This window comes from Benincasa hispida, chromosome 4, assembly GCF_009727055.1.
Source record: "Benincasa hispida cultivar B227 chromosome 4, ASM972705v1, whole genome shotgun sequence".
Taxonomy (NCBI): domain Eukaryota; kingdom Viridiplantae; phylum Streptophyta; class Magnoliopsida; order Cucurbitales; family Cucurbitaceae; genus Benincasa; species Benincasa hispida.
Window position 1 is genome coordinate 14050581 of NC_052352.1, and position 71780 is coordinate 14122360.

Below are 71780 nucleotides of genomic sequence, written 5' to 3' on the forward strand. Positions count from 1 at the left end.
CGCATACTAATGGGATCAACGTAAGGTTGGTGGAATGAACGCATTAACGCATCTACCTTGAGAAAATCAAAAGCTGATGTTGACATTTCACCTATCACGCCGTTAGCAGCAGAGCTTCAGAAAGGACTAAACGCGCCGAATGTCAGAATCAGAGCAGTCCATTAATGTTGTCGACGATCCAAGCTCTATATAAAGAAGCCGATAAGCAGAAATTCAACTTGTCCAGGGATTATCCCTGCAACCCAGGGTTTTCCTTGCGATCCAGACAAAATGCGTGAGAAGACGCTTGAGAGTTCTTCACCTCCTTCATCCATTTCGAGTGACGATCGGAGCCTTCGAGAGCTAGATCTCGAGAGAGTCAGCTCTACCGCCCATCCATGGCACCACCGGCAGTCTTGACGCACATCCACTATAAGCAAGTCTTTGCTTCCAGCTGGTCATTTCATTTTCCTTTCTTTTCTTATATTGTATTGTATACATTTTGTGATTAAGAAATTAATATATTTTGTGTTCAATACATTTCTATGTTTCCTTCAATTCCATCTCCATCTTCTTTACTTAGCATCTTTAATTTTATTACATCACTTAGTGAGATTGCTTGAGTATTGCATACTTAGTCATGTGGATTAGGGATATGAAGCATGTAGCAAACTACTGAGAGGTGTGCGTTGTGCGAGTATGTGAGAAAACCTTATTGAGTAAAGTCAGTAACAACCAACTGCCCGGGAGGGTAAGTGGTTGGTCGCATTAAGCAATGTAAGTCATTGTTCACTAGGGATAGGAACAATCTTAGGTCAGCAAAGTTCATGTGGTTACCTTGTCCTATGAGCGCTTCATTCATCATTTAGGCTTACTTGGGAGAGTAGTCTAAAACCCAAATCTAAGACTCGGAAGAGCGGATTGGAACGCATAGACAAGAATGGGAAACTTAAGGATAAGCTCCATTTGCTATCACACAGCGTATGCACCCTACGGATAGGATATTACATACATCCAGGAAGTAGGATAAGGTGTTATGCAGCTATCACGCTCATGCGGTGAGAGCTCGTGAGCGGGTTATGAAGGTTTAGGCAGACATAGGCTTCCCGAAAATATCGCAGATACACCGCATATGTCCTAGAGTTAGGCTCAAGTATGTGTAGCATGATTGCATGGCTTGCATCGACTAAAGTTGCCCTTGCGGTCACTCTTAAGTATTGCAATAAAGACATCTCCACATTTTATCTATTTCTCCATTCATTTGTTTCATGTCAAGAGTTGTTGTGTCTCTACCTCTCATGCATATTCTCATTGCATTGTCTATTAGCTAGGATTAGAAGTAGAGTTAGCTTAGAAACCTTCCCATCCATTCTTTTATTCAAACCGTCACATGCACATTATCGCAATCATTTTGCTACAAGTCCCTGTGTTTGACCTCGAATCACCCAAAAAACTTGCGTTCGCGTTATACTTGGCGCGACGCAAGAAAACTTATGACAGGACGCATGGTCATCGCATACATTTGTTAACGCATATTCATTCCAACGCATGACCATCGACGCATGACTATCAACGCATACCTTAAGAACATGCATCGCATATCGCATCCAAGGGATTTTAGTTGTCGAGTATTTGACATCTAACTTCCCGTCACCACTAAGGTGTTTGTGTTTGAGTTGATGCCCTAAATCTCGTATGGTTCTGTAGTTTATAAACACCTGTATGAACAAACACTTGTGATTTAATAATATGAGATATTTTCTTCACTATTGTCTATGAAATATTAGATATTTTATTTGCATTAATCATAAACCAATAAACTAAGATCCTTGGTTGTCGTTATAACTTAAGCATGTATGTGGAGACATACAAATGGATCATGCCTTAAGTGATAACCTAAATGGTCTATAGTATATAGATAAAGAAGGAAAACCTTATCCTGGTGACATTACAGATACGGCCCGCTTTGTAGATCTTACAAGTGTTGTAAAGTGCTACAGATAGTTTGATCTTGATCATTCATGTGGTGACATGCGAACGAGAGTGTCCTATACAGAGGAGTTTGTATAAGACTAGACCACGAAATTTTTAGTCTCATTATATAATGTCATTCATGACAGAGACTTTCATTTCACTAGGATGACCATAGGTAACATGACTTTAATCCTAAGTGAGTTGGGAACTCCTGCCTATGAGGGCGGTCATTTGATTTGCATGGGTGCGAGTGGCCAGATTGCCGACTCAACCTACCACTTTGGGGATTCGTCTGATTAGGGAGTTAGAAACTCAACTACACAAGATGGAATTCACTCCTTTGTCGAAGCAGGGGTAAGTAGATTGATTGTCCCCTTAAGGACTGATTCCGGGGCTTGAACGATGTGGCGCTACACACCTTCTCATGACCCGAGAGGTGTTCACTCATAGTAGAACTATGATGTATTGTTCATTAGAGAAATCAATAGAACTTAAGGAGTTAAATGTAACTATAGGGACAAAACGGTAAATTGGTCTAATTGTACTTACGAGCGATCTGTGAATGGTTATTGTACTGTTGACTAGTTATATCTGTAGTGAAAAGTCAGGAGATTGTAGCTGTCGGTATTTAGTGGAGTGCCCAATAATTAACGGATGGTGGTTCTCGTGATTAAAGAGTTTAGTCAGCTATTCACGTACTGTTGGAGCTTTAAGCTACAGGTCTATAAGGTCCCCTTGGTGGCTCAATGGATTCAAGTTGAGAATTAGGTTTTGGGTCAGTTTGAAGTGTTCAAATTGACAAGAGGGGGTTTGATTATATATGATATAATTAAACTGGTTCAATTATATATTATATAATTGATATGATATATGAGATACATTAATTGGAGTAATTTTATATAAATATGATTTATATTAAGTGGAGGAGAAAAGAACTATGGTTTAAATGTTACATATAATGTGATATTAAAACTATAGGTTATAAATATAATATGATAAGTTAGTTATTATATTTATTTATAATTAAAACAATTATATGATAATTGTGGGTGGTTTCTCCTTTGACCGTGCGTGAAAGTGGGAGGTTATGTTCATTTTTCATAATTGAAGGATAAAATGAAAAATGTTTCCATTTTGAAAGGAATCGCTTCATTAAGATTATTACTAATCGTTTAGCTGAAGCGAGACTATACGATAGCCTTCTAAACGACAGCCTAAACGATCATGTAAGCGCCTTTATCTAAATGATCGTGTAAAGTGATTTACTAAACGATCGTGTCCTAAGCGAGATTCCCTAAACGATCATGTAAACAATCAAGTGTGTTTTTCTAAACGATTGTGTACCTAGCGAGATTTACTAAACGATCAAGCATACAAAGTCTATATGATAGACAGTACACTCTCCCACTTATTTGGTCATATAGTTCGATCGTTGTTCTTCCATCCCTCTACCAAATTCATAACAGAGCCAACACCTCCTAGATTCTCACTCCGAGAACACCAAGATTGTCGAGTGGTGGTGTCTTGTTTGTGGAGAAGATTGTTCATGATCCAAGCGATAGTGAGAGATTGGGTTTCCGTTTTAAGCAACAACGAGAGGTTGTTTTTCCAATCTTCACGAGAGCAAGAGATCAGTAGAAGAAGAGTTCTTCAAAGGTATGGCTCTCGTTCCTTTTGCATTTAATTATGAAAGCATGTTGTAATTTGTTAGAAGATGCATATGTTTGTGAATACCTTTAATTATGTCACAATGGGCTTGGAAAGATCTTGCTTCCGCTCATAAGTTCTCTTTGACAAGAGTTCCTTCAGTTTGAGGGTCACCTGCAGAGTATGGGCCTACGGGACAGGCCACATTTAGTCTAGGGCAAGTGGCAGATTTTATACTGGGCGCGTATTATGCTCTAGTTTATTGTTTTATGTATACTTTTATATTGTATACTCCACTATCTTTAGGACAAGTAGAAAATTGTTGGGGTTGATGCCCTAAATCTCGAGGATCTTGTAGTTTTTAATTGTAATGTACAAACATCTTATTTATTTAATAACATATGAGATGTCTTATTAGATATTTAGTAGCATTAACCCATAAAACCAATAAAATAACATCCAAGGTTATCTTCTGTATGTAGAGACATACAGATGGATCATGTTTAAATGATAACCTAAATGGTTTGTAGTAGATGGATAAGGATGGTTACTTTATCTTGATGATACTATGAATACAATTTGTTTTGTAGATGTTACAATTGTTGTAAAGTGCTACAAATGATCTGATCCTGATCATTCATGTGGAGACATGTGAGCGGGGGTATTCTATACAAAGGGGTTTGTATAGACCGGACCACAAAATGACTAGTCTCATTATATAACACTGTTCATGATAGAGTCTTACATTTCACTAGGATGACCATAGGTGATATGACCTGAATCCTGAGTAAATTGTGAACTTCTGCCTATGAAGGCAGTTTATGGATGAGAGTTGCCAGATCACCGACTCAATAAGCCTACCATTTTATAAATTCATCTGATTAGGAAATTGGGAAGTCAGTTACACAAGACAGAATTCACTTCTTCCCTAACGTCTGGGTAAGTAGATAAATTTCTCCCTTAATGCCTGATTTCGAGACTTGAACAATGTGGCACCAAACCCTCTCTTGGCCTGAGAGAGGTTTGGTCATAGTTAGATTGTGACTTATTGTTCATTAGAGGGATCAGTGGTACCTAAGGAGTTAAATGTAACTACAGGGACAAAACGGTAATTTTGGCCCAACTATACCTACGAGTAATTTGTGAAAGGTCATCGCGTTGTTGACTAGTTATATCCAATGGACATAGAAATATATCTGTAATGCGAAAAGTGTAGCTGTCAGTCTTTAGTGAAGTGACTGGCAGTTAATGGATGTTGAATAATTTAATTAATTATTCAACAACCATTGGAGCTTCAATCTACAGGTCCAAAAGATCCCTATGTAGCTCAACAAGGATTATTGATAATCAATTTTGGACTAATTTGAATTGTTCAAATTAATTGAGGGAATTAATTGTATGTGATATAATTAATTTAACTTAATTATATATGATGTAATTAATATAATGTATTTGATACATTATAATATAAAGTATATTTGAGAGGAAATAAATATTTGTATATTATTCAAATTTTGATTTTATGGATAAGATTCATATAATTAAATTTAGAATAAATGTGATTTATATTAAATATTATGCACGTATGAGAGAAATAAAAACTATAGGCAAATACAATATAAAAACTATAGGTTATGTGTTATATACAATATAACATATGGTGTCCTCGTTGGGTGTTCGTGATCCGGTTATTCGTGATAGATCGAGAAGGGATTTCGTGAAGAAATTGGTTTCTTCAAGGGTAAGATCTTCAAAACCCTAATTTCTTTTTCCCCTCTATTGCACGCTATAATTTTCTATATTTTGCATACTTTTGTTCTGTAAATTTTATTCTGTGTAAAATTAAAAAAATTGGGACAGAGCCCCGCTTTCACAATGAAACTTCACCGTTCCTTCATGTTCGTAGGTGATAGCATGAGGTATTAGGGACGTACGTTTCAGGCGCTCAAGGTTGCAAAGTGCCAGTCTGACCTCGACTTGTTTATTTTTTAATATATTTTACCAATTTGGTTGGTCGGTTCAAACCCTAAGGTATTGACATTTTCCTTTTAGGGCATGCGTTCTCCTATACCATTTTCTTGATACTTTTTTAATTTGAACCCATTCATAGACTTTAGGCTTTTCCTTAAGCAACCCTCAACGTCCCTATTAAAGGTGAGTAAAAGCTATTCAATCATGCTACAATGCCTTAAATTTGTAGCTTTTATAAATTAAGTTTTGAATAAAAAGTTCTACATTATTCTGAGTTTAATTTCTTTTTTAGAGAACAAAAAAAAAAACCAAACATCTATAAAGCACAAATACTTCATGTGAGGCAAAGAGTATCAGACACGTATCAGATACCGATATTTTTAGATACTTCACAGATACGTATCTGACACGCAATTTGACGTATCTATACTTTCAGATACTTTTCAGATACATATTTGACATGCGATTTGACGTATCTATTTCTATGCATACTTGTTTTTTTAGGAAAAAAGACAAGTAACTCATCTAATATTTTCCAATATAAAATTAGGCAACTTATTTAAAAAGCTCACTACTCAAATCCAAAACTAAAAGAAAAATAAATAAATAACGGACCAAACCATAGACTAGATTCATCTAATCTCCATCTTCACATTTGAGTCTCCATAAAGTCTACCAAAATATAAACCATTTGGATATCTTCAACAATAAGTTCTTCGTTTATCTTCATACTTCTCTCTCTAATCTTCTTCTTCTTTGCAATATGAATCACTTTTCTATTGCATTTTATTAACTATTATACTTCAACTTCTTAGATGTTGCTTTTTTTGTATTGTATTTCAGTGTTTGTATTCTATTTTGTGTTATTGTTATTAACTTGTATGCTAAATTTATCTATATCCTAGATTTTTTTAAAAGAAAAAAAATGTATCTTCAACATATTAGTATCCTCATTTTTTAAAAATATATATAAAAAAAAAAAAAGTGGCGTATCCTTAGACGTACCCGTATCATAGTTTTTTTAGAAATTGACGAATCGTCGTATCCGTATCGTATAGTTATATCTATATCTGTGCTTCATAGCCAAACATGTATCTATCATTTCATTTTTTAATGTAAAAAATAACCAAAAAAATAATTATCATGGTAATCTTGTTTTTCTTAATATTCCATTCTTTATTCAATCCATACACTTTAAAATCATCCGATTAGGCCTATAGTTTAAACTTTACCGTCTAGTTAAACCTAAAATTTAAAAAAACAAACTTTTTTTTTTAAGGATTTAAAAAAAAAAAAGTAAAAACAAAGGAAACAAATCAAAGAGTGAAAATTGACAAAAATGGCCTTGGAGTTTGATTTTGTATTTTTTACCTATTTTGAAAAATAATTTTTTTTACCCCTTAATGATGAAAATGAAGTAAGCATGGAAAATATTGGTTGTACAATTACTCTTATGCCCCTTATTAAATTCTCACTTCCAATTTCAACAACCAACCTACCAAATTAATTCACAAAAATTCTCCACCTCAAAAATTTATTCACAAAAAATTATTTTATCCATAATTAATTGACAAAAAACTTTTCACATTCCAACACAAAAAATTCTCTACCAAATTTAATTTGTTTACAACCTCACAAAAAGTTTTCTTCACCAAATTATTTCCATAATGAAAAGTGTCTTTCGTCAAGTCTAAAACTTGTATTTCACGAAGTTGTAGTTCTGTATATTTGTAAGAAAGTATGTATTTCATTTTGTATGTATCTAATAATTCGATAATTTCTGAAAATTTTGACAAAATTAAATGACCTTTTTTATTTATGCTTACTTTGTTGATTGTTCTTTTTGTTTTTTAATGCTCTGCATTTGATATTTATATTAAAAAAAATGAAAAAATAGTATTTTTTTAAGATACCCGATCGGGCTTCACCGAATATTCATCGAAGCTTCCCATTTTGAGGTTAAGTTGCTAAGCGATCGTTTAGTTCCAGACATTACACGATGTGAAGAAAAGTTAGACGATCGTTTAGCAATGTGTGCTAGTCGTTGTGATGTTGAACGCTAAACAATCGTATACCTGCAGAAGCTAAGTGATACGTTTAAATGTTATATGATAGCACTACGCGATCGTTTAGCTTTGGCATAGGAACTAAACGATACGTTGGATTTGCTAAACGATGGCACTACATGATCGTTTAGCTACAATGCGTGCTAAGCGATGCGATGAAGTGCTATGCGATAGCGCTGAGTTGGTGACATATTTATATCTAAGAATGATTTAAAGATGCGGTTATCTATGTTAGCAATTAGGGCCAAATTCCAGAATATCCACTTACACGGCTCGATCACATACCCACTTCAAGTGCTTTGAAGCCTGGTCGGGCGCCACCTACTCCTACCCGGTTTTGCCTCCTTCCCCCTCGTCCTTTCCTCTCTTTCCCACCCATACCTGGTCGAAATACACATACAGCCCGACCGGTCTACCACCAGACACAATCTTCCCCAAATCTATCCCAAAGCAACTTCAAACTTGTCCGCCCAATCACAATGGTATGAAGCCCGGTCGGGTAAGACCAATTTTCAAAAACACATTTTAGGCTCAAACCTATTCAGAAAATGCCGAACATGATGTTTTTAGGAAAAAAAAAATAACATTCAACATAGATCTAACATAGATTTCAAATATTCACACAAGAACATCTAACATAAACTAACACATTGAGTGAAAAAAAAATGAAAATCTATACCTTAGTTGAAAATTCCCAAATGATCTTTAACGAAAAGGAGAATGACAAGGAAATGTAGAATGGAAAGAGTGAAATGGAGTGAGATTGAGACTTTTGAAATGGAGAAGAGTAAAAATGGAAAAGAAAAGTGAGGGTTTGGAGGGTTTAGGATAATTTTTATTAATTTCATTAATTTTCAAAATTGTAAGGTAAAAAAAATAAACTTTTTAAAAATGGTCCAAAAGTCAAAATCAAAACTTGAGAAAGGTTGTTTTTGTTAATTACCTTAGAATTCTCCCAAAAATGGATGTTTCTAGCTAGAACGCATGGATTACAAATTTTGAAGCCACAAGTTTTGAGTTATGTATACATGAGTTGGGTTGAGGGGTTTTTTTACATATCCAAGAAAATATAAAAAATTCAATCAATCTAATTCGAGATAAATCTAAACCAACTCAATTCTTACAATTTAAGTTAGATAGTTCGAATTATTGGGTCATTTCAAAATTTATCAATTAATTATTAAAATTTTCAAATGTACTGTTAGATACAAAATTTGTATAAACCTTCTCTCAATAGGTTTTCCTCGCCCTTGTATAGTTGGAGCTAATTGAGATTTCATGTTAAAACAAATAAATACAAAACTCAAAATTGTTTTAATACTGAACTTGTAATTTTATATTTTCTTTACTAATAAAACGTTACAAACACACTTAAACACACACATATATAGAGGAAAATACAAATAACATACAGCAGTTCACAAAACAAAGATTCAACATAATTAAACAAGAAAGACAAGCACAAACCACAAAGAAAATAGAGTAATAATGGATGGGTTTTGATTTTTCAGGCGAGTGGAGAAGAAGGGGTAGGAATAGTAGCAGCATATTTCAAGAACACTTCATCGGCTTCAAGCTTATTCATGTATTGTTCTTCCAGGTGAACAATTGCATCAATCCCATCTCCATCTTTCGATTCCAAAAACGCCACCAGATTCTTGAACCACAGCCCCGGAAAAGTTACCCAAACCGGCCGCCCCCACCCGAAATCGACGTCATAAAGCGGCAGTCTACAAGTACTACTAAAAGCACATGAGATTATCTCTCCATTAACCACTTTCGAAGCAAAATCCTTCACAGTTTCCATCAAATCCTTATTTTCGTTCAGAAATTTCTTCGCCATTTCCCCGTTGATTTTGTTTGTTTCTTCTCTGAGTTGCTTAACCAAACCGTAGCAATTTTCGTCGGTGTTGAGCATTTCCGGGGAAGGGAAGATCATCACGTTGAAGTAGTAATTCCCGAAGGCATCATGTGGAAGTGGAGGATTCATTTTTGGACGGAGATTTACTGTGTAGTTTATAAGAAACGACACGTCGTTTGACATTGCAGAACCGTGTTTAAGAGCTGCGATGAATCGACTGTAAACAAAAGCTGACAAGGATTCAATTCGTGAAGGTCGGATCTGGTTTATCGTAGCTTGATTTTCTGCGTATTTGGCTCTAATGGCTTCCAATTTCGATTGCTCGAAAACAAATCTTCTCGCGACTCTGTTTCTTACGAGCGTCATTGCCGTATCGTACGACATCGTTTTGGCCGGAAAAATTTTAGCGCCTTCCATGTGGGGTTTGAAAACGTCTTTCACGCCACGAGCCATAGCGGCCCAGTTATTGTTCAACGAAAAAAGCGTCATCGCGTCGGCTATTTTGTGCGAAATACATGACGCAACCGCCACTCCACCGCACGCGAATTCCGTGAACTGAACCGCCATTAATTCTTCATTGAACCGGTCCAACTCGACCGGGAATAGCCGGTTCAGATCGTCCGGCTGGGCGAATTGGACCACGTCGGCGAGTTGCGAGTTGACTCGGGCTTCCCGGAATGGGACGCCGGCGTCGTTGCAGTTGATGAAGGAAGACGCGTAGTTTGGACGGCCGGCGAGTTGTGGGTAGTGAGAGAGGACGTCCGGGAGAGTGCTCCGAAGGCGGTTTTTGAAGGCGAGAGCGAAGTCGAGATCTTCGCCGCCGCTGCCGCTGTCGGTGGATCGGTAGAAGTAGAGGGTGGGTGCGTAAATGTGGACAGTGATTTGATCGATGAGCGAGAGAGGATAACGGCGGAGATGGGGAGGAGTTGGGGTAGAAGGTTTGATTAACTCTTCTGAGATAATGTCAACTTCAAGCTTCATGGTTGTTATTTTTGTGTGTTAAGGAGGAAAAAAGCAAGGGAAGTATTGATGGTGTTAATATGAAGAAACTGAATATGTTTGGTTTTTATTTATAGAGATTTGGGAATATGTAGTTTACATGCATACAACATCATATTAATGAGTATTATGTCATCAGGATTTCAAAACTTAAAATATTTACATACATCTTAGGTTATAAAAGAAAATTTTAGTATTATTATAATATATATTTTTCATCTTTTAGTACTGGTTCACACAATTCTTAAATGTTACTTTTTTCAAGGAAAGAATGCATGCAAAATGAAGATTTGTCTTTTATTATTTGAAAATTGACTTATACCTATAATTGAGACTAGGGTAGAGGTGATAGTCGGTTCGGTTTTGTCGGTTTTGAGGTTAACCAAGAACCAAACAAAATCAATTTATTTTATAAAGAAGAGATCCAAACCAGTATCCAATAAATACTAAAACCATTATTTTTATTTGGTTCTCGATTCTTGAAATTTTCTTTTTTCTTTCCAACTTTAATTTTAGGTGTCTTTTTAAATATTAAAAAAATATTTACATTTTATAACAAAAAGTTCTAAAAGTACAAAACATTTTTAGAATTTTTGGTTATTAAGTGTAAATATTTTTGGGATTTTTCTATTTATTAATTTTATTTCAATTTTTGTTTTGATTTGGTCGGGTTTCCTAAGTTAAAATTAAAATTGGATTCATTTCTTTTTTATAGATTGAAATTGAACATTTTTATTTTTATTTTTATTTGCAGTTTTTAAATACAAAACATAAACACTCCATAATAATTGGTCTAGATAACTGATGTTAGAATTTATTTATAAGGGTATACATACCCTTTAGGTTCAGTTTTGATTGTTTTTTCTAATCAAAATCAGATATGAACCAATATTTTGTAGCAAATTTTTCTTCTTTTTTAAAATATTATTTCAGTGTGTGTGATTAGAGTATGTTGCACAAACATATTAGAATGATATATTATTATCATATTCGAACTTCTGATCTCGAAATTGATAATAGAGTACTATGTCAGTTGAACTACATTCATATTGGTATTTATTACTATTATTACTCTATTTTAAAACGGTGGTTATGGCCTGAGTAATTTTACCACTCAATATTAAAATTTAAGGAAAAAGAAGTACTTTTTCCCTTGAATTTCTATTCTCAATTGATTTTAGTATTAGATAAGGTCAGCAAATTTGATTCATTGAGAAAACTGTTGTGATTCATTTATAAGTCGTCGTCGTATATACAAACTAACTACCAAGTTACGACAAAACAACTTAATAAATATCTTCAAACTCTTGGTATCAGATGTATGCATGATTCATCGTTTTTTTTTTTTTTTTGTTAAATTCACATTAGTGTAGTATTAGGGCATTTTCAATGATTTTCTCGGTATTGTTCCAAAACCAATCTACTGTGCTACGCGACGAAGAACATGTCAAAAAGGTAATAGTCAACGTGACGAATAGCTCGGGGCTGAGTCGATAGGCAAATAAGATGCCGATAGACTCAGAAGATGAAGGAGTAAGTAAGTCGAAGAGGACAAAGTCAAGTAGTTCGTTCCGCTATACCAAAAGGAGGGACTTTAAAAACGACTTTGACTTCTCCGCTCCTAAAGAAAGGGTGCTTTCGTTCAAGAAGAGATCCATATCTATGCTTCGAAGGGACAACAAGAAGGTTACAAGGATCAATACTTCGATTTTCAAGACCGACTCTTTCAACCGCTCAGACATCCATCCCCTTCGCGCTTCACCCGCCCCATCTATCCGTGCGCTGGCAGGTAAGGGCTTATCTATGTGATTCGCTACACTTGCTTGCGCCTATTGACGGACTAATCTATTGTCTTGTCGGTTACCGAATCTTTTCCAATAGTACAAATCGCTACGCGTCACTTGTTTCTATATGGTAATATGCACCTTGGTTGCTGCGCAGCTTGAGGATAATAGCAACACGAGAGTGAAGAACGAGTTACCCTCCAAATAAAAAGAGTGAATGAGTCCGACTCAAGCGAGTGAGTGAAAAGCGTGGCAAGAGAGCGAGTTCGACTCGCGAACGATCAGCAAGTGAAGGACCGATCCTTTTGCGCCAGTACTGTTGCGAGACTGGTACTTGGCGGCTCACGAGCAACATATAGACTAACGGTTGCCCATCACTCACTTGCTCTCTTTTGAAGGCCCTTTCTATTTTCTTTCTAGTATGGTTCCCCTATAAGAAAATTGAATGCCCAACTTTGCAGAGTTGCTCTTTCCTCAGGCCAGAGCACAGTTACTCTAAGAGTGTATTTGAAATAATTTTCAAGTGATTAATTTAAAATTAAGTAATTTTAAAAGAAATTTAAGTGTTCGACAATCATTTAAAATGAATTTTGGAAAATGAGTTTATAAAATAAATTGATTTAAGATAAACACTTGAAATCAACTTTAAAAAAATGAATTTTAAGTATTTAATGGTTAATCTCTTCTTAATTTGTATTAGAAACTTCAGCCACTATTTTGGGGACTACCGACGGCCAACTTCCCGCCATAGCTATCGATCAAATTTTGGCGGCCACCATTGCCGACTGCTCGCCGGCCAGCTTCTAGCCATCACCATTGCGAAAAAACTTTAACGACCACCACTACAAATCTTTTATAGTAATTTGACATCAATAAAAATAATTTTAGAAGATAACAAATCAAACTTTATATTGAATTTATTTTTTAAAAAAATTGCCAAACATATGTGTGTATTTATTTTAAGTAGTTTTTGTCAAAAGTGTTTAAATGAAAATGAATTTTTGAAAAATATTTTTTCTCTTAGTTATTCCAAACGACTCTTAATTGTGCTAGTTCTATGTTTCAAAAAATACTCCCAATTATAAAAGTTTTATAATACCTTTAAAATATTGATTCATTTAGGTCATGTTTTTTTTACTGTAAACGTAATCAATCAATTGTAATATCAAAAGTGAGCCCATTCATTTAAATATATTCTAGATGACTAGTTAACTATGTTACGTGAATTATGAATAATAACAAAAAAAAAAAAAAAAAAAAAACTATTACAATTACAACTATTTGATGGTTAAGTAATTGAGGGTTATTTACATATTTGGTATATAGAGACTATGTTTATTTTGAATCACTTGTGACTTAATCCTATTGTTATATTGAAACCTAAAAATGTCCCCTAAGCTATATACTTGATTTTCTAAGTCATGACTTATAAACTAAATGTCATTTAAGTTATATGTATGATAATGATTTTGTTTTTAGTTCTCTATTTTTAAAATTTATACTTGTTTTATTTCAAAATTTTTATTGAAATTTTTACCTTTGTTAGAAAAACGCTTGAATTTTTAATTAAATAATAAAAACAAAAATAAACTTTTGAAAAAGTTTTCAAAACCGGCTTGATTTTTTTAAAACGTGCATTAGTAAAAAAAAATGCATAATAAAACTAATCATTGATGATATATTGTTTATAAGCTTAATTTTTCAAACTTAAACTATTATCAAATGAGTCTTGAATAATATTACATGTACTCAATCCATTCGATACCATTTTACATTGGAGCTAAGTTTATAGAGTTAAATACAAACCTCAAAAGATCAAATAATCAACAACCCCATTTTGGTGGGCAATGAGATTGTTGGGAATGACCCTATCATACCCCATTCCAGATTACCTTCTTAATCTGAATGGAGTGGTGACTACAGCAGTTACCAACCATTTTGCTGGCACTTATTGCCTATCTAACCTGTTAAATTTGCTCAGATCCTGAATACGTATATTTCATCAATATACTGAATAAATTAACTCATAACTTAACACATTTACATTACAGGGGTTCCTAGCATTGTTCAGACATGAATATTACAACTTAATGAGCCCTATCTAGAATACTAGTGAAGGAAATCAGACTTGAGATTTCCATGAGCAGCGGAAGAACAATTATTCCAAATCACAATCATGAATGAACATTACATTTACAATCGACTTCAAAACAAACAGTTATGCAATTACTACAGAAATTACAACATGAAAAACTCAAATGAACAAAGAGAAAAACTCTACGAACATTTGAAGATGCATCTCCATGCTTCTTTGCGCACGACCGCTCGAACAACAGCAACTTCGAACGCTCGATCTACATGACTGCAACACAACACGAACCCTTCGCGCTCGTCCTCAATGATCGCCTCGACCATGAACTCCTCAGCAACAGCACGAACGACCTCCACAAAACCTCGATGGTGTCGAGTTGAGTATGACACTACCAACAAGGCTTCCTTGGTAATCTCAGTGTGAGAATCTAGGGGGTGCGCTCTGCTCGGACTTGGTATGAGGCAGACAACGGAGGAAACACTAATCATGTACACGACTGAGCAAGTGGGAGATGGCGGAGACCTATCGTATAGGTCGATGTCCAATCGTTTAGATAAAGCTAAGCGATCGTCTAACAAAAGCTATGTGATCGTTTAGCTCGGTATATCGCCTACAGGACCACTTACACGATCGTTTACTTTGGGCAAGCAATCATCTAGCAAAACTATGTGATCGTTTAGTAAATATTGTGTGATCTTTTAGCATGCCACTGCACGATCGTTTAGCTCGCCTTAGCCGTCGTTTAGTAAATCCATATTTACTTGACGACTACCGTGAGATCCCTTTTTTCGTCGAGAGAAACTCTCAAAAGAATTTATGAAAACTTTTCAACAGTTTGTAAAACTTACTAAAATTAAGAAATATTTTCCTTTTATCTCAACGGTTACATGAATCCAATAACCACCCACTCAATGGTTATTAAAGAAAAAGAATTAATTATCCAATAATTAATATTATATAAATATAAATGATAACCAACTTATCATACTATATTTATAACCTATAGTTTTAATATTCATCTCATGAAACATATGAAACCATAATTATTTTTCTATTCCATGGTTACTTAATGTAAATCTCATTTACATCCAATCCTCCACTAGATGTATCTCATAACTATCATACCAATTATATCATAATAATCAATCAAAATACCTATTGTCAATTGAACATTTCAAAATCAACACCAAAGAACTAATCTTCAACTGAATCCATTGAGCTACCAAGGGGACCTTATGGACCGTGTAGCTCGAAGCATCCACGGTACAGTGAATAATTGACTAAACTTAGTCACAGGATCCACCATCCGTTAACTGCCAGACACTCACTAAAGATATCAACAGCTAAACTCTCCTTACTACAGATATATTATGTGTCCATCTTAACCAATATGCAGCAATGCGATAACCCTTCACAGATCGCTCGTAAGTACAGCTGGGGCAATAACTGTTATAGCCCTTGTATTTACATCTATCTTCTTAAGTACCACTGATCCCTCTAATGAAACATAAGTCATAGTCCTACTATGGACTGTGTCTTCTCTTCCAAAGAGAATCTGAACCACTATGTTCAAGCCCCAAAATCAGCCCTTAAGGAGCAATCTCTCTACTTATTCCTGCTTCGGGAAATGGAGTGAATTCCATCTGTGGATTGAGTTCCAGCTCCCAGAATCAGACAAGTTCATAAAAGGTAGGCATAGTTAAGTTGGCAATCTGGCCCACTCTCACTCATGAACTAATCAAAGGACCGCCCTTAAAGACAGGAGTTCCCAAAACACTCAGGATTGAGGTCGTGTCACCTATGGTCATTTAGGTGAGATGCAAGTCTCTAGTATCAACGGCGTTATATATAGAGTCTAGCCATCTTGTGGTCCAGGTCTTATACAAACTCTTTGTATAGGACACCCCCGCTCGCACTTCTCCACATGAATGGTCAAGATCTACCATTTGTAGTAGTTTACAACACTTGCAAACCTCTACAAAGCGAGCCGTATCCGTAGTGTCACCAGGATCAGGTATCTCACCTTAATCCTTATACTACAGACCTATTTAGGTTATCACTTAAGGCATGATCCACTTGTATATCACATATACATGCTTAAGTTCACATAAGATAACTAAGGAGCTTTCTTTATTGGATATGAATAAATGCCAGAATTAAATAACACTTATTTTATTCATTAAACAATGTGTATCTTTTCAAAACAACGAGACTCCGGGAGAATTAGGACACCAATCCCAACAACTAGTCCCTATATGACAAACACATATGTACTAACTAATACAGATCTTCAATTAAGCTTCCTTCAACCTGACTCTTTGAGTGATAGAGCAGCAGCAGAGAATTCTTTTGAGAACTGTTCGTTACTTGAAAGGAAAACATTTGAAAATAGAAGCTAGAAGCCCAGTGAGTGACTAACATTTAAAGCATAACTTTCATACATAAATCTAATATTAGAACTGAAAGCTTTAACTGAAAACATAAACTTGGCAACTATTATTCATTTTATCATTAACATCACATAACACTATTTCATGCTTTGTTGGACTATTGTGGTGGCCCTGTTGCTCACTCTTCATCATGCTCAACTGCATTACTACTTAATTGGGAAGGAACCCATTTGTTCACTTCCTAAAAACATAACTTACAACCTTAGTTGAGAGAGAAACTTTACTCAATTCCTCAACGACAACCCATAGTTAGTGTGGAATGATTTCAACACTACCAATAGCAACTTTTCTTACATTCATGTGATTCTAGTTTAAGTACTGTCATACCTTAGGTACTACTACTCAGATCCTTCTCCGTGTCCTTCAATATCGAGTTGCTCAGAAACCTTCTCCGTGTTCTTCAATATCGAGCTATTCAAATCTAAGACTGAGCTTCATACCTTTTCATCTAGTCCTTTAGTACTGAGCTACTCATGCTAAACTTGCATATTCTTATCTCTTAATGAATTGGTTTCCCAAAAGCATACTGTACTAATGCATACTCATGTTTATTAAAAGCATAACATAAACATAACATTAATATGAGATGGGTTGCTTGGAAACTATTTGAGAATAGTTGTCATAAATAGCTTTCAATAAACATGCATTACTAGACATTCATAAGCATTAGCAATTTACTTAAAACATTTAAAGCATTTAGAGTTACTCACAGTCTTTGGCAATCCTCTTCATGTACTTCTCCTTTTGATATCGAATCTTTCAATGCTATGTTCATTGTGCATTGAACACTTAGCAAAATTCTTAGGCCTTAACTTGACTAGGCAGCAACTTCATTACCATGCGTCCATGCCTTGCTTTAGGCGTTCAAGCCTCCCATGCGGCCAAGCTTCTAGCCCACGCCTACTGCCCATCGCATGGCCCATTGCATAGTAATCTTTGCACCCATCGTTTAGCTCATGCGCCCATCTTATGGCACATCAATGCATGCCCTATGCGTTCATCTGATCGTGCCCATAAACTCCAACACAACCTTACGCTTAATACCTTGTACACCTGTCTGTAGGATCCAACGCCTACATAACACTTGCGCTTATGACTTCAATATGCGTTGCATGGTCTAATGTTTCTCAGCGCATCTTTGCGCCAATTAAGCCTCCAACGCATGCGCTTAGCATCATCGTCAAGCCTTTCAAGCTGCTTGTTTGTTCAATCCAAGCAGCTGCCTGCTTGTTCAAGATTCCAGATTTAACTTGCAATTTTAATAACTAATTTTTCAGGCCTTTTCTCGAGGAATTTCCTTCTACAAACATTCTCTAAAATGTCTTAGCAAGCTTAACTTAAAATTTTGGCTCAGAATTCCTTGTGATTGAACCGGAATCCTCAGATCATCAAGACTAGCCCAAACTTACCAGAGAACTCGACCTTTAGCCGAATTTTTCACTCTCCAGCTCAATTATGCTAGAATCTCCTTTCGGCATTTCAACCTCAGTAACTAGATACACTTAGGGTTTGAATCGCTCTAAAATTACTCCATTTGCACGAGCGAATTTCTCAAACCCTCTCTTTCTAGTCGAGTTTCCCTTTTAAACTAGCAACTGTATGTTCTCCTTTTAACATCAAGCTACCACCTCATCCTTAAAGGGATAATATCAAACCTGAGTATGACAGCTGGCTTAGCTCATCAATCACTAAGATGATCCTTTCCTCTTGGTTATCGATGCAAGGGTCAGCTCCCAAGCCAACGCTTCCAACCACATGGCTGCATGCCTCCTCCACACAATGCATCGCCCAATCTGTCTAACGCATAGCTCACTTAGAGACTATTGCATCCCTCCTTTGGTCGCATACTCCTAAGCGAACGCATGTGCTAGCCCACACAGCTATCTTAACATATCAACCAAGTGTTATGCCTTCACCTCATAGCATAACTTTAGCGTGCTTCGAGTTTTAACGTCTTACGCACATCGCATACTTCTTCGTCTAGTGCCCAACGCCTATCTTCTAACGCCTGTCGTGTAGCTCATCGTATAGTGTTGATGTCGATCGTGCAGTGCCAACGCCTCATCGCTTACCGCTATCATCCAATGCATAGCACTATCGCTTAGCGCGACCCTTCGTAACGTCTAGCACTGCACTTTACCGCATGATCGCCTATCACATTGCTTAGCTGCCGCTCATTTGCTAGACGATCGCCTACCTCATCGTGTAGCACCACTCATTTGCTACACGATCGTCCAGCACGCGCATCTCTAACGCCCAGCGCCTATGCTCGCGCACACTTGAGGTTGTAGCATGCTTTGCTACGTATAGCTTTTCTCCTAGCCACACTTTGGCTTTCTTCAATGCCCAAATAACCTCGCAAGCCCCTTGGTTGCCGCAAGCCTTATCAACGCATCATGCCCTTCAACTCATGCGTTCATCCTTAGTTCCAACGCATAGTTTATCCTTGCCTTCAACACTTAGCCTCTACAAGCCTTGGGTGCTACACACAACCTCATGCGTCCACACTTCTCCATCAACGCATGCCTATACTTGGCTTCCATACTTGGTCAATTTTCACTTGTTATACTATCTAAAACTCACCTATGACTAAGTATTTCTAACACATAATTTTCTTCCTCCATCTTCCTACTTTCTTTACCATCTTTCACAACTTTATTTAACACGCCCATTACTCACTTATGTAGGAAAAAATAGATTACGGGGTTTATAGACCCCACTTACCAAGGCCCATAAGAGAGTCACATGGTGAACTCCACCTTCTCTTATCCCACATTGGAGAGTTATGAAGTGACTAGAAGGAATAAATAGGAGAGCACCTTTATTCTTTTATAAAATTAGGTAGAGGGGTAGTAAAAGGTCTTTCCCTCCCATAAAGGGGGGAGTTGTGTTGATTGGACAAATTTTTGTCGAACAACTAAGTATCACAAAGATGAATACCATTATTTGGATGCATTTCACTCAATTTTTTTTTAAATTTGGTAACCATTTGATTTTTATTTTTGAAATCAAGTCTATAAACACATCTTCAACCCCTAATTTTATTGTTTTATTATTTACTTTTTACCCATACTTTCAAAAACCAATTTAGCTATTGAACCAAAGATATTAATATCTTGACAACATTCCGAGCAACTCCTCAAGGAAGCAGGAGACGTTGTAGCTGTTGAATCTTCTACTAGTAGATGGACAATTGTGTAGACCAAAGAGCTTACATTGTTACAAAGGTCGATGTTAAAAATTGTTTTTGTTTTTTAAACTTAGATTAAGAATTCAATTCTTTATACTTGAAAAAGATACAAATTACGATAAGAAATTGAGGGTAAATTAACTTAATTTAAAAAAAAAAACATAATCATTATTAAACTATGGTACAAATGTATAATTGATATGATTCTTTGAAGTTTCATCCCTCGAATCACAATTGTTGCATGGGGTTTTTGCACGGAGTAGGCACCCAAATGAAATTATGTCCAAAATTCAAATTTGATCAAAAATGGCCTTTTACTTACGTTAGCTATGTGGGAAAGTATCATCTTGTCCCTAAACTGCACGCGAGGATTTGATACTCAAACGAATTTTCATTTCTCGTTCCTTTTTCTTGTTCCTCATCAGACTAATTTTTCCTTAATTTAGATTCTTCTTCTCGCTTCTCACTCCTTGCTTTTGTACCTCATTAGACGCAACTGCAATTTTTCTTTTGAAAAAAAACTACATAACAAAGAAGGAAGAGAGAAATTTTTTTATCAAAGAAGAAAAAAAGTATAGAAGAAGAATGAGAACGCATAAAAAATGGAAGAAGAAGATGAAGAAGAAGAATGCATAAAAAATGGAAGAAGACGACGATGACGTTGCAGAACCAACAAAAAAATTGGAAGAACAAGAATGCAGAAGAGAAAGAAGAAGACAAATACATAAAAAATACAAATCTTTTTTCTTTTTTAGATCGATCAGCTGCAAAAAGAAGAAATGAAATGAGAAAGCATTGAGGTTAAAGTGGTAATTTCCGATGTTCAGTCAATATCAAAATTTCATCATGTTTTAAAATTAGATTTAATTTTGATTTGGCCCCTAAAAAGGGTCTCTGTGCAATTCTTCCATTGTTGCATACTAAAGAAATCAAATAATACAATTATTGGTGAACCCAGAAACAGAATGGACGTAACTAAAATTTAAAACACACACACATACCACAAAATTAACGAAACCTTTTGGATTTTAAAGGAACAAATTAAAACAAACCAAGAAATCACACTTCACACATAAAAATACTTTAATCAGAAGAAGAAATTAAAAGGCAGTAGGAGAAGCAAACTTGAGAAACTCGCAATCTACTTCAAACCTCTTCATGTGCGATTCCTTCAAATGAACGATAGCATCAACGGCGCCGTCGCCGGACTTGGTGTCCATAAAAACGACGAGGTTTTTGAAAGGCAGCGCCGGCGAGGCCGCCCAGAGCGGCGATCCCCAGCCGAAGTCGGCGTCGTAGAGAGGGAATCGGCAGAGGCTGGTGAAGGCGCAGGACACGATCTCGCCTTTGGCGAATCTGGCGGACGTGGCTTTGATGATCTCCACTTGCGCGTTCTCTTCTTGGAATTGCCTGAGAAACTCGGCGTTGATTTTGGCGATCTGAAGTCTGACCTCGTTGACCAGGGCACAGCAGTTGGGGTCGGCCAGTGTTTGGGCAGAAGGGAGGGTCATGGCGTTTCTGTAGTAATTTCCGAACGCATTTTGTGGAAGCGGTGGGTCTAGTTTTTGGCGTATATTCACCGTATGACACACTAGGAATAATCTGTTCAATTTTAATTATAGCTCACTAATTAATTAAAAAAGTTTATTTAGAAAAAAAAAACAAGTTTAATTATTTGATTTTTAGTTTTTAATTTTTGAATTCATATTTCCTTTCATTTTATTCATCTCCATCTTTTTTTTAAGTAAGTAATTGAATTCTTAATTTAAATTTTTAAAATTCGACATTTTTTAAAATATTGATAATATATATATATATAACAAAATAAAAATTTTAGAAGTATAAAGTATATTTATAGACTTAATTTTTAAAAATTTAAAACTGAAAATCATATGGACATTAGATTAGACCTAAAGTTTTTAGATTTTACCTTTTAATTTTTACTAATATATATATATTTTTTGGTCTTAGGTGTCAATTAAAAAAATAATTTTGAGAATCCATTTAGAAATTCTTCTGATATAGAGAGAGAGAGAGACCGTTTATTTTTTATACTCGTGTTTTTAATATTATTCTATTCTAATTTTCATTTAATTTTAGTTCAAATAAAAGTATCTGACTCAACCAGTTTTATTTTTATTTCACTCTCAGTACAAGGGAAAAAGTGAGAATAATTTTGTGTATATTTTTAAGAGAACAAAAAAACAAAATATAAAAAGCCAGCTCACAAACCAATGTCTATTTCCATATAATTTTAAAACCAGCACTTTAGTATGTATTTGAACATGAAAAAGAGTTTAAAATGATTTTTAAGACTACTTGGAGCATTAATTGACTAACAATAAAATCATGTCACCATTGAATGAAGTGTTAGTTAGATGGGTTATGAATGCTTCACTTCAAAAGAAAATGTATTTTATTAAACAAAATACCTATCCAACAAATATTTTTTATTCAAAAACTTAAACTAGTGAATGAATGTTGATTTAATTATATCATCAAATACATAATTTACCCCTTTTAGAAAAATTTTCACTGAATAGAAAAAATATCAAATTATTTATAGAAATAAAAAAAAAAGATAATTATAAACATTGGTAGACTTATATAGTATCGGGATAAATTTGTATCAAACATTTATAAAAGAGTTTAAATTTTATTATTTTGTGTAAATATGTTTCTTATTTTGCTATTTTTTAAAATCTTTTTTACGTGCGATTTTATTATATGACTATGGAATCTAAGATATTGTATAATATAACTTCGACCACGGTTAGGAGGTTACCGATCAGTTTGAGCAGAGGATTCGTCTTCAATGGCGGCAAGGAAACGGCCATAAATAAAAGCTGATAAGGCTTCAACTTTCGTAGGACGCCTCTGGCCTTCCATGGCCGCTCTCTCTGCATATTTCTCTCTAATGGCTTCCACTTTCGAACCGTCTATAACAAATCTCCTTGCAACTCTATCTCTCACGATGCTGTTCCCAGTGTTATAAACAGCCGCGTTCCTCGGTGGAAACAGCTTCGCAGCCACTAAATGCGGCCGGCCTATAGCCTCCGCCTCGCCGCGCGCGGCTCTCGCCCAGCTGTTCACAACGGAGAAAAACGACAGAGCATCAGCAATTTTATGCGAAACGCAAACGCCGAGGCCGATTCCGCCGCATTCGAAGAAGTTCAGTTGAACTCCCATGGAAATTTCGTTGAGTCGATCCAGTTCGAACGGGACGAGGCAGTTGAGATCCTCGGGGAAGGACCTGGAAACGACGTCGTGGAGATTGAATTTGACACGGGTTTCTAAGAAAGGAATGCCGTCGTCGTTGCAATCGATTACGAAATCCGCGTAATTGACTCGGCCGGCGAGGGGATAGTAGTCCGACAAGACGGCGGAGAGGGTGTTTTTGAGGTGATTCTTTATTTGGATTTTGGTGAAGTTTGAATCTCTGTTGAGTTGGTAGAAATAGACCATAGGATTGTAGACATCGGCGGTGACTTGATCGAGAAATGAGAGTTTGTAACGGCGGAGATTGGCCGGCGTCGGAGAAGAAGGCTTGACCAGTTCCTCTGAAGTTACTTCAAGTTCAAGCTTCATTTTCTCTCTGTTAGGAAAGCAAAGTGATGAGTTTGATAGTTTCAGGGAGAGATTTGAAAAATATTTATAAACAGTGGAAGACGGCAAATATCGTCGCAGGTCAAAGAATCTCTTCATCCATTTCTTAACGATGATTGATGAGTAAACACGTGTACATAAACTGGAAGTTTGGGGATGGTGTTACAAAAACAGTATATTATATAATAGGAATCGTCTATTAATTATTTCCCCTGCTAACGAAGACGAAATCAATTTGTCAAAAATTTTAGAATATTGTCCGATTGAGCCTCTTTATAATTGGCGTAACCTTTTTTTTCTCTAGGGTGGGAAGAGCGGTATGCATTTTAAGTGCACCTAAGTTCTATATTCTCCTCTATATATATATTAAAAAATATAACATTTAAAAAAAAAAAAAAATTGACATATGTCAAATTTTAATTTAGTGCAACAAGAGTTACATCATAAGTAAGTATATGATGTACTCAAATATTTTCGAAATCAAAATTTTGATTCTGTCCATTTAAAAATAAATAAAGTCTTGGCTTGGAGTTTTGTTGAGGAGATGGATACATATACTCCATTCATTAAAAAATCGAATTAGACTTGAGGATTGAATTTGTCATAGCTTCAAACACTTTCTTTTGACTATCGATGACGTATACATCAACTAATAGAAACTCATTGAGGATAACTCGTACACACTTAACTTTGATGCTTCCTTCACCATGGGAGTGGTAGCCTTTGGAGCAATTATTCACAATTATAATGGTGAACCTTTGATTTTGATAAACAACTAAAGAATTGATCAATATTATTGAGTTTACTGGGGCTACTACTATCCTAAATGGAATTATTACCGTTGATAAACACATGTATTTTTCCAAGGTGAATTAAATTGAATCTTTAAAAACTTAGTTGAAGGCCGAGACTGTTTCAACAACGCAGTCCAAACATTTGTCAATGACATTCGAGCTTTTCATCGGCAAGTCATTGTTTTATACTTCTCTTTTATTCATGAAAGTGTAATTTTAGGGCTCTCATTCTAGCTTTTCACCAACTTCTCTGGAGTTTGATCATTTTAATTTAATTTCGACGCTCACATTTGAGCGTGTAAGCTTAATTTTGACATCTTTGAAAATTTTAAATCTATTGTTTTTTTCCATCTTTAAACTTTTAAAATATTTTAACAATTTTATCTCTGAATCTTTTTGACCGTGTCCCTTTGATCTTTTCCAATTGTGCATCCCATAATTTTAAAATTTGTACTTTTGTGTTCAAGATAATGTTAAACTTTTAATTTCATGTTCAGTAGCTTCTCAAATTTTCAACTACATGTCTAGTAGATCATTGAACAAGTTATTAAAAAATTAAAGTTAACGAATACTAGATCTTCACGTTTAGGTCCTTTTAGATATAAAATTTAGTATTATATCTAATAGATCAATTATTTTTTTAAGCATTTTGAGATATGTAAAGGGACTTATTAGACAATTTTATAGTTCAGAGACGTATTAAATATACATTTAAAAGTTAAAGAAACTATTTGTCACTTTTTAAAATCTAGAATTAATAAACTAAAATTTAGGGTCCATCTCGATTGATTAGAGGAAAAAGTATTTCAAAAAAATAATTTTTGTTTAAACTATTCTCCTAAAAATAGTTTTAAATGAATTTTGAATGTATTTCAAAAACTATTTTGAGTGATTGTCAAATATATCAACTTTTTTTAAGATGACTTATTTTTAAAATTAAACACATGAAAAACTAATCTAAACACACCCTTAACAACTAAATTTGTAATAGTTTTCTCAAGCCATAAAGCTATTCGTTTTATATTAAATGACTAAGAAAATTACCATTTTAGTCATCAATTTGAAGAATATGTATTTGTTATTTGACTCTTCAGAATGTAATTTTTTATTCTTTAAGAATAAGAATATATGCTTTCATCCTTAAAGTTTTTAAAATGTACTTTTAAAAATAGGTTTATAATATCTCTACAATAATTTTTTATTACTTTAAATTAGAAAAATTTTAAAAAAAATTATTCTCTCTCTAACTTCAAGATGCCTTATTATTATTTAAAATAATAAAACAATACTTAAATAATTTTTTAATCCTATTTTTAAAAATTCAAAGATTAAAAAGATATATTTTGAAAATTTTCAAAATGAGTTGATTTACAAGATTGGTATTTAATTTTGATCTATTAGAATCCAAAATTTTCAGTTTAATATCTAATAAACCCATAAATTTTAATAATTTTAGAAATTTCATTACTCAATTTAAAATTTAAAATTGAGACACAAAATATTAAGAAAATACATAATAATTAAATACATGAAAAGAAGAAGGGAAAAAAAATGGTTTACATGCCTGAGGATGTGCCAAGCGTATGGGCGGAGATTGCTGGCCCCACTGTGATACTGGTGGATAAGATTCAGCGAGAAAGAAAGAAGAACCATCCTCCTAATTCCATTACAATGTTCATATCCACTTCAACCTTAACTCTCACCAAATCCCTTTGCAAAAATGGAGGTCGCCATGTCTCTCAACGCTCTGGTTCGGATTCCCCTTTCGAATTCCAAGCTACAGGAAGATGGGCTTGTCCGGCACTCCCTCTTTTCGGCGAGGACGATGCAGAAGCCTGAGCAGAGGCACCGCCACACTCTCGTCGTCGAAGCCAAAGGCAAAAAAGGGATGCAAGCTCGTCAGTCTCAAAGGCCTGCGCCTCCACCGCTGCCCAAGATTGAAGACGACGGCAACCCTAAATTTGTTATCTTCATCCGTATGGCCAATGTTTGTTCTCTATCCTTTTGAATACACCCTTCGTTTTTACCTTTTCAGTTTGGTTTCTTTCTGTTGATTGATTCTTTTCCTCTGTGAAGATGTTTCTGGGAACATTGTAGAATGGTTAAATTTGGAGTTACTCAAAACTATGTTTAGTGTATACTATGACTCGAGCTTCTATGTGAAGTGAATTGGAAGCAGGGTTTCTTTGATTAGAAGTTAGAAACACTCCTAAAAATATAGAACATGTTATTGGGCATTTGAATAGCTAGCATATGTTGCATTATAAGTTTTTGTTTATAATATCTCTCATTAGTGATATTGTCATGTTGTATGCCGTCAAATGAAGTTTATTTACTCGAAATCCAAAAAGAATTTTCTGAGTAACAGGATTTCCATCAAGTCTGTAAAGCTCAATATATTGCAGAATTTATTGGAATTACTATACATTTATCATCATCCACCTTTTACGTTTATTATGCAGGTTTATTTGTGGTACCCGCTGAGTCTTATAAATGGTGGCACAACCGCCAAAATCATGGTTGCAGCTAAAGATAATTTTCTTGGAAAATATATCTACAAAGATACTTTGGCTAGGAACCTTGCTGCTGTTATTTACCGTGTAAGGTTCAATCATTATCTATTTTATTAATTCATCTGCAAAGAAGTTAATGTCTGACGGAGGAGAAGATTATCGAAGACATTTTTCTCCATTACCTTGCTCTTGCTCTTGATGCCTTGTCATACTCATAAACCTTCTACTATCACAAGTAAATACAATTATGTTTTTTTTTATCCAAAACTGTATATTCTTGATAAAAGGAAAGTTAAAGCTTGTATTTTGACAAGTGAGTGTTTTTTAGAGATGAAGGGAAGGAACAGTGCATCTTTTTGATATCAGGACATGTGGTTGAAAATCTGACATCTGGTGAATTTTTCAGTTTCGACTTAGTGTTGATTGTTAATTTAGGAAACAGTTGCCACTTTTTTACACTTTCTTGTCAGTTTGTTTTTGCATAATGATTCAATAATTTTCCAACCTTTGAACAATAATTAATTCTAAACTTTCTTTAAGATACTAACAGTCAATCAATCCACCAATTTATAGGATGAAAAGGAGATACAAAAGACAGCATTCAAACAGTTCCGCGTGTTGCGGACAGCAACAGAGTTCAGATATGGCTACAAGCTTGTTGTAATATTTCACAACCTTATCATTCATCATTTTAAGTTGTTCTGCCAGACTGATGAACAACAATTGTTTTGACGTATTTTCGAATATTCTCATGCAGGAAAATGGCAATTTGAGATCTGCACTTTCTACCACAGATGTAATCGAGGTAAGAAAGGATTTTCGGGTTCTGCACTTGTCTTCAATCCTGCTTTAGATTTATCAGTACTGGATTGAAAAAATCAGCCCTTGAACAATTGAACCTAGCTCCCTGGCAAATTGGGTTGTGGTCAGTAAGATTTTTTAGATCATCTAGTTTTGTTGCATTATTTGAAAGAGAGCAGAGGAAGGCTTGGATCATATTATTTGAAAGTGTGAGTTCACTCGGGCTGTTTGGAGTTATTTTATAGGAGTTCTGCTTGCAGTTTGCCACTCATAGGGACTACAGTCAAATGATCAAGGAGTTCCTTCTCCATCTATGTATGACATGCTAACGTTTGTGCTTTTTCGTTATGGGGGCTGTGGAGGGCTGTGAAGAGAGAAAAACACTAGGATTTGTAGAGGGCTGAAGTGAGATAGTATGAATGTTTGAACCATGGCCAGATTTTATGTTTCTTTTTAGGCGTTGATGTCTAATTATCCTTTTGGTCTCATTTTGCTTGATTGGGCTCCCTTTATTAAAGGATTATGGTCATGAATTTTTTTTAGATGTCCTTGTTTCTTTCATATTTTCTCAATGAACCCAAGACTAGATCATCTAGTTTCCTGACCTTGTTTACTTCTGAATCAATCTTAGCTTCCAACTCAAGATCAGCTGAAGACAGTTCTCGATAAAGTTAAAGACTTCTTTGGAGATGCAAAGGAATCATTTGGCAAACTCACTGCACTAGGCTCACCTGAAGGCGAGGAATCAGATGAGGAGTCTAATGAGAAGGCCAAGTGAGTATAGTTTTGTGTGCATACATACCTCTCTTCTCTTTTCTGCCATTGACATTAAGAGAGAATACGGTGGTTCCTTCCCTGTCCCATTACCAAATAGCCTGGTCATTGCTGTCATCAATATTTTTTTAATCTTTCGAAATAAGTTTCAGATGGGTAGATTGATTACTCAGTTCACATTTACAGGGTTAAAACTTGAGAGTGAAGTGGTCGTTTTACTGGAAAAGTACAGCAGCACGAAGAACATTTAAACTCGAGAGCTTTAAAAGGTACATAGAAGGGTGGACTAGCAAGGTTTTTTTGGTATCCAAAATGTGCGTAGGTGAAAAATTAGGGAGTTTTATACGGTATGTTTGATGAAGATGCGGCAGGGTAATGTACACAAGTTTCATGATGATTTTTTGTTCACAAATCTTGTTTTCCTTGTCTGTTTTCTTACACATTTGAATGGGAAGACACTCTTCATTCTTTCACATAATGCAATGGCTTTGATTTTATTTTCCAATGTAGGAGACTAGCTAAATCCTCAAACCTGCTTCTACATTTGTAATCACTGGCTGATGCTTTCGCTCGAGAGTGCTTTTGGTGTACTATTTTCTCAAGTTAAACAGTTTTCTTACGACAAATTTTGGATATTGACCAATAATTTACCAGCACTAGAAAGTTAAAAACCTTCCGGATTGATTTAGGATCGTTTTTAAAAGTATATATATATATATATATATATATTTTGGTCAAATGTATTTTTTAGATTTTACCTATTGATGTTGAAGTGATTTTCTTTTTTTTTTTTTTTTTTTAAAAGAAAAAACTTTACCCAACAGAAAAGTCGATGAGGTTTTCCTAAAATCACTTTTTATGCATAAAGAACCAGTTCAAATGTGGTCTTAAACCCTGATAAAGATGATGGAGAGCAAAGAATCTCACAAAGAGTATTTTTTTTTAGTATAACAGGATATAGATATGAATCTTCAATCTCGAAGGACAAATATACGTCAATTATTTATGTTCAATTTAGCTATAAAGAATAACCATTAGGTTTACATTCCATATGGAGAAAGAAAAGAAGAGGAGGATGAGAAAGTTTATTTTTGAAAAAATTATTTTAAATATTTTTCTATATCTGAAAGCATTTTTGTCTTTTTTTTTTTTTAATAAAAGGATGCAATTGTTTAAAGCAAAAGTAATATAATAGGCACTTGGCGAAATTGATTGGCCCTAGTTATTCTAATTTTTTTTCTTAAACAAAATTTCTCTGGCAACAAAAAAAAAAAAAAAATCAACTCCAAAAGAAATAAGCAATAAAAAAAATTCGAATATAAAAAAGTAATAAAGTACACCGAAAGCCCTTTGGTTTAGTTATATTTAAAATTTTGTTGTGGAGCGGACTACATCAAAAGACTGCAGCGAGTTAGCCGTTGCAATAGTTTCCATTATTGGTGACGTGGACACAGCCTTTGTCTTTCCTCCTCCTAATCAGCCCACTTGGCCACCCGCCAATCTTCGTTTAATTTTAAATTACTTACCTAATCAACCAATATTTTCATTTATTTTAAGTTCCAATTTATTTAAAAAAATTATATACGTACTATCTTTCATTTTTTTTTTTTTTTTTTCAAATAGTAATTCTGAACGTTTAAAATGAATTTACAGACACATGGATGTCAATGAAAATTTTATAGAAAACAATATTTTACATCATTTACACAAATTAAAACGTCTATTATTTATATTAGAAATATTTTGTTACTTGGGTCCTGTTTGATATTATTTCTGTTTTTGGTTTTGGTTATTTGAAAATTAAATCTTTTTTCTTCCCTTGCATTTTTCTTAAGTATAATGGTTGAATTTTTAGTCAAATTTTAAAAATGAAAACAAGTTTTCAAATTTTTTTGGCTTGATTTTTTAAACCATTAATAAAAAATAGATAATAAATGAAGAAATTTGGAGGTAAAAGTAGTGTCTATGTAAATTTAATTTTCAAAAACAAAAAACGAAAAATGAAATGATTATCAAATGAGGCTTATTTTTTATGTTTCATTGATTTTTTTCGATATAATGAAAATATTAATTCTATGGATACATGGAAATATCAATGAAAATATGTCAAAATGAACTAAAACTTTGTATAGGGACTAAAGTAGTATTTAAATCTAAAAATCAGGAATGAAAAGAATTTTTAAATATTATAACGTATAGAATAGGCAAAATGTAGTATTTATTCCATATCCGACCAAAATAAACGAATTAATAAAAAAAATAATAAACGAATTAAAATTTGTTGAGATCTTTTTTGGTTGTATGATTAATAGCATATCTCCTTACTACCGTTAAGCAACAGAAAAGCAGTCCACAATTAATTAATAAAAAATCCTCCTTTGAAAATTTGAAAATAAAACTAGACGTTGGCAAAGCTTCTGATTTCACCAATCATCCTGTTGGGCCCAGTTTCTCTCTTCAAGCTCCTCAAGACAAACAAGACCCACTAGATTAGAGCCGCATAAACACACAAATTTTGCAATTTCATTCCGAGAAAATCTTGGTGGGCTGCAAAGAAACAAGAATATCCCTCTTCTTCCTGCTCCAAAATCTTCAATTTCTTTAAACACCCAGAAAGCCAGTGATTCAGTTTTGAAGCCAAGAATTTACTAGAAATTGTGCTTTTAAAGAGTTTAAAGAGTTGGGGTTTTGTTCTTTCTTGGGAAAATTGTTCTTCTTGTGGAGTGTAGCAATATGGGTGAATCGGCTTGCCTTCTCAGATCCTTCTCTCATCCTTCTGATGCTTCACGGGAGGCAAAAGAGGTCGGTTCAATGAAATGGTCTTCTTATTGGGTTTCTCTAATTGTTACTATTTCAATGCATTTCTTTTTGTATTTGCTTCATTGTTCTTTTGTAAGCTAAGAATTAATGGGTAATGGATTGTTGTAAATCTTGATATGAAACGATGTCTCCCTTTAATTTGATTGTTTGTTGCGACTTTCTTTATCATATAATGCCTTTACTTTGTTTATGGGAATGTGGGTTTTCAACAGGGAGATCCAATTCGAGCTCTTGGAGAATCCATTTCCTTTGGAAGGTTTATGTCAGAGTCTCTTGCTTGGGAGAAATGGTCTGCATTCTCTCATAACCGTTACCAGGAAGAACTTGAAAAATTCTCTAAACCGGGTTCTGTTGCTCAGAAGAAAGCATATTTTGAAGCTCACTACAAGAGGAAAGCTGCACAAAAAGCAGCAGCTGAGCTTGAGGAAGCAAACACTACAGCGACAACAAATCAAGTCGAAACCGAGGAAAAAGAATTTTGCTCCAGCTCTTGTGTGGAGCCAGAGCCGTTGAGATCAAGCAGCCAAGTGATCGAAACTAATGAACAACAGAATTTTGTTCAGAATGCTGAGTTTGTATCTCCCACAGATGCTGATGCACGTGATTCTATGAATGAGGAGCGTATGGTGGAAATATTAATAACAGACAAGGTGGAAGAAGAAGTTCTTGATCAAAACAATTCCATGGAGACTGCTCCTAATATTGAAAATGGCAGCCAGAATGAGAAGGATGAAGATCACAGCAAAACCGTGGTTGCTGAAGAAGCGAAAACTCCGGCCGTGAATGTGAGTGTGATCATATGTTTCTCTTTAATCATTGCAAATATAGAAGCATTAGCTGTTTTTTTCTCATTAACCTCAATATGCGCTATCTTGTTAATTCTGCAGCCACCTGCTGAAAAGGAGATTATGTCTTCAGGAGGAAGCTTGAAAAGATTAAGGAATTACTCCTCCAAATTACTAACTCGAAGTTGGTCATCAAAGCCTCAATCTTCTCCAACCAAACAAGCAACAACCTCCAGTCAACGGTACATACACAAGGGTAATGCGACTCCAAAGAGTAAGAAACCTGTAGGGAATATTGTTGAGCATTTGAGCATGAAATCCGTCCACATGTCAATGAATTTTAATTCTGGCCTGAAAGAAATAGGTAGAACAAGTCCAAAACTTCCACAAATTGGAAGAAAGAGGACGCATATGAGTTCTCTTGCAGCATCCAAAGAGACTTCAACACCTTCTCATAAGTTTGTCAGTAGGGTAGCGGTAGGTACTTCTAACTGTAATGTCCTCACTAATTATCTCAGTATCAAGATTTGTTTAAATGTGTTTAAGATGATTCATTTATCATAATTGCAGGCATCTGTTAATGGATTGTTAAAGCAACCTTTGATCAAACCTCCATTAGAAAATATAAGGTATATTAGCTTCTGAATATCCTTGTGTATGTTGAATATTTGAGGAGCTCAAATGAACTAAAGTCTTTCAAGTTTCTAATTGAAGTGTTATTGTATTGCAGATGCTTGAAATCCTTAAATGCAACTGGAACTGGAAGCAAAGAACGGCCTCCTCTTATATGTTCTCCTTTCAGCTTCAGGAGTGAAGAAAGAGTGGCAAAACGGAGAGAGGCAAATATTATGCTCAGTTTGTTTGTTTTCGTATTACATGAGTTAAAATATTTCCGATTGTCAATGCTCTTCTCGTTTGTTGTTTCAGTTCTTTCAAAAGCTTGAAGAAAAAGCTAATTCCAAAGAGATGGAGCAAAAGCAACTGCAGGCTAGATGTCAGGTTGATATATTATATCAACTTTAGCTCTTATCTTGTTGATATGTGAGGATTTGATACTCTGCACTTCAAGAAAGCAGTGCTTAAACTCTCCCAACACAAAAGAAATGATCTGCACGAATTCGAAATGGCAGAACTTACCCCAAATTATTTCCAAGGGCCAATTTGTACTTTCTACTGCTTTATGGTAGCAGGAATGAGACCTGGTCTAACTTATTATGTAAAACCACTGAAGTCGTCTTCTATTGTACAGGAAAGAAAGAAGAATGACATTAGCAAATTAAGTCAAAGCAGGAATTTTGAAGCCAAGGCAAATCAAGATAACCAGGGATCAAAATCAACTACCGATCACATTAAAAAGGTATTTTATGTACATCTTGCAAGTGTATCTGCAAGAATAACTAGGTGGCTGGGTGATATATTGAGTTCTAAATATGTTATTAACATTTTTTGAACATTCATTAGATCCCTGTCACGAGACCTCGATCGCCCAAACTAGGGAGGAAATCAGCAAGCAGCAGCGCAGTACAGAATATAAGCTCTCTGCCTCCAAAGAGGCCATCAGTCACTTCCAATGATTCCAAGAGTGTAGTAAGAAAGAGGTACGAAAGCACCACTCAATCAGTCACTTCTTTTGGGAAGAAAACGAATGGCTGTGAAAATTTTTCTCCAAATATCCAGACTTGATCAATCTCCCTCAATAGCTGGGATGCACTTACATAGTTTACACATCATGAAACTAAAGAAAGTTGTTAGAAAGTAAGTTGTCTATATTTGTCATGAGGAGATGCTGTTCAAATGACCAAAAAGTTGGCTTTTGTGTAGGCCACTTTCTGTTTGTTTGTGGGGTACTTATGTAGTATGCAGAAATTTTGTAGTCGAATGAAAAATATTACCTAGCTTGCTAGGTTTTGTACAAGTTTAAATTATATGTTCTGTTATTGTAAAAATGTTGTGGTAAAACATCGCGGGCTCAAAACTGACAGATCTAATCATACTATTTAGGTCATTAATCTCCACATCATCTCAAACTGACCATGTACGGTACCAATATTCGTAACACGTGTAGGAACTTTAGTAAATTTAATGCTTATTTGGTTGATAAATATGTTAAGTTTTTTTATTAATATAGTTGAAGAAGTTTTTCATTACTACTTCTATATACACATTTCAAAATCCAAATCCCAATAGGTTGGGAAGGTAATATTCAATCCGTTAATTTAAGGAACTTACTTATTAGCAAGACATCATTTTTCCTTGCATACAGAGGGAGTATGTAAATAGCATAATCATGCAATAAATAGGCCTTCATCTATCACCGGATACTCAGTTGGGTCATAGGAATAATCATAGCCAAACCTCATTGCATCGTAAAGGTGAGTAGGAACTTCAGTGAAGATGCCTGGATCACCATAATCTGGAAACTCTATAATCTGATGTTCAAGGTTCTTTGGATAGCAGCCATCTTGAAGCAAATAGCCCTGCAAGTCTTCATCAATGGTTGCAAAAGTTAACCCACTTCCTAAATCATTTGAAATGCAGCTAAGATTGAAATTCTGGTTTTTGCCCATTGGAGTAGTAGTAGTTGAATTGGGATCAAAATGGTCATTCATCTCATTGAAACTCTTAGCCTTGCCAGAAAGTGAATCAGTTGGAGTTTTTGGTAGATTTAAATGGACCATCTGTTGGCTACAGTCCTCAGAATATGGAGGCTTACTTTCAATGGAGCTTGCTTTATCTTTCTCTGTTGCTGACCATCCAGAACTAATGGATGAAATCGATTGTAGTTGGTCCATTTGAACTTGATGTGGTGGAACCGTTGGAGGGAATTGACTGAAATCTCCTTCTAAATGCACAATTGGCTTGTTTTCTTGTTTGAACTTGATTTCTGGAGCTTCAACCCAAGGATAACAGCTTCGGTTGCTTGGATCAAATGCTGCAAACTTCCCTTCAGGTTCAACAGAGTGAATAGAATTGCTGAATTTCATCTGCGTACATCGTGTCTTTATCGGTTCAGGAACACTCCTAGTAGCAGCTCTTTTTGGCTCTGATGTTTGCTCTTGAACAATCCTTTTCCTATCAACTTCGCAGCCTATGGAATCTACATTATGTAGCAGGAAGTTATCACCTGAGAAACTGAAGTTGCTATTTGTGATATCATTTTGTGGCATGGCTAATGAGCTACGAAGGCTGAAGTTTCCATCTCCATCCTTTGAACACGAATCAGTTTGTTTCATCCCAACAACAAAGCAAGCTTTTGGATCATTTTCTTTCTGTAGTCGACTCAAATAGAGGCGATATTTCTGCATACACAGAAAGAGTTGTCAATCAAAATCCTAAAGAAACGTAGCTAGATCAGTACCAAGAATGAAGGTAGATGTGCCAAACCTGCAAGTGGCTAGCTACATTTTCCCTAGTTAGCCATGGAACATTCATCAGATCAAGTATCTTTTTAGGGCCAACTTCTGCCAAATTAGACATTAAAAATCATTTCTCTGTGAAAGAATAATTAGAAAGGTTTCAAGAGGGAAGGTTGATGTAGTGTATACTTACTGTCAAAACCTATTTGGTTTACTGCTTTTACAAATTTCTGGTGCAGATCAACTGACCAAACAACCCTTGCTTTCTTTGTGGAAGAAGTGTCACAAAAGTCTTTGTCCTCATGCTTATCAATATCTTTTCGTTTCCTCACTGAAAATAGTTCCTCTCCCCTGAGGAACTGGCTATCATCATACCTATCTGCCATATTTCTTAGGATGTGGATGCCTTCAATAACATCATGGCCTTCAATATCTCTTCCCTCCTGTATTTTTTTTCGCAATACGTGCTGCCATATATTCCTAAGTTCTTTCATTCGTATTGGCTTCAGAAGATAATCACAAGCACCGTGTTGGACCCCTTTCATTACTCTACTCGTTTCTCCATCAACCGACATCACTGCACAGAGGGAGAGGAACTTGCATGTAAGTTAGGATTCAGAAATTAGAAGTGAGGACTCTGCTAAAAGAAGAACATCCTATGCGTGTAAAACAATCTTGAAGGTAGGGAGGCAGGGCACTGACTGATAACTGGCAGGTCCATTTCCAATCCCACATGCTCAAGGAGTTTAAAGCCATCCATATCAGGCATGTTGACGTCGCTGATTACGATATCGTATCCATCTTTTCTCTCCCTAAGCAGGCTCAGAGCCTCCCTTGCCAAACAACATGTAGTCACTGCAACACAGGACGAAAAGTGTTTCAGCCTGATTTTGAAAAAGTTTATGGGATTCAACTACATAAGCTAAATTCTGAAATGGGATGAACTAAACTTGTCTTAAACAGTGAAAACCACACATTTTCAGTTTCATTAACAAGTTTTAGCTGGAATAGATCTCATAAAAGGGACTAACTTAACGATACTTTTAGAATTGAATTCCTTCTTCAGAAGCCCAAAGTGCTTCAGCTATGATTGGAAACTAGAGTAAATGAAGAGAGAGAACATGTTAAAAAGAAAGAAATTTTGGGTTGCCTTGATAAACAGTGTTTAAGATCCTAATTTTAATTACAGAGCAGGAGCAAAATATACAGCCAGTGAATGTGCAGCATAAAGCCACTGAGAAAGTGGGCATGTTAGGTATTTTCCAAATTTAGCAAACTTTCCATTCAACCTTCTTCTTCTTCCTTCCTCCATAGTTACTATAAGAAATCAAGCGGTTTTTTTGAAACATGGAAGGAAGAGGATGAAGAAACCATAGAACCATATGAGATATGTTGCAGATGAACTTCTGATTAATCTGCCAAAGCAACTGTAAACACGAATGAAAAGCTTTGATTTTTTCAGATGGGCTGTATCAATTTCAGTTCTATATTGAAAAAGCCAAGACAATTTGCAGCCAGTAGTAGTAGTAATAGTACTTAGAGCTTGAAATCAAGCAACAAATTAACACAGAGAGAGACTTCTTTTTTTGTAAATTAACCTTCGTAAGAGCACTTCTTGAGCATCTTTTCCAGGATTTTCAGCCATGTTGGATCATCATCAACAACAAGAACACGAAGACCGATAGGAAACGCATCATTTCGAGGAGAAGAGAAGCCATTTTCCATGAGGATGGTGCTCTGGTGGAGATTAGGAAGGAGAAAATGAACAGTGAGTTTGCAACAGTTTTTGAGGAAAGAGCCTTAAAAACTTCAAAATTCTCTTGGTTTTAAAAATGGCCCAAGTTTAAAGAGATAGAAAGAGGAACCAATTAATACAAGAGCCTAACTGTTCCCTTCAAAAGATTCATAGAATGTTATATATTTACAAAATAAACAACAAAAACAGAGAAATAAAATAAGGGAAAGGTAACTCCCTTAGCAAAATGAAAGAGGTGAAAGAATATCAGATGGGGAAAAAGGCATCTTTACAAGGGACCTGCTTAGTTGAAGCACAACTTCCATATATATTATTTTTTTTCCATACAAAAGCATTGAAATGACCATATAATAATTAATCAAAGACAGTGCAGAAAAAGGAATAAAAGTATATAAAAATGAAATTATATTAGCAAGCATAGGGAGGGAGCAGTTATAATGTACAGTAGAGGCAACAATCCAACAAATGAAGGTGGGGAAGCCTTTTTATCTGCTCAACTTAAATTCCCTTTTGCACATTTGCATTCCAAGTGGGAAATCCAATTTTTTTTCCCCTTCAAGTCACCTGCTGGGATTTTTCCATGTTTGAAATGAACCATAAATTTTTGCGTTGTTCTGTACTGTCATTGAATAGTCATTGAATAATTTTTTAATCCAATATTTTTATTGAATATGGGAGAAAGAGAACAAACAAATTTCTCCCTCATCATCAGCTATCGAAGGCAAAGGTATAGCCTTAGGCCACCAGCTCCAGCCACTTTTTGTACTTTTTAGTCTTTACCATATATGGAAAACGTCCCTCCATAGCTCCATTGGGATACCCATGGCAGCTTAAAGCCTGGTGAAAATGCCTTTTACAGATGGGCTAAAGGTAATAACAATGGCAGATGAATAGCCTCCGAATCAAGTTCTTGGCTCATCTTTTTGGAGATGAATCAAAAGCAAGAACAGATGATGAAGAAAGAAACAAAGCAAGAACAGAAGTTCTCTTTTTTCGAGCCTATTTGGAATGGCTTTTTAACTACTAGCTAGTTGTCTCATCCTTCGCCTATTTGGAATAACATTCTCAGCTAACGCTAGTTGTATCTTTTTTTTCGTGTCTGTTTGGAATGACTTTCGAAGTTCTTACTTGTATGTAAATGACTTTTCAAGTGTTGGCTAGTTGTCTCTTTCTTCAAGCCTATTTGGAATGATTTCCCAAATACTAGCCAAATTAGTCTCTTTTTTTGTCATTTTGGAATGGCTTTGTAAGTGCTTACTCGTATGGAAATGACTCTCCAAGTGATGTTTGTCTCTTTCTTCGAGCCTACTTGGAATGATTTTTTAAGTACTAGTCTAGTTAGTCTCTTTTTTCGTGTCTACTTGGAATGACTTTCTAAGTACTTACTCGTACGGAAATGACTTTCTAAGTGCTTACTCGTACGGAAACGACTTTCAAAGTGCTAGTGTCCCTTTCTTTGAGCTAGTCGAAATGACTCTCGAAGTACTTTACTTTCTAAGCTTTAGTTGTCTATTTTCTTCGAGCCTCTTTGAAATGACTTTCTAAGTGCTAGTTCTCTCTTTCTTCAAACCAGTTTGGAATGACATTTTAAGTGCTTACCAGTTCCCAAATAGACCCGTCTTTTTCAACTTTCAATTTTTTTTCCCCTTTTTTAATGAAAAGAACAGAAATGGAGAAAACAGTAGTAGGTTCAATAAGATTGACAGATGAAAAAGTAGATGTAGGCACGTGGACTCCATTTGAAAGAGGGAAAGACAAAAAGTTAGGCTTTAAAGCTTAAAACGAGAAGTGGTGAGGCCAAAAGAAGCAAATTTGGAGTGCTCAAGCAGAAGATCACCTGAAGTTTGAAGAAGACTTTTAACAGTTGCATACTAAGAGATAAGTCAAACAGTAAGAATAATCCAACTTGTTTTGTTGACTATTTTAGTGATACCCAATTGAAAGTTCACATGTAGTCAAACTCTTCTACATTGCTTCTTATCACATACTGTCTTTTAATAAACTCATTAAATATTAAAAGTGGAAGCATTTTAAGACAACCCCATTGCTTGCCTTGTCTCTTTGTATGGATGCCCAATAATTCATCTTTATATTATTAATTCTCATCTTTATGTACTTGAGAAACTTAATTAAAGTTCCCCTCATTCTCTCACTTCCATGTATTATATATTATATCACTCTTAAACTCTTAATTAACTATCATTATAACACGTAATTAAATGGAGTTTTAGCAGCAAAAATTATCAACAATATCTTTGTCTCACAGTTGATATTAATATCAATATCATCAAAGCTTTCATGTTTTTATTAGTAACTTAATTAAAGAAGCTCTCAAACACTAAATAAAGTATGTTTGTGTGCTGTCTTGAAGCCATTGGTTTGTGGTTTATTCAGTGTCAGAAGAAAAGAGTTTTATGAAGTAAAAAAATAAGTTGATTAATTAAACCAAGTTGTTTAGTGGAAATTAAGAAGTTTAATATGAGATTAGATTGGTGTGGACATTATCATTGTGTTGGATGATTAATATGAGAATTAAAGTGACAATCATCAAAAAGTCATGTGGTTTAAAGTACTGATCCCCCACTAAAAACCAAATTAAAACTAATTAACTAAAAATGAAAACTCGTTTTTAAGGAGCCTCTAATTATCTGACATTCAAACTAATCCTTCGCATAAGTATTAATTCAGTATTAGCATCTTTAATTTCTTTTAATGATAGTCTTTCTTTTTTTAAAAAAATATTAATTCAATGCGTAAAAGGTGCAAAAGCTCCTTCTTTTTTAAAAAGAGATAAATAATTACAGAAATTAACCTCTCATAAAGCTAGAAAAATTAAATTATTTGGCAAAAAGGAACCAAATAATCCTACTAATGGTTGGAAGTGAACCAAACCAAGCTCTATGTTTTTAAAACAGAGAGTTTTTCAATAAGCCAACCAAAAAGGTACAAAACTAGATTGATCATCATTAATTAACGTTGGTTTGATAACTACTTTTTTAATTCAACTTATAAATATTACTCGTATTTATAAATTTTTTTTTGTTTTCTTGCCTACTTTCACCATCAAATTTAGTATAGGTCCAAGGGGTTCGGGTCCTTCTCAATCTTATGCTCTTTATATATATATAAATTGATGTAGTACCAATATTAGTAGTTAGCCTTGTGGTAAATATGGCTTCCAACTCTCTCTACTCAATTCAAGCTCCATTCTTTACCTTTATAATTTTTGGATTGTCTCAACTTTTATGGCAAGTTTTGAGTACTAAAAAGTATTTTATAAAGAATTTGGCTCATATGTTACCTTAGGAAAGATAAAAGACCATTTGCAAAGAAGAGTAACAAAAAAGAAGTAAATTTTGCATAAAAACTTTATTAAAAAAAGTAAGTCTAGTTTGTTAATCATTTAATTTTTTTAAATAAAAAACTGAAGTCTAGTTTAATAATCATTTTAATTTTTTAATTTTAATTTTGGAAAATTGAGCTTATTGATATTACTATCATCCATAAGTATATTTATTTTTAACCAATATTTTAAAACACAAAGTCTTTTAAAACTAAAAGAAGTAGTGTACAAAAATTTGTGTTCATTCAAGAAAGGTAAAACCATAATAGACATACTGGCCAGAAACAAGCATAAATCTCAAACAAAAGTCTAAAAATAAAGGCTCTATTTTTTTAACCATTTCATTTTTTGTTTTTGAAAATTAAACGTTTATCCTCTCAAATTCTTACAATAATTTGGAATTCTTACCAAACTTCCAAAAACAAAAATTAATTTATTAAATTTAACTTTATTTTTTAAAACATAAGTAAAAAGTAGAAAACAAAATAAGAAGCTAAGAAGTATAAAGAATGTTTATAGATTTAATTTTTAAAAAATTAAAAATAAAAATTAAATAGTTACTAAACAAGAATGAAATGATTACGAACAAAAGTTTCATTATATATATATAAAAAAAAAAATTAAAAAATTTTCCCTTGGGGTGTATAAGTACATACCTGACCCTCATCAATGGGAACAAACACACACATAGGAATATTTGTGTTTAAATGTTGCAATCCCACTAATTATTTTTTTTTAAAAAAAACTGTTAATTTCCACAAACAAAGAGTTAAAAGTTTTACCTTTTTCTGATAGTGGAGTGTACTGAGAGAGAGGGTTTTAGTGAGAGGAAAAAAAAAAAAAAAACTCTCTTTTAATGGCTCTAAAAAGGAAATGCCCACTAACAAATTCTTTATGTCAAATATTAAAATATAAATATACTTATAGAAAAACAAAAAAAAAAAAAAAAAAAAAGGGAGGAAGGGGGAATTGTGAGGATGAACTTAATCCAACTTCCTCCAAGTGGAGTCACCTTTATATTAGTTTATCTAAAGTTGGAATATGGGTTTTTGCCTAATGCTCTTCTATCATATGCCTTAACTGTTTTTCTTTACCTCTTTATTTTTATTCTCTTCCATTTTTTTTATTTTTTTATTTTTTTTATCAAATTTATTTTCCTAATCTTTTTACTACCATTTTTCAATTTGATCAATTTTTTCAAGATATGGTAAACTTATCAAAAGTGGATTTGCTAGAGATCTCAACATAATCCATTTTAATTCAAACTAGAGAACACCTTCAACTTATATAAACAAACACTTTCACTTATAATCAAATATATTCTATTTTGTTTCTAATAATGTAATAGATCAATGAGAATAAAAAAATTGGGCCTCGTTTGATTACTTGTGTTCTCCATCCAAATCTATAATGAAATAACATAATCTGTTTGATGAATAAAGATTACTCGATCCGGTTGTGCCTAAGAATTAAGTTTTATCATTATCGTTATCGTTACAACTACCATTATTGTTACTGTTATAGTTGAAAATTTATCGATTTTAACATCTTTACTGTTACCGTTACCATTACCATTACCATTATTGCTCGACCCTTAGAGGTAGAGGAAACAGTAACAGTAAATTTTACAAAATTCATAATTTTAAGTAAATGCAATCAAAATCAATCCAATTACGTTTGCGATCTAAACTCATTACACTTGATTCATTAATGAAATTTTATGATGATTTGGTAAGCTTAGTGTTACTCTAAAAGAATATCATCATATTATCTAGAAAAATATGGAATAAGGCAAATCAACTCAATAAGACTCTTAATACACTTTTTCTCAAATTTAATGGGATGATTCCTAAAAAAACTAAAATACATGGAAGATTAAAATATTTGTCAAAAGAGATCACAAATACAAAAGAAAAAAAAAATCAATTTAGATTTATCTAGTTCAACCATTTATTACCACTTTTTTAAATTTGATTCATTTGAAGATATGCTACAGTAACAAAAGAGGATATGTTGGAGGATGAAACATATTAATCCCATGAAAATTCAAATTAAAGGAGAAAATTTTAAATGTATATATAATTATAATGTCTTTTATATTTATACATAAAAATTACTTGTCACAAATAAATGATATAAAACGCCTACCATGTATCTTCTCTAAATCTAAAAGTTTTATCTGAAAGTTTTTTTTTTATAAAAAAAAAACCAAACAAAAATTAAAACTATTCGTAAAAAACATCAGAAGTAAAATAATAATAATAAAATCATTTTCTTCCATTTTTGTATTCTGTATTAATTTTCTTCAAAATAATAATAATAATTAAAAAAAAAGGGATTAAAGTAGTAATTCAAAAAGTTTTCAATGTGCTTATTGAACATTGAAGGAATATAGGTTGGGGTATGCGAAATATATGATTCCATGAAAATTTAGAATATAGTGAAGATCTTAATATATAATCAAAAGGTTATATATCTCTATTGCTAATTCAATTTATTTGGATTTTATATATTTTTAATCCAGAGTTAGTTGGTCCATGTTTTGTTTGACTCCTCTCTCTCTCTATATATATATTTTAAAAAAACTAACAGTTCTATTGAAATAAATTCTGTTAAATTTTTTTTAGGTAAAATCAAAAGAGTGAAAAATATCATATATTGTAGATACACAAAAGATAGGAGAAAAAGATTTGAACCTTCCACTAAAAAAAAATGTATGTATTTAACTTTAGGGTTATATTCATTTTCTTCATAAATTACATAAATATGTTTAATACTAACAAGACCTAGGTGCCGAAATGAGTTTAAACTCAACAATAATTGACATGATTTTTCTCCCCAAAAAAAATCTATATAATGAAATTGAATATAACTATCAAAGTGAAGAACAGTTGTAACACGTACTCTTTCTCTTGAGGTTGGAGGTACAAATCCACATATGTCGATTATTAAACTTAAAAAAAAAAATGGAACACATTTCAACAAATAAGAAGCTGAGTACATTTGATTTTAAAGAATGTGTCGTGGTAAAGGGAAATTGTTAGAAATAACTTTTTAAACTTTTCACATTATAAAAACTAATACTCTGATCAATTGTTTTAAAAAAATTAAGGAAGATTACATAACATTTGAAAAAATTAGCAAATCTCTAAGTGTAATTCTGACGAAATATATTGAGGAGGTCCAAAACAATAGATAAGTTGAAAAAAATTAATTTTTTAACAAAATTTTGATAGTCGATCTTGGACAAGATAGATCGAAAAAAACTATTCTTATAAATTTAAAAAAATTAGGTTAATTTTATAATATGAAAACTCAAACATATTATTTCTCACCATACTCCTAAAACTATTTTTCCAATAAGGAAAAACAAATCGAGGATAAAAGCATAATTCTATCGTGTAATGAACTCTCGGGACACATTATTACAGTGAAGGCCCAACGGCCCAATTTCCAGTTAATGATCTGTATTTTAGAATCTTTGGCCCATAAGAAATGGGCTTGAATTTCACTAGTTCATTGACTCTTGGCCCATATCAGTGAGATTTTAATTTTAATTCTTTTAAATGCTATATTTAGTTAGGCTGATTATGAAACCATAAATGGTCAACCCTTTAAAAAGAAGTCAACATCCCATATTCAACCAAAGGATCAAGTTGGTCAACTAAGCCTTAATTATTTAGTTGTTCAACAACATGTTCATCAAATTATCGAAAGTTTCAAACTTCTAGAAAACAAACCAGCGTAAACTAGTATTTTATTTGCAAATTTGAACCTATTTTCTTAAAAATAATTCATCAGTGAAATGATAGAATCAAACTTCTAATTTCGAAATTGATAATAAAATTATTATGTCAATTGAGTTACGCTAATTTTTCAAAAATAATTTGTTATTTTGTTTAAAGAAGAAGTTGAACTCGAGGTCAAAAGTTCAACATCAATACTTCAATGTTCATAATTTCAAACTTTTAGAAAACAGGCAAGCATAAATTAGTATTTTATTTACAAATTTGAACCTATTTTCCTAAAAACAATATGTCGTCTTTTATCATGTGTGAGGTATGAGATTCGAACTTCTAATTTCGTATAAGCGCAATGTCAATTGAATTTTGCTCTTTTAGCAAAAATAATGGATTATTTTTTTAAAAGAAAGTGAATGGCTACTATGAAATTAAATCAGTTAAAACTCTAACCTAAAAATTGTACGGATGTGGATTTTAAATTCTTCATTAAAACATTTAGAATTTTAATGGGTAGAATTATTAGGTGAAAATTAAAGAAACCGTGGACCATTTTCTCCAACCCAATAAAGCTAGAGTAACGTTACATTGCTGCCGTTTTTATTCCACTCTATTACTATTCGACTTTGTACTTTAAAAAAAAAAAATTGATTTACTATTTTAAACAATAAATATACCCCCACCTTAAACTGAAAATGTAAATTAATAAAATAAAATTCACAGATTGTTTTTTTTTTTTTCTAGAAAAGATAATTCGAATTTTTAAGAATTGAATTATATAGCTAAACGTAAAAAGAGGTATGAAAAACGTTATTAAAAACAGCTTTTTTTTTTTTTTTCTAGAGCACATTGTATAAGTATATCTTTTAATCACTAGGTTTTGAAGGCGTTGTTGTATAATTTGGTTTTTTATTTTTGAAAAAGAAGTTTATGAACACTATTTATGTTGATTTCTTTATATACTTTTTAGATGTTTTTAAAAACCAAATTAAAATTTGAAGGCTAAAATCTTGTGTGGCAATGATTTTATTTTTTATTTTTATTTTTTTAAAAATTAAGTTTATGAACAGTTTATAAATTTCTTGTTCTGTTTTCTAGGTTTCTTGTTAAAGATATAAACTACTGCAAGAAAATGAATATAATTTTCAACAATAAAAAATAAAATAATCATCAAACTTGACCTAAAAAAATAGTTTTTGAAATTTTATCAAGAATTCAAATGTTTAATTAAGAACTATAACACCAAAAAAAACTGTTAAAAAAAAATACCATTTTTAAAAACCAAATAGCTATCAAACCAAACACTCCATTAATCAAGATCTAACATATTTTTACCATTTTAATTACAATTATATAAAAAAATGGATAAAACTATTTAAACCATTTTTTTTAAAAAAAAAACGTTAAGAAAAGTTTGAAGCTTGCTCCAAAAGCAATTTTTTTCTCATAGTCTGTCATTACATTTGTTTTCACAACAATAATATGCAATTTCTTTTTTCTTTTCTTATCTTTTTTTTTTTTTGAGTAGGAAAATATGTAAAGTGTTTAATATTCTATATATATAAAAAAATGAAACCTTAAAAACATCTAAATGGAAGGCTCTTAGACAAGATTGTGAAGTTGGGATGTGAAAAGGATGAACCGTTTCATTTTCATAAAACGAGTAAGTTTTTCTCACCGAACACTGTTTACATTTAACGGTCGGCTTTCAAGTCATCTGTACAGAAATTGGCTTACTTTGATTCAAATCAAGTATTCATAATAAACTAAGAAAAGGGCGTCTGGATATTCCTTTGGTAGGCTGCTTATATATAGATAGAACCGTGATAGATCTTCCTTTGAAACCTTTTCAGCATCAACCACATCTTCATTGCAAGTTAGCACCCATAAGTCTTCTGATTTGATCCTCTTCAAGCTTCCCCGGCAAAACGGGCACGATTCCGATCTCGTGTTCCTACAAATCATTCACAAGCAAAGACATTGAAGCAATCAAATTCATAAAGGGGAAAGAGATGATCTAAGAAGGTTTGCTAGTTACCAATTGTGGTAACATTTGATGCACATTGAATGGCAGCAGTTTGGCAACACCATTTTTGTTGAAGGTTCTAAGCAAATCCCACACTCATCTTCTCTTTCTAAATCACCCTTGGAGAGTTTTCCATCTCCTTGGACTCTTTTCTCGCTAGAATTACCGGACTTGACACGCTTCTCTTTAGCATTGTCGAACTCCTCTGCGTTTGCTTGGAGCCGTTGAAGGGATGGTAATATGACAGCTGAAGTAGGAAGTTTGTTGCAAACCAAACAAGCTCATAAGCTCATAAACTCAAATCATGCAATATAAATACATCAACACAAAAGAAGGAAAAAGCTTAAACGGGATTATGATAAATTTAATTATATCTATATTTTTAACACTCCCCTCACTTATGGACTAAGGAATTTGTAAAATGCTCAATATATAAAAATCAATATTAACTAGGAAGTAAATGACATTTGAGAAGTTCGACCATAAGACCTCCAACTCTGGCACCATATTAAATCACCAATCAACCTAGGAGCTTAAGCAAATGAATAACAGAAAATTTAATTATATTTGTACCTCAACAAATACCACAACAGACCAAGGCTAATGATTTCAAACAACAGGCATCAGGATGGGTTGGAATTCAAAAAAAGGCTTATCTGTTTTCAGAAAAAAGTTTCAGTGAAAACCTCTTCAAATAACCATATCATAAATTCAACTACCTATTGTTGTTAGTTGTGTTTATAGCATAACTCATGTTCCTCCTATAATCATGGATATATGATGTAAAGAGTTTTAACTGCAGCTAAAACCATAACAGTTTTTGCATATGGTATTAGAGAACTAATTTGATAAACCAGACTACAAAACAGACTCTTGGTAGGCAAAAATGTACCATAAAAATCCTTGACAGTTGCCTTTCTTCCATGTGCTGATATGCTAGGTCTTCCATCAGTGTAAACCTAAACAAAGCAAATGACAGAACAAAAACTCAGACATATAAACAGATAAACAAAGTCACATATCCAAGAAATCATCCAACATTGAACAAGTCAAGAAAAGAGAGACCAGCCTTGTAAACAAGTATGTGGAAGAAATTTAGGTTTCTGGGAAGTATACAAGTGCATGAACAATCCAGCCATTGCATCAAAAACAGAAAGAAAGGAGCCAATTGATTGTAAACCAACTTCATTTGGAGATAAGAACCATGTTTAGCTCTTGGAATTGCAGCAGCCCTGCAAACCCAGAACCCAAAATTGGGAAAATCAGACAAATAAACAGATTACATAAACATCCCCACTCACAACTCATCAAAATCAACCATATTCATAAACTTAAATGCATCACAAAAACCGGTAAACAGATCAAATTCTCTATGAACAGAGAAGAAAAATAGTGAAGGGGAAAAAGAATACTTACAAAGCATTGGCGTGTTGTACATCTTCTTCCAGGACCTTCAGAGAATCCTTGCAAGAAGACCTCGCTAGCCGATAATACATAATCCACCAAATTTTCTGCCTCTTTCTTCAATCGGAAACCCCAAAAATAATACCCACAAAATTCTTTTCTTCTAGAACGTGCTTACGAAAGAAAACCCAGAAGAGAAATTGGGTTTCATCGAATCACCCACGAAGTTGTTCTCACCGAAAGGACGACAGAAAGCAACCTACAAAGAATGGGTTCTTCAACTTTCATCAGAAGAAGAAGAAGAAGAAGAAGAAGAAGAAGAGGCTGTTCTGGGGCTTCCTTTAATCAAAGCGCATTTGGTGGTAGCGACTTTTGTGATTGGGGAAAAAGTAATGTACCACTATAAAGAAAGGCCGTTTTACGCTACCGGCGATTACCGATAAGGAAGGGGCAACGCCGTCTGAGAGTGGGAAGATGATTCCTTCTTCTTTTCCGAATTTATCTGTAAAAATTTTCAAAAATTTTTGTTGCTTAATCTTTCCACTACTTCGAGTTCAACTTCAGCGGTTGGTTTCTTTTCTCTTTTTTCAAAAGATAATGAAAAGCCATCATTTTCTGTAATTATGTTTTCTTCTTAAATTAAATAATGTGAATCACGAATCTGCCCTTGATTTTAAAATATATATATACGGTTTAAATATTACTGGAATCCATATACTTTTGATTTTTTTTTTTGTCCCTCTACTTTTAAAATGATCATTTTTGTTTATATACTTTTAATTTTTGTTCATTTTATCTATATACTTTAAAAATGTTCATTTTAGTCCTTATATTTTCAATTTTGGTTCATTGTGGTCCTTGAACTAAAAAAGATAGTCTATTTTTACCCCTTTAAAAGTAATAATGAAAGGACCAAAATGACAACTTTTTAAAAATATAAGGATCAAAATGAACCAAAGTTAAAAGTACAATGACTAAAGTGAATATTTTTAAAATATAGACATTGAAATAAACATTTTGTAAATATAAAAACTAAAATGAATCAAAATTAAGAATATAGAGACCAAAATAATATTTAAATCTATATTTTTATAGTAATTGTTTAAACTATAGCCATTAGATTATACATTGAGATTATGGGGAGGAGTGGAAAGATAAATATGTATTAGTTGTCTGTTTTTGTCTTCAATAAATAGTTTTGAAATAATTCAAACAATGTGGATGCCATAAATTCATGATTGAGATTTTTTTTGGTAGAGGGATTTTAGATCTATAAAATAAGAAAAAAAAGTCGAATTAAATGATTCATTGAGTAAAATATTGTAATAAAAATAAACATCTTTATTGTAAAATTAATATTTGTATTTGATTCATGCGGTAGGATTTCACAATTACGTTTGGTTAAATCATAAATTTAGTTCCAAAATTTATTATTTGTATTTCTTTAGTTCATACACTCTCAAAATTACAAATTTAGTATTTAATTTTTTTAAAAACTCAAACACTTACCGGATATAAAATTTAAAATTTATGATTCTATTAAACATATAATTTAACCATTTAACTAAATATACAACCCACTCCAAACATAGACATTTCATGTATTCTTAATTTTCAAAATGTTCAAATTATATTAATAATAATCTTATCCTTGCATACCAAATATGACATCTTTATATTATTATTACTATTATTATTTCTCTTTTATTTCAATAATAGTGAGGTTGGAAATCGAAGATTGAATCATTAACCTTTAAAAAGATAAGTGATTATACATTAGATTACATTCGGATTGACATCATATCTGTTGGATTATATGTCATAAAACTTGCAGTTTGTAAACTTTAAACATATTCCATTCACAAAAAAAGATGTTATTGAATATGTAAATTACATTTATAGATTCCTAAATCTAATAGACTAACGAACCCATGACTATAACATGAATACTTAAATTTTATGTGAAGACATAAAAGAGAATCAAGTTTAAGTATATAGTCAAAACGGTCTATAAGTATATGGATAGGGTTGGATACCTTATCTTGAGGATACTATAGATGCGGCCCGCTTTGTATATTGATTCAAACGATGTGATCTCAAAGTCGTTCATGTGGAGACATGCAGTGGGGACATCCTATGCAAAAGATGTTTGCATAAGACTAGACCACGAAATAGTCACTTTTCTTTATAATGACCGTTTACTGTTAAAACTAACTATTTCAATTCGATAACCTAAGGTAACTTAATCTCAATCCTGAGCTAATTATGGACTTCTGTTTATTTGGTATTATGTTTTAATCTGCATGGGGTGAGAGTGGCAACATCGCCGCTTAATAAGCCTCCCATTTTGAGGATAAGACCGAATAGATAGCTAGAGACATAGTTCTATAAGATAAAATTCACTCCTACCTGTTTTAGGGTTAGCCAATAGGTTGTTCCCTTAAGTACTAACTTCTGGTCTTGAACAAAGGGGTCTCGCTCTCTCTATGGCTGAGAGAGACTCAGTTTATTGGTAGGACTATAAACCAATTATTCATTAGAGGATCAGTGGATACTCAAGGAGCAAGATATATTACAACGGTAAAACGATATTTTTGACCTAGCTGTAAATACGAACAACTTGTGAAGGATCGACTTACTGATTATGGTTAAATCAAGTGGAAAGAAATATATCTACAATGAGGAGAGTGTAACTACTGAGTTATAGAGGTGTGTCTCGATAGTTAACAAATATTGATTGATTCGATTTAACGAATTTAACCAATTAATCTCATATCGTTAGAGTTCATGATCTGTAGTTCCATTAGGTCCCTCTACTAGCTCATTAAAGGATTAAATCTTAGAATAACATGTTGAGAGGATTTGAAATGTTCATATTCAATTTAGGGTTTGGATTATTATATTCGATATAATCAAACATTTAATTAACGAATTAAATGGTTTTTGAGAGTTGAAAATATTTCAATGAGATTTAAATATTAATTATATGAATAGGGATTCATGTTCGGATTGAGTGTTTTATTAATTTAATATTTGATATTAAATTATTTCACTACAAGAATTCTAGGCTTTAGTGTCGGTTGGAAAAATTAAAAACGGATGTACAATGTCAGTTTCTAAAAAAAAAAAAAATGGATCTTTAGTGTCGGTTTTAAACTGACATTGTAGGGTTTAATGTCAGTTTAAAACTGACATTGTAGGTAACCCTCTTTTTTGAATCCCAACACAGTTTTTTAGGTTTTATTTTATTAAGAAAAAAAAGTCTCTCACTCATTCTTTTTCCCTCTCTCTCTTCCTCCCTCACACTACCCGCACAACACCCTTCCTTTTTGTGCATTGCAGCTCGACCGCCACACCCACGACCTGTAGCGACCAACGACAGTACAACAACCACCAACGAGCTATGACAACGATGCTTGTCCGGCAACGCATAAAATATAGGCAATCATCTTCACATCCAATGCAGCCTACAACCATGAAAGACGTTCACGAAGACCAACTCATAGCGTCGTGACCTCCAACAATCGTGAAGCAGCTACCCATTTAACACAAGGCATACCAGCAGTAGTATTTCCCCTATTCAGTGTGTTTTGACACTTACCCATTGAATTTTGACAACGGATTTGAAATACCCACTTCCTAACGCCTCCAAATACATAGGATTAAGTGATTCGCGAAGGAAATCAAACACGAGGATTTTCATGAGCAGCGAAAAGATCATTTCAAATTATAATCATATATGAACTTTACAATTACAATCATAAATAGAAACATACGGTTATGCATTAATTACAGAAATTACAGCATGATAATACAAAAGATCAAGATCTGTCTCTTATACACATCTAGATGTGTATAAGAGACAGACCTTAGGTTTCTTGGTGTGAGAATCTAGAGGGTGGGCTCTGTGTGGACTTGATTTTGAGGCAGAAAGCCGGAGGAAATACAATCGTGTAAACGATTGAGCAAGTGGAAGATGGCAGTACCTATCGTATAGGTCGATGCCAAATCATTTAGGAAAAGCTAAGCGATCGTCTAGCAAAAGCTATGCGATCGTTTAGCTAAGTGTCTATCACCTACAAAAACTCCACGATCGTTTACCTTATCCAAGTTGTCGCTTAGTAAATCCTATTTACTTGACAACTTCCATGAGAATATTTTCGAGAGAGAAAAATCTCAAAACTTAATTTCTCAAAAACTTACTAAAAAATAGGAAAACATTTTTCCTTTTAATCTCACGGTTACCATGAAACCATCAATAACCTCCCACTCAATTGGTTATTAGAAAAAAAGAGTTAATTATCCAATAATTAATATTATTATAAATATAAATGATAACTAACTTACCATAATATATTTATAACCTATAGTTTTAATATTTCATCACATGAAACATATAAACCATAGCTCTTTTTTCTATTCCATGGTACTTATTGTAAATCTCATTTACATTAATCCTCCACTCGATGTATCTCATACACCATACCGATCATATCATATATAATCAAATTACCTATTGTCAATTTGAATATTTCAAATCAACACCAAAAACTGATCCTCAACTGAATCCATTGAGCTACCAAGGGGACCTTATGGACATGTAACTCGAAGCTCCAATGATATGTGAATAACTGACTAAAATATTTTGTCAAGGGATCCACCATCCGTTAACTGTCAGGCACTCTGCTAAAGACCGACAGCTGAACTCTCCTTACCACAAATATATTATGTGTCTATCTTAACCAATCAGCAATGTGACAACCCTTCACAGATCGCTCGTAAGTACAGCTCGACCAATAACCGTTATGTCCCTGTAGTTACATCTAACTCCTTAAGTACCACTGAATCCTCTAATGAACATAAGAGTCCTCTCTTCTAAAGAGAAGCTGTGGCCATTATGTTCAAGCCCTGGAATCAACCCTTAAGGGAGTAATCTCTTTACTTATCCTTGCTTCAGGAAAGGAATGAATTCCATCTCGTGTATTGAGTTCCCAGCTCCCAGATCAGACAAGTCCCCAAAAAGGTAGGCATGTTGAGTTGACAATCTAGCCACTCTCACCCATACTAATCAAAGGACTGCCCTTAAAGGCAGGAGTTCCCAAAACACTCAAGATTGAAGTTGTGTCACCTATGGTCGTTTAGGTGAGATGTAAGTCTCTAGTATCAACGGCGTTATATACAGAGTCTAGTCATTTCATGGTCCAATCTTATACAAACTCTTTGTATAGGACACCCCCACTCGCACGTCTTCACATGAATGGTCAAGATCTACCATCTGTAGTAGTTTACAACACTTGCAAACCTCTACAAAGTGGGCCGTATCCGTAGTGTCACCAAGATCAGGTATCCGACCTTAATCCTTATACTATAGACCTATTTAGGTTATCACTTAAGGCATGATCCACTTGTATATCACATATACATGCTTAAGTTTACATAAGATAACCATGGAGCTTTTCTTATTGGATATGAGTAAATGGCAGAATGAAATAACAGTTATTTTATTCATCAAACAATATGTATCATTACAAACAACGAGACTCCGAGAGAATTAGGATACTAATCCTAACAATTGGATACTAACCAACAAGGTTTTGGGTTGTTTTGGGTCTGATCCAATGGGTATATTACTCTAAATCCCTTTTTGAAATAGTTTAAGGCTCTTTATATTGGTCTCTAACGCTTGGAAGCTTTTAATTGTAGATTTGGAATGGTTTTAGGGTTATTTGAACACCTTTCAGCATGACCCATGCCTATTTTGGTGAGTGTTAAATGTTATAGCTATGTTTAGAGCCTTTGGAACCAAGTTTAGATGGTGTAAATTAGCTTTTAACTCTTCGTTTTTCCTTGTTTGTAGTTTAGGCGTGATTTGAGGTATTCGGATTGAGGTTTATGGTCGCTTTGGATAACTTTACTTATTATGAATACTATTTTAGATTTCAACCAAGGTTGTGAACTCAATTTTAACCTTTGGAATTGTATTTCACTATCTCAGGAATGACTACACTTTTATTTTTCTGAACAACTACAATTTTCACCTTGTTTGTAGTTTTGTTTTTCTAGCAGGTTAATGACTCTAAATTTCTTTTTCAACTAGCTTAAAATCCTTTAGATTTGTCTTTAATGTTTGGAAGATTGTATTTGTAAGTTTGAAATAGATTTAGAACCGTTCTAACACTTTTCAGCAAGAGTCCAAGCCTCTTTTGGTGAGTTTTAGATTGAAGGACTCCATTTAAAGTTATCCCAATTAAATTTAGATGCTCCACAAAGCGGGCTGCATCCATAGCGTTACCATGATAAGGTTTCCATCCTATATCCATATACTACAGACCATTTTGGTTATCACTCAAGACATGATCCACTTGTATGTCACCACATACATGCTTAAGTTACATACAGATAACCAGAGATTTTATGTTTGTTGGTTTGTGGTAAACCAAATAAAACATAAAATTGAGCAAAAACAAGATGTGAAATAAATATCATATATAATACAACACAAGTGTTCGTACAAACTGTTTACAAACTACAGGACACGAGACTTTAGGGCATCAATCCCAATACTTTTAACTCTTGGATATGCTTTGTTTATTGTCTAGGCTTGTTTCGAAGTGTTCGGATTAGAGTTCAAGTTCGTTGTAGGTAAGATTATTCATTCGGAACACTATTTGAGTTTTTATTAAGATTTCGAACTAAGTTCTAACCTTGGGAACTTGAAAATTTTAGGAATGTCTTAATGAATTGTATGGTGATGATGTCTTATTTCTCTCAAAATGTAGTGTAGAGTGAAGGTGGGGATTTATGTTGTAATTATGTATATTCCTGTCATATTCAACCATCGATTTTCATGGACCAAATCCATGTGCATATTTGGTATTCCCTTTTTATCTTTAGATTTGGTGGTATTCAACTTCTTTTTTACGTGATGTTTCATCTTTGGGCTTTCTTTGTGTTATTGAGTTATAATTTTGGTCTAATATTGTTTTTTTTTTCAATTTGTTGATTTTTTTTTTCTTTTATAGTTTATGGTTTCAGGCATATCTTAGTCCTTAAAAATGTACATTCATATGTGTGTGCATTTCCTCACTTTTTTTCCTTTTTTTTTTTTTTTTTTTTTNTTTTAAATTTAGATATGTTGATTCCACAATTTGTTATTTTCTCTTTCTTTTCCCTCTTTTTTTATAGCTTCTCTATTTCATATGTGTTTGTTAAAAAAAATTATGTTCTCTCTTGACACAAACAATTATGCAAAACGACAAGAAATATTGTCAAACTTATAATTATAGAGAAAATCCCCAAATTTAATATTGATTATTTTGAATTTGAAGTACTCACATTGGGGTCTTTGTTGTTGACTTTTCAAGGTATTGATGTAATTCCTCTTTCTGGTTCAATATCAGAGGAATTTTATGTGAAACCATTGTTTTCATTTGATTCATGTGTTCATTGGACTTGATTTTAAGAAGTCTTCTATTGCATCTTAGTTTTATTTCGTGAATTTGGGTGAATCATTCTATGATAAGGTTAAATTTAGTTGGAAAATAAACAGTAATATTGTAATGTTCCAATTAACTACAAAAGGTTCGAGCATTTGGTGTTATTTCACAAGTGATCATTGGGTTTATAAAGAGTTAAGTATAGTCTTGTTTACTTTATTTGCAATATTACAGCTTCTTGAATGGCTTGACTCTATTCCATTTCCCATTAGCCAAAAAGTGGAAAACAAAAGGGGAAAAATTGATTTTAATGTTTGTCTATGTGTGTGTGTTATTATTCTAGTGATTTATTCTTTGCGAATACCATTTTGGTTAGGTGTTTTTGTATGGGGCTTAGGTGATTTCTTGGAAGAATGCATTGGGAGAGGAATTGCTTTTTCTGTGCACAAAGGTAAATTATATGTTGGTGATAGATAGTTCTATTGTATATGTGTTGTCTGTGTTTGAAAGTTTGCTTGACCAAATATTAATTTGAGGCCCTGTTTCACAAAGGTAAGTTATATGTTAGTGAAACAAATTTTTCAGGTATATTTGTCATCATTATTATAGCAATTCCTTTATTCTAATATGTACAATAAGTATGTGAATCTGTCATTGATTTGACCTCCTTGTAATTATGAGTTATTTAATCATACATTAATTTTAAGATTTTATAATGTGTTTTTAAACATGTCCGAGATTCATATACGTTATTTTGCATGGATGTTCCTTGTGTTGATTTTAATATGTAAAACACACTAATATGCTATTATGTGACTTGGGGGATATGAGCATGTTATGGAGTTGTTTGAATATACGTAGGTTAATGTCGAAGAGCATGTTATCATTTATGTGATTTTATACAAAGCATGTCTAGAGGAACATCGATGACATTGTTTTTAGAAAGTGTAAGATGTTACCCTGTGAGTTTGAATATTTGGAATTTGAAAATATTTTAAATTTAAGTTGGTTCCTAATTAGTTTTTTTGAGTTGAAAACTTGTAATAGGTATTAGTTTAGTTTGCTTTAGTTGTCATTGAATATAGTTGGTTAGTTTTTATCAAGTTTTGTTGGATTTGTTTTATGAATTGTTAAATATTCGTTTTTTTGGTAAATCTTGTAGTTCTTTGATGCACATGAATGAATAATTAATTTTCTCTTGACTGCCAGACTTAGTTCCAATCTTCATCTATACGACCATCAATTCTCAAGGTAGAAAGATATACAATTTCAATCTTTGCAAGACTGATCCAAGTAAGGTCTACCGTTGGTTTTTTTTTAAGGCTTAGAAATTAGGTCTATATTTTTCTTTTGGGTTGTCTTCCATTTATTCAACTATTGAGCTTTCTTGTTTTGCAGGTGCAACAAAGGAGTAAAGATTTGGCATCGCAGTCTTTTTATACTTTTCTTTTGGGAACTCTAGATCCAATACATTATGTATTTGAGCTTTTTGTTTTTTTTTTCTTTCTTTAGATCTCAAATACAAACATTTTTTTTCTTATTTAGATGTCAAACTATAGTTTTGATCTTTGAAAAATTTATATCTAGTGAAAGGTTGTTGGTTGTAGGTTTGGACTAATTCGAACCCTCCAAAGTAGACAACCAGCTCTCTCGAACTTTAGACTTTTGAGCTCTATATATCAATATCAATGTAACTTGCTGATAGGTTAGTTAAACAATTTATCATTTTGTTTGTTGTGAGTTAGTTGATTTTTTGTTTATTATTGTATACATACAAGTAATTAAGATTTTATTTTGTGCATGTACAAGTAAACGAGAAATACTATTGATTTTCACGTGTGCAAGCATATATATACAACATTTAATATTAAACAATTACTAACAAAAAAAGGTGAAAAACCGACATTGAAGATAATATTCAACGTCGGTTGAAAATCGACATTGAAAACAGTATTCAATGTTGGTTGAAAACCGACATTGAAGATAATATGCATTGACATCTTGGTCATCTATAATGTCGGTTTAAAATCGATATTAAAGACAACTGACATTAAAGACCTTTTATAACACGATCTTTGATGTCGGTTGTCAACCGACATTATACCCTATAATGTCAGTTTTAAATCGACATTAAAGCCCAATTTTGTAGCACTGTTTATCAAATTAATTAATTAAATTTGTTTAATGAATTATTTAAAACAAATTATTTTAAATTAATTTGAATTTGAATTTCAAATTCACAATTCAATTTCTTTTTAAATATTTAATTTGATTTTATTAAAATTGATTTAAAAAGAAATTGAATTTTTTGCAACACCTAATCCAAGCTAGTAGTGGAAGTATCATTACTTGGTTTAATCCAGCTTGCATGTTTTGTATTATGAAGTGAGTTTTAATTTGATTAAAAAAGGCATGCAAAAATAATTTTTTGAGAAAATTTCTCTAAAAAAAAATTTCCTCTCCAACTCTCCAATTTTCACCTCAAATCTATCTCAATTTGGATCCCACAATTCAATATAAGGCCTGAGATTAGTAGAGAAGACTCTTGTGATGGTCCACTTCAGAGATTGAAGAAGAAATTCAAGGAGATTTGGAGCAATCAAGTAAGTTCATCAAAGGCTGTATTCTTGAAATCCTATTTCTGATTTTTTCATGAACATGCATACTAATCCACTAAAATTGATGTAGTTAGAGTGCTTAGGATCCTAATAGCTTTCTTGTGTTGAATGTAAACTCCATTAATTGATATCAAAGCATGTTTTAAGTATTCAATTCATGTTAATTTTACATGAGTTGCATGAAATAGGTGCTGAAATGGATAAATTATAGTTTTGGCATTAGATTTCTCTTTATTTATGAAGTAGTTATTGTAATTGGCTCTTTATTTGTGGACCTTAATGAGTGATTAAGAGTCTGTAAATTTGTTAGAGTCAATAGAGTTGCAATTAGATTGTAATTGAAGAAGAATCAAAGCATACTCAAAAGTAGGTGAAACTTCTACCTTACAACGTTGCAACACTATTCTTCAGCCAGCCCAGATCAGAAGGAAAATCTCGTAGCGTTGCAACGCTGGGATGAAGCATTGCAACATTGTTCATCCCAGCCCAGAAGGCACGCGCGTCAATGAACCAACGATTCAACAAAATCGGTTCGAGTCTTGGAGGTTTGATTCAACCTGTTTCAGATCGGTTCAACCTAAATTTTTTCCTTAGAGGTCCGGTTTAGGTGGTTCAGAGCCAGTTTGAGTCGGTTGGGGAAGTTCAAGACTTGTATTGAATTATTTTGTAATAATTTTAGGCTTTTGTTTTCTTAGAATGCCAAAATTAGTCCATTTCAGTGTATGTTTAATTATTTATGCATTGTGAATGTATGTTTAATTAAATTAAATCTTGCATGTGCATAAAGTATGCCATGTAGATTTAAAATCCCACCATAGGAATCATATTTCATGCATTGAAAGTATGTTATAATATGTTATAATATATAGTATACATGATTTAGGATTTCATGTATTTAATATAAGTTATAATATTAAATTATGGAATGCATGATGTATGTTATAGTATGTCTATAGTTTTATTAAAGTGTTATAAAATGAATTAGACATTTAAAATCTATAACAAAGATAAGATGCATGCTCACTTAAGGGTGGAGGCACTTAAGTTGATGGTTTACGGAACACCTGCTACCTGGGGATTATAGCCAAATTATTGAGCGTTGTTAACCCGATTTTATGAGCACGTATGAGCAGTGTGAGGTAATAAAATAGTTTTATCACTTAAACATTGTAGGTTAAATCCAAATATGATCGTTATACTTGGATAATTACCTAGACTTAGGATGTTTTAGCCAGCATATACCTAAGTTAATGAATATACCCTATCAATTAGAATACTTAAGTGGGAGATAAACATTATATATGATACATTATTTTTAGCTCTCATGTTCTTAAGAGTTCACATCGTGAGATCCATGCTCGGCTTCGTGTCGCTTTTAGCACGACTGCTCCATTTGAGAAGTGTTTGCATGGGTCAATAACAAGGTGAATAGGGAAAGTTGTTCATAGTAAGTGAGTGAAGGAAATGTGTCAACATATCCTACAGTCTCTTCCATTAATTTGAACAGTGAGATTCTTATGTTGCATCTGCTGTCGTTTTTAGGCAACGTTAGCTAGTCGTTTTTCTAGCGACTATCCCCTTAGAGGGTTATAACATAGGATTTAGAACAACTCAAACTTCATAAATGAATAGGGTTTCTAAGTTTCGTCTTCAGTATTTTCTTTCATTTCGAGGGCTTGTTGATACCATTCTATGAAAATTTGAAAATGGAGGGTCACACTTGCAAGAATTACTAAGTGTTAGTAAGTTCTTGACCAAAAACGGTAACTAAATATCTAAAGAAATAAAGAGTTATAGTAAAAAATGTCTTGCTTCAGTGAAGGGATATTTGACTACCCCTCAGTAGCATCTATTCTGACTCACTAAAATATCGTTGCAAATAAATAATGAAATCTAGGCACATTATTACTTTTGCTAAAATTAAATTTAGATTTTGATACAATTTTCTAATAGAATTTATTTATGTTTCAGCATGTCGAATTCAATTATCCAACTTTTAGCTTCTGACAAATTTAATGCGAGGGGTTATTCAAACTAGAAATCAAACATCAATACGATACTAGTTGTAGATGATTTAAGGTTCATTTTAACAGAGGAACGTCCTCCAGTTCCTGGATCTAGTGCAAATCGAAATGTTCGAGATGCATATGACAGATGGGTTAAGGAAAATGAAAAAGTCCAAGCCTACATCTTAGCTAGCATATTCTATGTGTTAACTAAGAAGCATGAAAACATGGTCATCGCTAGGGAGATCATGGAGTCATTACAGTCGATGTTTGGACAACCGTCCTCATTCATTCGAAATGATGCTATTAAATATATTTACAATTCCTGTATGAAGGAGAGGACCTCTGTTAAGGAACATGTCTTGGATGTGATGGTCCACTTCAATATAACGGAAGCAAATGGAGCTGTCATAGACGAAAAGAGTCAAGTCAATTTCATCATGGAATCTTTTCCGAAGAATTTCTTGACTTTTCGCACAAATATTGTGATGAATAAGATAGAGTATAATCTAACTACTCTTTTGAATGAGCTACAGACTAACCAATCCCTGGTGAAAAATAAGAATCAGGAAGGGGAAGCAAATGTTGTTATCCAAAGAAAATTTCAGAAGAGATTGTCATATAGGACAAAACCTTATGATAAGAAGTCTAGACCTTCTAAGGAGTATCCAAATGAAGAAGAAGGGAAAAGAGAAAAAGAAGACTCCTACAAAAAAAGTAAGACGAAAATTGCAAAAGGAAAAAGTTTCCATTGCAATGAGGATGGGCATTAGAAAAGAAATTGCCCAAAATATCTTGCTGAAAATAAGGCTGAAAAGGCAAACCAAGGTAAATTTTATTTACTTGTAATTGAAACATGTTTAGTGGAAAGTTCTCATTTGACCTGGATACTAGATTCAGGAGTCGCTAACCATATTTGCACTTTCTTTCAGAAAACTAGTTCCTGGAGACAATTGATAGAGAATGAGATGATTTTCAAGATGGGAACAGGTGAAGTGAAGTCATTTTGGCTTGTGCAGTGGGAGATCTAAAGTTATTCCTTGGAGGTGCTTACATTTTGTTAGAAAATGTATATTATGTACCAGACATGAAAAGAAATTTGATTTCAATCTTCTGTTTATTCGAACATTTGTATAGAGTTTCTTTTGGTATCAATGAAGTATTCATAAGTTCAAATGGTGTTCAAATATGTTTTGCTAAACTTGAAAATAACTTATATATGTTAAAACCAACTGAGACAAAAGCTATTTTAAATAAAGATGTTTAAAACAGCTGAAACTCAAAATAAGAAACGAAAAATTTCTCCTAACGCCTATCTTAGTCACTTAAGACTTGAACACATAAATCTCAATAAGATTGAGAGGTTAGTAAAGAATGGACTGTTGGGATTAGTGTTCTAATTCTTCCAGTGGTCTTGTAGTTTGTAAAAGTTATGTACACACATTGTTATTAATAAATATTATTTTATAAGAATTTACTCAAATCCAATAAACTAAGATCCATGGTTATTTCATATAACTTAAGCATGTATGTGAGACATACAAGTGGATCATGCCTTCAGTAATAACCTAAATGGTCTATAGTATAAGGATAAAAGAGGGATACCTTATTCTTGTGACACTACGGATACGGCCTGTTTTGTAGACATTACAAGTATTGTAAAGTGCTATAAATGGTCTGATCCTGACCATTCATGTGGCGACATGCGAACGGGTGTATCCTATACAAAGATTTCGTATAAGATCGGACCGCGAGATGATTAGTCTCTTTATATAACATCGTTGATAATTGAGACTTACATCTCACTACTATGACCATAGGTGACATGACCTCAATCCTGTGTGAGTTAGGAACACCTGCTCATGAGGGCGGTCCTTTGATTAGTATGTGTAAGAGTGACTAGACTGCCAACTCAACAAGCCTACCTTTTTGGGGATTCATTTGATTGAGGAGCCGGGAACTCAGCTACACAAGACGGAATTCACTCCTTCCCCTAAGCAGGGTAAATAGATAAATTGCTCCCTTAAGGGCTGATTTCGGGTCTTGAACATAGTGACCACACCCTCTCTTTGGAAAAGAGGACTCAGTCATAGTAGGACTATTACTTATTGTTCATTAGAGGAATCAGTGGTACTTAAGGAGTTAGATGTATCTACAGGGGAAAAATAGTAAATTGGCCCAGCTGTACTTACGAGTGATTTGTGAAGGGTCATCACACTATTGATTGGTCATTGGGCACAGAAATATATCTGTAGTGTGAAGATTGCAGCTGTCAGTCTTTAGTTGAGTGACCAACAGTTAATGGATGATGGATCTCGTTATTAAAGAGTTTAATCAGTTATTCACGTACCGTTGGAGCTTCAAGCTACAGGTTCATGAGGTCCCCTTAGTAGTTCAATAGGTTCAAGTTGAGAATTAGATTTTGGGTTGATTTGAAGTGTTCAAATTAACAAAGGGAAATTCAATTATATGTGATATAATTGATATGATGTATTAGATACATTAATTGGAGGAATTAATATAAATATGATTTATATTAAATACCATAAAATAGAAAAAGAACTATGATTTATATGTTTTATATGATGAAATATTAAAACTATATGTTATAAATATAATATGATAAGTTAGTTATCATATTTATTTATAATATATTAATTATATGATAATTAATTCTTTTTTTTCTAATAGCCGAATTGAGTGGGAGGTTATTGGAAGTTTTATGGTAACCGTGAGATAAAAAGGAAAATTGTTTTCCAAATTAGAAGTTGATTCTTTCGGAAATATCTCACAAAAAGGCTATCAAGTAAAAAATGTTTTTACTAAACGATAGGTTGAGAGCATACACGATAGCTACGAGTTGACTATACGATAGTTACTTGTTTGATCATTGCTACACGATCGAGTAGCAAAGTCTATACAATAGGCTTCATTTTCTAAACGATCGAGTACATCGACTATACGATAGACTGTCTTCATCTCCCGCTTACTCGATCGTCTACCTCCTATTTTTCTCAATCCAAGATCATATAGAGCCCACAACTCTTGGATTCTCACACCGAGAATAACAAGGTAACACTTATGGTAGTGTTCTAATTTAGTTCGAGGATCGTGTTGGACTCGGTTGGATTCAAGGTGCATTCAGACAATCGCTGTGTTCGTGTTCTTGCTGTTGGTTATTTCGTTCGTTGCATTCGAGTGCATCGTTAGATGCATTGGACATTGATCGCGGGATACTTGAAGAAGAGTTCTTCAAAGGTACACATACTTTATCCCTTGTATCTTTTTGTAGCATGCTATAATTTTGGTTTATGCATATTTTGTTTGTTTCTGTTTTGACTGTAATTATTTGTGTTCATTCTGAATGGAATTTGGAACGATCCACTTCCGCTGCTCAAAGGATCTCTATTTAGATTTCCTTCATGGACTTCTAAATCAGTTAGAAGACAATTCTCTACCTCCATGTGAATCATGTCTTCAGGGTAAAATGACCAACAAATTTTTTACATGAAAAGGTCTAAGAGCCAAAGAACCTTTAAAGCTTGTACACTCAGATCTCTATGGTCTAATGAATATTAGAGCTCGAGGAGGATCTGAATATTTCATTAGTTTTATTGATGACTATTCAAGATATGGTTATGTTTACCTAATGCATCATAAGTTTGGAACTCTTGAAAAGTTCAAAGAGTACAAGGCAGAGGTTAAAAACTTGTTAGATAAAAAGATTAAAACACTTCGATTAAATCGAGGTGGTGAATATTTGGATTTAGAATTCCAGAACTATTTGATAGAACATGGAATTCAATCCCAACTTACTACACCAAGTACACCACACCAAAATGATGTAGCAGAAAGGAGAAATAAAACCTGTTAGACATGGTTTGCTCGATGATAAGTTATGTCCTCAGTCTTTTTGGGGATATGCAGTACAAACTATCGTATTTATTTTGAACATGGTTCCCTCAAAAAGTGTTTTAGAAACACCGTACGAGTTATGGAGGAGGTGTAAAGTACGTTACTTCAGGATTTGGGATGCTTAACACATGTGTTGGTACAAAACCGAAAGTAATTGGAACGACGTTCTAAAGTATACCTATTTGTAGGATACCCAAAAGAAACAAAAAGGTGATATGTTTTATGATCCTCAAGATGATAAAGTGCTTGTATCGACAAATGCTACATTCTTAGAGTAAGACTACATAAGAAATCATCAACCTTGCAGTAAACTAGTATTGAATAAGATGTCCAGTGAAATTATAGATAAATCAACAAAAGTTGTTGATCAGGCTGGTCTTTCAATAAGAGTTGTTGATGACACTGGACTGTCATATCCTTCTTAAGAATTGAGAATACCTCGATGTAGTGGGAGGATAGTTCATCAGCCTGATCGGTACATGGATTCAATAAAAACTCAGGTCATCATACCTGATGATGGCTTAGAGGATTCATTGACCTTTAAACAAGCAATGAAGGATGTAGATAGAGACCAATGGATAAAAGCCATGAACCTTGAAATGGAGTTTATGTACTTCAATTCAATCTGGGAACTTGGAGATCAACAAGATGGAGTTCTATTGGTTGTAAGTGGATCTATAAAAGAAAACGAGACCAAACTGGTAAGGTACAGACCTATAAAGCTAGACTCATGGCAAGAAGATTTACCCAAATAAAGGGGGTAGACTATGAAGAAACCTTCTCTCTTGTTTCCATGATCAAGTCTATTAGAATACTTTTATCCTTTGTCACCTTTTATGATTATGAAATATGGCAAATGGATGTCAAGATAGCTTTTCTAAATGGCTATCTTGAAGAAAGTATATATATGTCTCAACAAGAAGGGTTCATCAAACAGGGTCAAGAGCAAAAAGATTGCAAGCTCAACAGATCCATTTATAGGTTAAAACAAACACCTCGATCATGGAATATAAGATTTGACACTGCGATCAAATCTTATGACTTTGAACATAATGTTGACAAACCTTGTGTTTACAAGAAAATTGTCAACAAAACTATAGCTTTTCTAGTACTATAAGTTGATGATAACCTACTCATTAGGAATGAAGGAGGATTCCTTGTTGATGTCAAGAGATGACTAGCATCACAATTTCAAATGAAAGATTTAGTAGATGCACAGTATGTTCTTGGAATCCAAATAGTTCGAAATCGCAAGAATAGAATACTAACACTATCTCAAGCATCTTATATAGACAAGATGTTGTCTAAATACAAGATACAAAATTCCAAAAGATATTTATTACCTTTTAGACATGGAATTCATTTCTCTAAGGAACAGTATCCTCAGAAACCTCAAGTAGTTAGAGAAATAAAAAGAATTCTATATGCATCAGCAGTCAGGAATTTGATGTATGCCATGTTGTGTACATGACAAGACATATGTTATGCAGTTGGAATAGTCAGTAGGCTTCAGTCCAATCTTGGATATAGTCACTGGACTGCTGTTAAGAATATCTTCAAGTATCTTCGGAGAATGAGGGACTATATGCTCGTATATGGCTCTAAGAATTTGGTTCTTACTGGATACTCTAATTCTGATTTTCAGACCGATGTGGATTCTAGGAATTATATTTCAGGATTAGTATTCACTCTAAATGGAGGAGCTATAGTATGAAGGAGTATTAAGCAAAGTTCTATTGTTGACTCCATCATGGAAGTGGAATATGTAACTGCATGTGAAGCAGCCAAAAAAGCATTATGACTTAGAAAGTTCCTGACTAATTTGGAAGTGATTCCAAATATGCATATGCCAATCACCCTCTATTGTGATAATAATGGAGCGGTTGCCAACTCCAAAGAACTAAGAAACCATAAGCGTGGAAAGCACATTGAGCGCAAGTACCATCTCATCCACGAGATAGTACCCCAAGAAAATATGATCGTCACACAGATAGCCTCAGAAGAAAATTTAGCTCCGTTTACGAAGGCCCTCATAACTAAAGTGTTCGAGGGTCACCTAGTCGGACTAGGACTACGAGCTTCATAAATCTAGGGCAAGTGGGAGAATTTATGGGTATACAGATGCCCTAGTTTATTATATTTATTCTCTCATACTCAAAATTTCATATTTGTATATATTTAAACCCACTAAAGTTTTAGTCCAAGTGGGAGTTTGTTGGGTTATATGTCTTAAAACTTGTAGTTTGTAAACTTTAAACATATTCTATTCACAATAAAGATGTTATTGAATATGTATTTTATAGATTCCTAAATCCAATAAACTAACAAATCCATGACTATAACTTGAATACTTAAACTTTATATGGAGACATAAAAGGGAATCAAGTTTGAGTATATAGTCAAAATGGTCTATAAGTATATGGATAGAGTTGGATACCTTATCTTGAGGACACTAAGGATGCGGTCCGCTTTGTATATTGATATAAACGATGTGATCCCAAGGTCATTCATGTGAAGACATGCGAGTGAGGGCGTTCTATGCAAAAGATGTTTGAATAAGACTAGACTACGAAATAGTCACTTTTCTTTCAAGTGGGAGTTTGTTGGGTTATATATCCTAAAACTCACAGTTTATAAACTTTAAACATATTCTATTCACAATAAAGATGTTATTGAGTATGTAAATTACATTTATAGATTCCTAAATCCAATAAACTATCGAATCCGTGGCTATAATATGAATACTTAAACTTTATGTGGAGACATAAAAGAGGACCAAGTTTGAGTATATAGTCAAAACGATAGGGTTGGGTACCTAATCCTGGGGACATTATGGATGCGGTTCGCTTTGTATTTTGATACAAATGATGTGATCCTAAAGTCTTTTATGTGAAGACATACGAGTGGAGGCATTCTATGTAAAATATGTTTGCATTAGACCAGACCACGAAATAGTCATTTTTTTTTATAATGACCATTTACTGTTAAAACTAACTATTTCAATTGGATGACCTAAGGTAACTCAATAAAAATCTGAAGCTAATTATGAACACCTGTTTATAAGGGTATTATGCTTTAATCTGCATGGGTGCGAGTGACTCAACATCGTCACTCAATAAGCCTCCCATTTTAGGGTAAGACCAGATAGATAGCTCGGGACATAGTCTTGCAAGACAGAATTCACTCTTACCTTTTTTAGGGTTAGTAGATAGGTTGTTCCCTTAAGTACTGACTCCCGATCTTGAACAAAGGGGTCCCGCCCTCTCTATGGTTAAGAAGGGCTCGGTTTATTGGTAGGACTATAAATCAATTGTTCATTAGAGAATCAATGGAGACTTAAGGAGCAAGATATATTACAGGGGTAAAACGATATTTTTGACCTAGCTGTAAATACAAACAACTTATGAAGGATCGACTTACTGATTATAGTTAAATCAAGTGGACATAAATATATCTATAGTGAGGAGAGTGTAACTATTGAGGTATAGAGGTGTGCCTCGGTAGTTAACATATTGATTAACTCAATTTAAAGAGTTTAACCAATTAATCTCAGACTATTGGAGCTCATGATCTATAGGTTCATTAGGACCCTCTACTAGCTCGTTAAAGGATTAAATATTAAAAAAAGTGTGTTGAGAGGATTTGAAATGTTCAAATTTAATTTAGGGTTCAAATTATTATATTTGATATAATCCAACGTTTAATTAACGAATTAAACGGCTTTTGGGAGTTGGAAATATATTAATGTGATTTAAGTATTATTTTCATGTGTAGAGATTCATTTTCGGATTGAGTGTTTTATTAATTTAATATTTAATATTTAATTATTTATTAAATTAATTAATTAAATTTGTTTAATTAATTATTTAAAATTAATTTGAATTTGAATATTTCAAATTCATAATTCAATTTCTTTTTAAATATTTAATTTGATTTTATTAAAATTGATTTAAAAATAAACGTGAAATTTTTCCACTTTTTGCAATACCTAATCCAAGCTATTAGTGGAGAATTAAGTATCATTACCTGGTTTAATCCAACTTGCATGTTTTGTATTATAAATTGATAGTTTTAATTTGATTAAAAAGGGCATGCAAAAACAAATTTTTGAGAAAAAATCTTTTTTAAAAAAATCCTCTCATACTCTCCAATTTTCACCTCAAATCAATCTTAATTTGGATGTTACAATCAAGTCTAAGGCTTGAGATTAGTAGAGAAGACTCTTATGGTAGTCTACTTTAGAGATTGAAGAAGAAATTCAAGGAGATTTGAAGCAATCAAGTGAGTTCATCAAATATTGTATTCTTGAAACCTTATTTCTGATTTTTGTTCATGAACATGCATGCTAATCCACTAAAATTGATGTAGCTAGAATGCTTAGGATCCTAATAACTTCCGTGTGTTGAATGTCAACTCCATCAATATCTACCCACACTTATTTTCTTTAGTATCACATTTTCAATAAAATCTTTTGTTTTTAAAAAATTAAGGTGTTTTCATATGTATCATACATAACTTAAAACCAATTGGGGTTTGTTAGTTGAATTGTTCTAGGCAATAAAAAGTTTTGTTTGGTTTATTTTGGTTTTCTTGCTTTTACTTTAGGATTATCATTATTGAAGGGGCAGCCCAACCAAAAGTTGAAAATGACCCCTTTTTATAATAATACACCTGTTTTGGAGTATTTGCATAAAAGGGCATCCCCACCAAAAAGTCAAGGATTTGCCCATCCCATTCCCACCTAATTCGTAGTTTAATCCAAATTTTATAATCTCTGGTTTTCATCATGTACTTGGTTTTATTGTTTCTTTGGTTCATAAATCAAATTTATATTAGAAAATTTACAAAACTACGTACGTTATTATATACGATTGGGTTACCAAACTTTCAAGTAGATTGACCACTCTCCCATGTTTGTAATATTATTGTAATTCAGGCTATGTTTACCTCACTAAAAATGTAATAGATCGATAGGAATAAAAAAAATATATCCTATTTGATTACTTTTTAGTGTTGTTTACTTGTATTCTGCATTTGTACTAATACATGGGCCCTACATCTAAAATTGTAATGAAATAACACAATCCAATTGATGAATAAAGAGTACTCAATCTGATTGTACCTAAGAATTATGTCCTGTCATTATCGTTACCGTTACGACTACCATTATTGTTATTGTTACAATTGAAAAATTATCAATTTTAACATCTTTTACTGTTACCGTTACCATTACTGTTATCATTACTACTTGACCTTCAGAAGTAGAAGTAGAGGTAACGGTAACAGTAAATTTAACAAAATTCATAATTTTAAGTAAATGTGATAAAAAAATCAATCCAATTACGTTTGCGATTCAAATTCATTACAATTGACCCATCAATGAAATTTCATTATGATTACACCAATTTTCATTATAGTTTGATAAATGTGGCTTTAATTCTTAAATATTAAGTAGTAGGCAAATCAAACTAAATGTATCATTCCAATTAAATTTTCAACCTATTGAGAATTTTTACAAAACCTACCAATTGTAGGCCACTTTTCTGCTTTTTAAAATTGATATGGTAGATCAATGTAATATGAAATTCAATTTAATGAATCAACAAATACACATACCTAATATCAAAATAAATTAGTCACTATAGTTAGATTTTTGTGTGGAATTTGTAAATTTTGAAAGATTTTATGTTGTTTTTTTTTTATTCTTTCAACTTTTTAAGAGCTTTTTTTTAAGTGTAGGCACTGATGGAGTCACATAGGGGTTAAAGGGGCACGTGTCTCCCTCAACTTATCGTATTTTATATTTTATTCTAAAATTTAAGTAATATCTAATAATATAAAAAAAATCACTAATGTTCTTGAAATTCGGTGCTGGTGTAGCGGTTACTGGGGCACACATTGATGCATTCTTCTTGAAACCAAAAGTTGGTGTAACGATAATTGGGATACATATTGATGTTGTAGGTTCAAATCTTTTTTATGTAATTTTTTAAATTCAATTTTTTTTAAGATCAAATTCTGGTAGCGATATTACCTATTGAAATTTTCTAGCCGCCACCTCAATAAAAAGTTAAAAGAAGAAAAAATCAACAACAATTTTATTTTATTATAGATATTTTTTCAACCTAATTTTTTACACTCAAGTCTCAACGATATTCTATTGAAGAGGTATCATTAATTTTTTTTTAACCTAAATTTTAGATTTTTGTTATTTAGTGTATATTTATTTTAATTAATTTCAGAGTTAAAGCTACAAGATAATTTTCTCATTCTTCGTTAGGATATGCGTATTATACCATTCGCAAGTAACTTTGAAAATTTTCTCAATCTTTTTAATTTTCATACTCTTAAATCTATGTAATAATATAATACTTTTATTGATAATACTTTTGTAGAGTTAACTCTATATCAATATGGAAAGATATTTTAAAAGAAAAATAACAATAAAGATCATGGAGTCATCATCTTAAAAAAGAAAACATACTTTTTGTAAACCCCTAAACTTGTTTTACTAGTTAGTTAAGCTCAAGTTCTCAAAATTGTGTATTGAAGATGTGTATTAAGACTAATGCAAAAGTAAACTAAGTATGTAATGAATGATGCATTTGATATGTTAAGAGAAGGAAAATTTTCTAAATGTTATGAGTATATGTGCTCAGGTTGTAAGCACAATCAATGCATGGAGAGTTTGAGAAGTTTAGACAATGGCAAGTTGGAAAAGGGGCAAGAAATTATGCTAAGTATAGAATGTTGAGTTCTCGAGTGAAGAAGGAAGAAATTAATACTTAGAGAAAATAAAGGACTCCATGTGTTGGAGCTATGAAGCGACATGCGGCCCGTTCTATTGAACTATGCGGCCAGAGGTCCAAGAAGGGACATTATGGTTAAGTTCAACAAAGTGGTATGAAGGAAGTATGTGACTAACCTTGTATGCCAATGTTGAGGCTAAGCTGCAAAAGAGGCGGCAGAAGATCATGCGTTTAAGGTGACGCTCAGAGGATATGACAATAAGTAGAAGTATGTCCTAACAGGAAGAGACTTAAGTGGCCACAAGACCATGTGACGAAGTTAAGCTGAGGAGTTCAGCTTAATTAATAGGTAAGCAAGCCAGGTGGTAGCCTGATAGGCATCAATTAAAAGATAAGTATGCCAGGTGGTAGCCTGACATGCATTTGATTAGGTTGAAATGTCATGAAAACCTAAGTATAAATTAACTTGATGAAAAAGAGAAATGGTTTGCCAATATTTTCTTACGCTTGAGAGAATAAGTGTTGCTACCACCTAAAGACTTTGAAGTTTGAAAAGTTCTTGACAAGTTGAAGGAAAGTTGAAGAAATTCCAATCAATTCAAAAGGGAATAAGGTTCAATTTCTAAGGTAAGTGAAAGTTAAGATGTGTATGAGCAAATTCGTTAAAGAGCATTTAGATAGTTGAATGTTGGGATTAAAGTTGTGGAATCTGAAAGATTGAATTTGAATTGATGTTAGGGATGAATAAGCAGGCAACTGTGTATGAACAAGCAAGCAACTGATCAATTAATGTTGTGCATTAACGCATACGGGCATAAATGAAGAGTTCACATTGAAGGCGTTCCAAGTTCGTCGCATAATAGACGTTCATCGCATAGACTAAGGTGTTTTAGTGCTTACCTGAGCACCTTGAGGAATGATTTCCAATTATCAACCAAGTTATAAGGTAGCGAAGATGATTTATAACGTGTTGAACTTAGTTGTGATGCGATGAATTATTAGTAAGCAATGAAGTTAAGTTTATGTGTTAAGCTCAAAAGGGAGCTAATTATATTGACCAAGGGATCTTTCCTTATTTCAAAGTAGTCACAAATAGGGAAGGCCTACAGACCCCTTGGATAAGTAGCTTGAGACAATGAGTGACTAGTTTTCAAAATATTTTCTAAATATTTTACTTATAAATGCTCAAAGCATAGTTGCTCTTACATCAATGTTCAACACATGCTTTTAGTAATGAAAATTGAGTTAAATGCATGATTGATGTTTGTTATAATAAATCCCCATGCGTTTTACTTGAGTTTTTATGACATAATTTAGCATTTACA

The 71780-nt window shown here is 33.3% G+C and overlaps 6 protein-coding genes across 8 annotated transcripts; 2 read left to right on the plus strand and 4 right to left on the minus strand.

Annotated features, from left to right (window-relative positions):
- Nucleotides 1-8964: 8964 nt before the first annotated feature.
- Nucleotides 8965-10516, minus strand: LOC120076424 (stemmadenine O-acetyltransferase-like). Its single transcript, XM_039030245.1, has one exon. The coding sequence runs from the start codon at nucleotides 10477-10479 to the stop codon at nucleotides 9145-9147; it is 1335 nt and encodes a 444-aa protein (XP_038886173.1). The 5' UTR covers nucleotides 10480-10516; the 3' UTR covers nucleotides 8965-9144.
- A 10094-nt stretch (nucleotides 10517-20610) lies between these two features.
- On the minus strand, nucleotides 20611-23756 carry LOC120076478 (stemmadenine O-acetyltransferase-like). Its single transcript, XM_039030318.1, has 2 exons — nucleotides 22799-23756; nucleotides 20611-21615 (listed from the first exon to the last, which is right to left on the minus strand). The coding sequence occupies exons 1-2, from the start codon at nucleotides 23716-23718 to the stop codon at nucleotides 21114-21116; spliced, it is 1422 nt and encodes a 473-aa protein (XP_038886246.1). The 5' UTR covers nucleotides 23719-23756; the 3' UTR covers nucleotides 20611-21113.
- A 2306-nt stretch (nucleotides 23757-26062) lies between these two features.
- On the plus strand, nucleotides 26063-29006 carry LOC120075085 (protein HHL1, chloroplastic). 2 transcript variants are annotated; one of them, XM_039028246.1, is made up of 6 exons: nucleotides 26064-26400; nucleotides 26876-27013; nucleotides 27500-27586; nucleotides 27684-27731; nucleotides 28359-28501; nucleotides 28688-29006. In XM_039028246.1, the coding sequence occupies exons 1-6, from the start codon at nucleotides 26134-26136 to the stop codon at nucleotides 28698-28700; spliced, it is 696 nt and encodes a 231-aa protein (XP_038884174.1). In that variant the 5' UTR covers nucleotides 26064-26133; the 3' UTR covers nucleotides 28701-29006. The 2 variants fall into 2 exon arrangements, with proteins under 2 accessions (XP_038884175.1, XP_038884174.1); XM_039028247.1 differs by lacking the exon at nucleotides 28688-29006 and having other exon boundaries at nucleotides 26063-26400; nucleotides 28359-28505.
- Nucleotides 29007-30939: 1933 nt separating this feature from the next.
- On the plus strand, nucleotides 30940-34052 carry LOC120075659 (protein WVD2-like 7). 2 transcript variants are annotated; one of them, XM_039029253.1, is made up of 9 exons: nucleotides 30940-31303; nucleotides 31534-32106; nucleotides 32209-32380; nucleotides 32465-32583; nucleotides 32677-32735; nucleotides 32837-32945; nucleotides 33034-33105; nucleotides 33356-33463; nucleotides 33568-34052. In XM_039029253.1, the coding sequence occupies exons 1-9, from the start codon at nucleotides 31235-31237 to the stop codon at nucleotides 33787-33789; spliced, it is 1503 nt and encodes a 500-aa protein (XP_038885181.1). In that variant the 5' UTR covers nucleotides 30940-31234; the 3' UTR covers nucleotides 33790-34052. The 2 variants fall into 2 exon arrangements, with proteins under 2 accessions (XP_038885181.1, XP_038885180.1); XM_039029252.1 differs by having other exon boundaries at nucleotides 30941-31303; nucleotides 32209-32583.
- A 182-nt stretch (nucleotides 34053-34234) lies between these two features.
- On the minus strand, nucleotides 34235-37662 carry LOC120075658 (two-component response regulator ARR11). The gene is made up of 5 exons (XM_039029251.1): nucleotides 37061-37662; nucleotides 36165-36317; nucleotides 35656-36039; nucleotides 35491-35567; nucleotides 34235-35405 (listed from the first exon to the last, which is right to left on the minus strand). The coding sequence occupies exons 1-5, from the start codon at nucleotides 37185-37187 to the stop codon at nucleotides 34392-34394; spliced, it is 1755 nt and encodes a 584-aa protein (XP_038885179.1). The 5' UTR covers nucleotides 37188-37662; the 3' UTR covers nucleotides 34235-34391.
- Nucleotides 37663-45921: 8259 nt separating this feature from the next.
- On the minus strand, nucleotides 45922-48342 carry LOC120075784 (E3 ubiquitin-protein ligase AIRP2-like). The gene is made up of 5 exons (XM_039029455.1): nucleotides 47744-48342; nucleotides 47397-47559; nucleotides 47220-47286; nucleotides 46340-46574; nucleotides 45922-46255 (listed from the first exon to the last, which is right to left on the minus strand). Exons 1-5 carry the CDS (start codon nucleotides 47821-47823, stop codon nucleotides 46045-46047), a joined length of 756 nt encoding a protein of 251 aa, XP_038885383.1. The 5' UTR covers nucleotides 47824-48342; the 3' UTR covers nucleotides 45922-46044.
- Between the last annotated feature and the right edge of the window lie 23438 nt (nucleotides 48343-71780).

Bases quoted from the DNA above. Each gene is read 5' to 3' on its own strand.
- LOC120076424 (XM_039030245.1), bottom strand. From the start codon at position 10,479: ATGAAGCTTGAAGTTGACATTATCTCAGAAGAGTTAATCAAACCTTCT.
- LOC120076478 (XM_039030318.1), bottom strand. From the start codon at position 23,718: ATGAAGAGATTCTTTGACCTGCGACGATATTTGCCGTCTTCCACTGTT. The intron at 21,616-22,798 runs GTAACCTCCTAA...AAAATTGAACAG, and splicing joins TCCTCTGCTCAAACTGATCG to ATTATTCCTAGTGTGTCATA.
- LOC120075085 (XM_039028246.1), top strand. From the start codon at position 26,134: ATGGAGGTCGCCATGTCTCTCAACGCTCTGGTTCGGATTCCCCTTTCG. The intron at 26,401-26,875 runs GTTTGTTCTCTA...TTTATTATGCAG, and splicing joins TCTTCATCCGTATGGCCAAT to GTTTATTTGTGGTACCCGCT. The intron at 27,014-27,499 runs GTAAGGTTCAAT...ACCAATTTATAG, and splicing joins TTGCTGCTGTTATTTACCGT to GATGAAAAGGAGATACAAAA.
- LOC120075659 (XM_039029252.1), top strand. From the start codon at position 31,235: ATGGGTGAATCGGCTTGCCTTCTCAGATCCTTCTCTCATCCTTCTGAT. The intron at 32,107-32,208 runs GTGAGTGTGATC...TTAATTCTGCAG, and splicing joins CGAAAACTCCGGCCGTGAAT to CCACCTGCTGAAAAGGAGAT. The intron at 33,464-33,567 runs GTATTTTATGTA...AACATTCATTAG, and splicing joins CTACCGATCACATTAAAAAG to ATCCCTGTCACGAGACCTCG.
- LOC120075658 (XM_039029251.1), bottom strand. From the start codon at position 37,187: ATGGAAAATGGCTTCTCTTCTCCTCGAAATGATGCGTTTCCTATCGGT. The intron at 36,318-37,060 runs GTTAATTTACAA...CCTGTGTTGCAG, and splicing joins CAAGAAGTGCTCTTACGAAG to TGACTACATGTTGTTTGGCA. The intron at 35,406-35,490 runs GTTTGGCACATC...CTGTGTATGCAG, and splicing joins ATGTAGCTAGCCACTTGCAG to AAATATCGCCTCTATTTGAG.
- LOC120075784 (XM_039029455.1), bottom strand. From the start codon at position 47,823: ATGTATTATCGGCTAGCGAGGTCTTCTTGCAAGGATTCTCTGAAGGTC. The intron at 47,560-47,743 runs GTAAGTATTCTT...CTGGGTTTGCAG, and splicing joins GTACAACACGCCAATGCTTT to GGCTGCTGCAATTCCAAGAG. The intron at 47,287-47,396 runs GCTGGTCTCTCT...TGCTTTGTTTAG, and splicing joins TCCACATACTTGTTTACAAG to GTTTACACTGATGGAAGACC.